Raw genomic sequence first — 71,331 nt, 5'->3', positions numbered from 1 at the left:
ACTGTTAACCCAACAACAGTACTAGGTGCCTGTACTACAGAAACACTGCTAACCCAACAACAGTACTAGGTACCTGTACTACAGAAACACTGCTAACCCAACAACAGTACTAGGTGCCTGTACTACAGAAACACTGCTAACCCACCAACAGTACTCTGTGCCTGTACTACAGAAATACAACTAACCCAACAGTACTCTGTGCCTGTACTACAGAAATACAACTAACCAAACAGTGCTAGGTGCCTGTACTACAGAAACATTGTTAACCCAACAACAGTACTCTGTTCCTGTACTACAGAAATACAACTAACCAAACAGTGCTAGGTGCCTGTACTACAGAAACATTGTTAACCCAACAACAGTACTGTGCCTGTACTACAGAAACACTGTTAACACAACAACAGTACTAGGTGCCTGTACTACAGAAACACTGCTAACCCAACAACAGTACTAGGTGCCTGTACTACAGAAATACAACTAACCAAACAGTGCTAGGTGCCTGAACTACAGAAACATTGTTAACCCAACAACAGTACTCTGTGCCTGTACTACAGAAATACAACTAACCAAACAGTGCTAGGTGCCTGTACTACAGAAACATTGTCAACCCAACAACAGTACTCTGTGCCTGTACTACAGAAACACTGTTAACCCAACAACAGTACTAGGTGCCTGTACTACAGAAACACTGCTAACCCAACAGTACTAGGTACCTGTACTACAGAAACACTGCTAACCCAACAACAGTACTAGGTGCCTGTACTACAGAAACACTGCTAACCCAACAACAGTACTCTGTACCTGTACTACAGAACCATTGTTAACCCAACAACAGTACTCTGTGCCTGTACTACAGAACCATTGTTAACCCAACAACAGTACTAGGTGCCTGTACTACAGAAACATTGTTAACCCAACAACAGTACTAGGTGCCTGTACTACAGAAACACTGCTAACACAACAGGACTAGGTGCCTGTACTACAGAAACACTGCTAACCCAACAACAGTACTAGGTGCCTGTACTACAGAAATACAACTAACCAAACAGTGCTAGGTGCCTGTACTACAGAAATACAACTAACCAAACAGTGCTAGGTGCCTGTACTACAGAAACATTGTTAATCCAACAACAGTACTCTGTGCCTGTACTACAGAAATACAACTAACCAAACAGTGCTAGGTGCCTGTACTACAGAAATACAACTAACCAAACAGTGCTAGGTGCCTGTACTACAGAAACACTGCCAACCCAACAACAGTACTCTGTACCTGTACTACAGAAACACTGCTAACCCAACAACAGTACTAGGTGCCTGTACTACAGAAATACAACTAACCAAACAGTGCTAGGTGCCTGTACTACAGAAATACAACTAACCAAACAGTGCTAGGTGCCTGTACTACAGAAACATTGTTAACCCAACAACAGTACTCTGTGCCTGTACTACAGAAACACTGCTAACCCAACAACAGTACTCTGTACCTGTACTACAGAAACACTTAACCCAACAACAGTACTCTGTACCTGTACTACAGAAACACTGTTAACCCAACAACAGTGCTAGGTGCCTGTACTACAGAAATACAACTAACCAAACAGTGCTAGGTGCCTGTACTACAAGCAACACTGTAACCCAACAACGTACTAGGTGCCTGTACTACAGAATACAACTAACCAAACAGTTCTAGGTGCCTTTACTACAGAAACATTGTTAACCCAACAACAGTACTCTGTGCCTGTACTACAGAAACACTGTTAACCCAACAACAGTACTAGGTGCCCGTACTACAGAAACACTGCTAACCCCAACAACAGTACTAGGTACCTGTACTACAGAAACACTGCCTAACCCAACAACAGTACTAGGTGCCTGTACTACAGAAACACTGCTAACCAACAACAGTACTCTGTACCTGTACTACAGAAACATTGTTAACCCAACAACAGTACTCTGTGCCTGTACTACAGAACCATTGTTAACCCAACAACAGTACTAGGTGCCTGTACTACAGCAACATTGTTAACCCAACAACAGTACTAGGTGCCTGTTACTACAGAAACACTGCTAACACAACAGGACTAGGTGCCTGTACTACAGAAAACACTGCTAACCCAACAACAGTACTAGGTGCATGTACTACAGAAACATTGTTAACCCAACAACAGTACTAGGTGCATGTACTACAGAAACATTGTTAACCCAACAACAGTACTAGGTGCATGTACTACAGAAACATTGTTAACCCAACAGTGCTAGGTGCCTGTACTACAGAAACACTGCTAACCCAACAACAGTACTAGGTACCTGTACTACAGAAACACTGCTAACCCAACAACAGTACTAGGTGCCTGTACTACAGAAACACTGCTAACCAACAACAGTACTCTGTGCCTGACTACAGAAATACAACTAACCAAACAGTGCTAGGGTGCCAGTACTACAGAAACATTGTTAACCCAACAACAGTACTAGGTGCATGTACTACAGAAACATTGTTAACCCAACAACAGTACTAGGGGCATGTACTACAGAAACATTGTTAACCCAACAGTGCTAGGGCCTGTACTACAGAAACACTGCTAACCCAACAACAGTACTAGGTACCTGTACTACAGAAACACTGCTAACCCAACAACAGTACTAGGTGCCTGTACTACAGAAACACTGCTAACCCAACAACAGTACTCTGTGCCTGTACTACAGAAATACAACTAACCAAACAGTGCTAGGTGCCAGTACTACAGAAACATTGTTAACCCAACAACAGTACTGTGCCTGTACTACAGAAACACTGTTAACCCAACAGTACTAGGTGCCTGTACTACAGAAACACTGCTAACCCAACAACAGTACTAGGTACCTGTACTACAGAAACACTGCTAACCCAACAACAGTACTAGGTGCCTGTACTACAGAAACATTGTTAACCCAACAACAGTACTCTGTGCCTGTACTACAGAAACACTGCTAACCCAACAACAGTACTCTGTGCCTGTACTACAGAAACACTGCTAACCCAACAACAGTACTAGGTGCCTGTACTACAGAAACACTGCTAACCCAACAACAGTACTAGGTGCCTGTACTACAGAAACACTGTTAACCCAACAACAGTGCTAGGTGCCTGTACTACAGAAATACAACTAACCAAACAGTGCTAGGTGCCTGTACTACAGAAACACTGCTAACCCAACAACAGTACTAGGTGCCTGTACTACAGAAATACAACTAACCAAACAGTGCTAGGTGCCTGTACTACAGAAACATGTTAACCCAACAACAGTACTCTGTGCCTGTACTACAGAAATACAACTAACCAAACAGTGCTAGGTGCCTGTACTACAGAAACACTGTTAACCCAACAACAGTACTAGGTACCTGTACTACAGAAACACTGCTAACCCAACAACAGTACTAGGTGCCTGTACTACAGAAACACTGCTAACCCAACAACAGTACTCTGTACCTGTACTACAGAAACATTGTTAACCCAACAACAGTACTCTGTGCCTGTACTACAGAAACATTGTTAACCCAACAACAGTACTCTGTGCCTGTACTACAGAAACATTGTTAACCCAACAACAGTACTAGGTGCCTGTACTACAGAAACATTGTTAACCCAACAACAGTACTAGGTGCCTGTACTACAGAAACACTGCTAACACAACAGGACTAGGTGCCTGTACTACAGAAACACTGCTAACCCAACAACAGTACTAGGTGCATGTACTACAGAAACATTGTTAACCCAACAGTGCTAGGTGCCTGTACTACAGAAACACTGCTAACCCAACAACAGTACTAGGTGCCTGTACTACAGAATACAACTAACCAAACAGTGCTAGGTGCCTGTACTACAGAAATACAACTAACCAAACAGTGCTAGGTGCCTGTACTACAGAAACATTGTTAACCCAACAACAGTACTCTGTGCCTGTACTACAGAAATACAACTAACCAAACAGTGCTAGGTGCCTGTACTACAGAAATACAACTAACCAAACAGTGCTAGGTGCCTGTACTACAGAAACACTGCCAACCCAACAACAGTACTAGGTGCCTGTACTACAGAAACACTGCTAACCCAACAACAGTACTAGGTGCCTGTACTACAGAAATACAACTAACCAAACAGTGCTAGGTGCCTGTACTACAGAAATACAACTAACCAAACAGTGCTAGGTGCCTGTACTACAGAAACATTGTTAACCCAACAACAGTACTCTGTGCCTGTACTACAGAAATACAACTAACCAAACAGTGCTAGGTGCCTGTACTACAGAAATACAACTAACCAAACAGTGCTAGGTGCCTGTACTACAGAAACACTGCCAACCCAACAACAGTACTAGGTGCCTGTACTACAGAAACATTGTTAACCCAACAACAGTACTCTGTGCCTGTACTACAGAAACATTGTTAACCCAACAACAGTACTCTGTGCCTGTACTACAGAAACACTGCTAACCCAACAGTGCTAGGTGCCTGTACTACAGAAACACTGCCAACCAAACAGTACTAGGTGCCTGTACTACAGAAACACTGCTAACCCAACAGTACTCTGTGCCTGTACTACAGAAACACTGCTAACCAAACAGTACTAGGTGCCTGTACTACAGAAACACTGCCAACCCAACAACAGTACTAGGTGCCTGTACTACAGAAACACTGCTAACCCAACAACAGTACTCTGTGCCTGTACTACAGAAACACTGCTAACCCAACAACAGTACTCTGTGCCTGTACTACAGAAACACTGCTAACCCAACAACAGTACTCTGTGCCTGTACTACAGAAACACTGCTAACCCAACAACAGTACTCTGTGCTTGTACTACAGAAACACTGCCAACCCAACAACAGTACTCTGTGCCTGCTCACTTGAATTAAAGGGTAACTACACAAAATAAATCTAATTTTCATAGGATTTCCCCAGACCTTAAAGGTGGTCTGATTAAAAATAAAAAACCGTTTGTGTACTTCCAATGATGTTGTTTTTATATTAAGAAAGTGTGACTGAGAGCAAAAACATGAAAATAAAAAAATGACAATAGTAGGCCTACCAATACAGTATAGAGTGTTCACTCACTCCCCATTGTGAGTGAAAAGGCACTTTGGTGATACAATTATCACCTTCTGTTGACAGCCGTACAGCTTTCTCTAACCATTTTTATTTTGTTTTACATGTTGTGGTGATTGTCTTCAAAATTGCTTCCACGGGACTTAAAAAGCTAAATGAACATGACAAGACCTGAATGAACTGTAAAAGGCCTTGAAAATAAAAAGCTTGTGGTACGCTCAGTGCTCCATTGACACTTCAGAGATACGCTTGTTTTTGTGACAAAGATTTTTTTAAACAGCAATTTTGCATTAATATGAACAGCATATATTAAAATATTTACGTGGTGTGTCATTAAATCGATAACCATCTTACCTCTATATTGGTTTCTTCACGCATCGAGTCAACAGAAACAACCCTCTTTCTGGTAAGAAGAGGGGCGGGGGGTATGCCTTATGATTAACGAGACGTGGTGTGATCATAACAACATACAGGAACTGAAGTCTTTTTGTTCACATGACTTAGAATTCCAACACAATCAAATGTCGACCGCATTATCTACCAAGGGAATTCTCTTCGATTATAATCACAGCCGTATATACCCCCCCCCCAAGCAGACACATCGATGGCCCTGAACAAACTTTATTTGACTTTATGCAAACTGGAAACCACATATCCTGAGGCTGCATTCATTGTAGCTGGGGAATTTAACAAGGCTAATCTGAAAACAAGACTCCCTAAATTGTATCAGCATATCGATTGCGCAACCAGGGCTGGTAAAACTCTGGATTATTGTTATTGAAACTTCTGCGACGCATATATGGCCCTCCCCCACCCTCCTTTTGGGAAAAGCTGACAACGACTCCATTTTCTTGCTCCCAGCCTACAGACAGAAACTAAAACAAGAAGCTCCCGTGCTCAGGTCTGTTCAACACTGGTCCGACCAATCTGATTCCACACTTCAAGACTGCTTCGATCAAGTGAATTGGGATATGTTCCGCATTGCGTCCTACAACAACATTGACGAATACGCTGATTCGATGAGCGAGTTCATTAGAAAGTACATTGATGATGCATATCAACGATTAAAACATTCCCAAACCAGAAACCGTGGATTGATGGCAGCATTCGTGAGAAACTGAAAGTGCAAACCACTGCTTTTAACCAGGGCAAGGTGACCGGAAACATGACCGAATACAAACAGTGGAGCTATTCCCTCCGCAAGGCAATCAAACAAGCTAAGCGTCAGTATAGAGACAAAGTAGAGTCGCAATTCAACGTCTCAGACACAAGAGGTATGTGGCAGGGTTTACAGTCAATCACGGATTACCAAAAGAAAACCAACCCCGTCGAGGACCAGGATGTCTTGCTCCCAGACAGACAAAATAACTTTTTTGCCCGCTTTGAGGACAATACAGTGCCACTGACACGGCCCGCAACCAAAACCTGCGGACTCTCCTTCACTGGAGCCAAAGTGAGTAAAACATTTAAACGTGTTAACCCTCGCAAGGCTGCAGGCCCAGACGGCATCCCCAGCCGAAATCCTCAGAGCATGCGCAGACCAGATGGCTGGTGTGTTTACGGACATATTCAATTAATCCTGATCCCAGTCTGCTGTTCCCACATGCTTCAAGAGGGCCACCATTGTCCCCGTTCCCAAGAAAGCTAAGGTAACTGAGCTAAACGACTACCGCCCCGTAGCACTCACCTCCGTCATCATGAAGTGCTTTGAGAGACTAGTCAAGGACCATATCACCTCCACCCTACCTGACACCCTAGACCCACTCCAATTTGCTTACCGCCCAAATAGGTCTACGGACGATGCAATCGCAACCATACTGCACACTGCCTTAACCGTTCTGGACAAGAGGAATACCTACGTGAGAATGCTGTTCATCGACTACAGCTCAGCATTTAACACCATAGTACCCTCCAAACTCGTCATCAAGCTCGAGACCCTGGGTCTCGACCCCGCCCTGTGCAACTGGGTACTGGACTTCCTGACGGGGCGCCCCCAGGTGGTGAGGCTAGGTAACATCTCCACCCCGCTGATCCTCAACACTGGGGCCCCACAAGGGTGCGTTCTGAGCCCTAAACCTAATCCTGTACTCCCTGTTCCCCCACGACTGCGTGACCATGCACGCCTCCAACTCAATCAAGTTTGCGGAAAACAACCTCACATTCAACGTCAACAAAACAAAGGAGATGATTGTGGATTTCAGGAAACAGAGGGAGCACCCCCCTATCCACATCGACGGGACAGTAGTGGAGAGGGTAGTAAGTTAAGTTCCTCTGCGTACATATCACGGACAAATTGAATTGGTCCAACCCCACAGACAGCGTGGTGAAGAAGGCGCAGCAGCGCCTCTTCAACCTCAGGAGGCTGAAGAAATTCGGCTTGTCACCAAAAGCACTCACAAACTTCTACAGATGCACAATCGAGAGCATCTTGTCGGGCTGTAACACCGCCTGGTACGGTAACTGCTCCGCCCACAACCGTAAGGCTCTCCAGAGGGTAGTGAGGTCTGCACAACTTTTTCACTCCGGACGCTTTATCTGGACACGATTCGTCAGGACCTCCAACAGCCGAAGCTAAGTAGTAACATTAACATGATGCCTTCTAATTGCAGCCGCTGTACTCGCCTTACGGCGAGGATAGCTGTGCTGCAAGCCCAGCTTCAGACGCAATCGTTAGGCAAGGGTAATTTCAGTGTAGGAAAGGATGAAATAGCGTCTGTGGCACCAGTAAGTACAGATAGTAGTGTAAATCCCCTGGCACAGTCCCCGCAGCCGGACAACTTTCTCACGGTTTCTGGAAGGAAATGCTGTAGGAACGCTCAACCGGTGTCGCTCATTCAGCCGACAGAAACTTTCAACCGGTTTTCCCCATTAAGCAGCGGGTCGGAGTCAGAGGCCGATTCTTCTCTGGTCTCTACTCCTCCCGTTACGGGGTCTGAGATGCCGAAGCTTCCCACCATTAGCTCTGACAAATTGAAAACTCTAGTCATTGGCGACTCCATTACCCGCAGTATTAGACTTAAAGCGAATCATCCAGCGATCATACACTGTTTACCCGGGGGCAGGGCTACCAACGTTAAGGCTAATCTGAAGATGGTGCTGGCTAAAGCTAAAACTGGCGAGTGCAGAGAGTATAGAGATATTGTTATCCACGTCGGCACCAACGATGTTAGGATGAAACAGTCAGAAATCACTAAGCGCAACATAGCTTCTGCGTGCATATCAGCTAGAAAGATGTGTCGGCATCGAGTAATTGTCTCTGGCCCCCTCCCAGTTAGGGGGAGTGATGAGCTCTACAGCAGAGTCTCACAGCTCAATCGCTGGTTGAAAACTGTTTTCTGCCCCTCCCAAAAGTTAGAATTTGTAGATAATTGGCCCTCTTTCTGGGACTCACCAACAAACAGGACCAAGCCTGACCTGCTGAGGAGTGACGGACTCCATCCTAGCTGGAGGGGTGCTCTCATCTTATCTACCAACATAGACAGGGCTCTAACTCCTCTAGCTCCACAATGAAATAGGGTGCAGGCCAGGCAGCAGGCTGTTAGCCAGCCTGCCAGCATAGTGGAGTCTGCCATTAGCACAGTCAGTGTAGTCAGCTCAGCTATCACCATTGAGACCGTGTCTGTGCCTCGACCTAGGTTGGGCAAAACTAAACATGGCGGTGTTCGCCTTAGCAATCTCACTAGGATAAAGACCACCTCCATTCCTGTCATTACTGAAAGAGATCATGATACCTCACATCTCAAAATAGGGCTACTTAAGGTTAGATCCCTTACTTCAAAGGCAATTATAGTCAATGAACTAATCACTGATCATAATCTTGATGTGATTGGCCTGACTGAAACATGGCTTAAGCCTGATGAATTTACTGTTTTAAATGAGGCCTCACCTCCTGGCTACACTAGTGACCATATCCCCCGTGCATCCCGCAAAGGCGGAGGTGTTGCTAACATTTACGATAGCAAATTTCAATTTACAAAAAAAAAAAAGACATTTTCGTCTTTTGAGCTTCTAGTCATGAAATCTATGCAGCCTACTCAATCACTTTTTATAGCTACTGTTTACAGGCCTCCTGGGCCATATGCAGCGTTTCTCACTGAGTTCCCTGAATTCCTATCGGACCTTGTAGTCATAGCAGATAATATTCTAATCTTTGGTGACTTTAATATTCACATGGAAAAGTCCACAGACCCACTCCAAAAGGCTTTCAGAGCCATCATCGACTCAGTGGGTTTTGTCCAACATGTCTCTGGACCCACTCACTGTCACAGTCATACGCTGGACCTAGTTTTGTCCCATGGAATAAATGTGGTGGATCTTAATGTTTTTCCTCATAATCCTGGACTATCGGACCACCATTTTATTACGTTTGCAATTGCAACAAATAATCAAATCAAATCAAATGTATTTATATAGCCCTTCGTACATCAGCTGATATCTCAAAGTGCTGTACAGAAACCCAGCCTAAAACCCCAAACAGCAAGCAATGCAGGTGGAGAAGCACAGTGGCTAGGAAAAACTCCCTAGAAAGGCCAATACCTAGGAAGAAACCTAGAGAGGAACCAGGCTATGTGGGGTGGCCAGTCCTCTTCTGGCTGTGCCGGGTGGAGATTATAACAGAACATGGTCAAGATGTTCAATGTTCATAAATGACCAGCATGGTCGAATAATAATAAGGCAGAACAGTTGAAACTAGAGCAGCAGCACAGTCAGGTGGAAGTTGAAACTGGAGCAGCAGCATGGCCAGGTAGACTGGGGACAGCAAGGAGTCATCATGTCAGGTAGTCCTGGGGCATGGTCCTAGGGCTCAGGTCAGTTGAAACTGGAACAGCAGCATGGCCAGGTGGACTGGGGACAGCAAGGAGTCATCATGTCAGGTAGTCCTGGGGCATGGTCCTAGGGCTCAGGTCCTCCGAGAGAGAGAAAGAAAGAGAGAAGGAGAGAATTAGAGAACGCACACTTAGATTCACACAGGACACCGAATAGGACAGGAGAAGTACTCCAGATATAACAAACTGACCCCAGCCCCCCGACACATAAACTACTGCAGCATAAATACTGGAGGCTGAGACAGGAGGGGTCAGGAGACACTGTGGCCCCATCCGAGGACACCCCCGGACAGGGCCAAACAGGAAGGATATAACCCCACCCACTTTGCCAAAGCACAGCCCCCACACCACTAGAGGGATATCCTCTAATCTGCTTAGACCACAACCAAGGAACATCAAAAGTCGTGCTATAAATTCACAGACAACACAAAGATTCCTTGATGCCCTTCCAGACTCCCTCTGCCTAACCAAGGACGCCAGAGGACAAAAATCAGTTAACCACCTAACTGAGGATCTCAATCTAACCTTGCGCAATACCCTAGATGCAGTTGCACCCCTAAAAACAAAAAAAATGTCTCATAAGAAACTAGCTCCCTGGTACACAGAAAATACCCGAGCTCTGAAGCAAGCTTCCAGAAAATTGGAACGGAAATGGCGCCACACCAAACTGGAAGTCTTCCGACTAGCTTGGAAGGACGGTACCGTGCAGTACCGTAGAGCCCTTACTGCTGCTCGATCATCCTATTTTTCTAACTTAATTGAGGAAAATAAGAACAATCCGAAATTCCTTTTTAATACTGTCGCAAAGCTAACTAAAAAGCAGCATTCCCCAAGAGAGAATGACTTTCACTTTAGCAGTGATAAATTCATGAACTTCTTTGAGGAAAAGATTATGATTATTAGAAAGCAAATTACGGACTCCTCTTTAAACCTGCGTATTCCTCCAAACCTCAGTTGTCCTGAGTCTGCACAACTCTGCCAGGACCTAGGATCAAGAGAGACGCTCAAGTGTTTTAGTACTATATCTCTTGACACAATGATGAAAATAATCATGGCCTCTAAACCTTCAAGCTGCATACTGTACCCTATTCCAACTAAACTACTGAAAGAGCTGCTTCCTGTGCTTGGCCCTCCTATGTTGAACATAATAAACGGCTCTCTATCCACTGGATGTGTACCAAACTCACTAAAAGTGGCAGTAATAAAGCCTCTCTTGAAAAAGCCAAACCTTGACCCAGAAAATATAAAAAACTATCGGCCTATATCGAATCTTCCATTCCTCTCAAAAATATTAGAGAAGGCTGTTGCGCAGCAACTCACTGCCTTCCTGAAGACAAACAATGTATACGAAATGCTTCAGTCTGGTTTTAGACCCCATCATAGCACCGAGACGGCACTTGTGAAGGTGGTAAATGACATTTTAATGGCATCGGACCGAGGCTCTGCATCTGTCCTCGTGCTCCTAGACCTTAGTGCTGCTTTTGATACCATCGATCACCACATTCTTTTGGAGAGATTGGAAACCCAAATTGGTCTACACGGACATGTTCTGGCCTGGTTTAGATCTTATCTGTCGGAAAGATATCAGTTTGTCTCTGTGAATGGTTTGTCCTCTGACAAATCAACTGTAAATTTCAGTGTTCCTCAAGGTTCCGTTTTAGGACCACTATTGTTTTCACTATATATTTTACCTCTTGGGGATGTTATTCGAAAACATAATGTAAACTTTCACTGCTATGCGGATGACACACAGCTGTACATTTCAATGAAACATGGTGAAGCCCCAAAATTGCCCTCGCTAGAAGCATGTGTTTCAGACATAAGGAAGTGGATGGCTGCAAACTTTCTACTATTAAACTCGGACAAAACAGAGATGCTTGTTCTAGGTCCCAAGAAACAAAGAGATCTTCTGTTGAATCTGACAATTAATCTTAATGGTTGTACAGTCGTCTCAAATAAAACTGTGAAGGACCTCGGCGTTACTCTGGACCCTGATCTCTCTTTTGAAGAACATATCAAGACCATTTCGAGGACAGCTTTTTTCCATCTACGTAACATTGCAAAAATCAGAAACTTTCTGTCCAAAAATGATGCAGAAAAATTAATCCATGCTTTTGTCACTTCTAGGTTAGACTACTGCAATGCTCTATTTTCCGGCTACCCGGATAAAGCACTAAATAAACTTCAGTTAGTGCTAAATACGGCTGCTAGAATCCTGACTAGAACCCAAAAATTTGATCATATTACTCCAGTGCTAGCCTCTCTACACTGGCTTCCTGTCAAAGCAAGGGCTGATTTCAAGGTTTTACTGCTAACCTACAAAGCATTACATGGGCTTGCTCCTACCTATCTCTCTGATTTGGTCCTGCCGTACATACCTATACGTACGCTACGGTCACAAGACGCAGGCCTCCTAATTGTCCCTAGAATTTCTAAGCAAACAGCTGGAGGCAGGGCTTTCTCCTATAGAGCTCCATTTTTATGGAACGGTCTGCCTACCCATGTCAGAGACGCAAACTCGGTCTCAACCTTTAAGTCTTTACTGAAGACTCATCTCTTCAGTGGGTCATATGATTGAGTGTAGTCTGGCCCAGGAGTGGGAAGGTGAACGGAAAGGCTCTGGAGCAACGAACCGCCCTTGCTGTCTCTGCCTGGCCGGTTCCCCTCTTTCCACTGGGATTCTCTGCCTCTAACCCTATTACAGGGGCTGAGTCACTGGCTTGCTGGGGCTCTCTCATGCCGTCCCTGGAGGGGGTGCGTCACCTGAGTGGGTTGATTCACTGTTGTGGTCATCCTGTCTGGGTTGGCGACCCCCCCCTTGGGTTGTGCCGTGGCGGAGATCTTTGTGGGCTATACTCAGCCTTGTCTCAGGATGGTAAGTTGGTGGTTGAAGATATCCCTCTAGTGGTGTGGGGGCTGTGCTTTGGCAAAGTGGGGGGGGTTATATCCTTCCTGTTTGGCCCTGTCCGGGGGTGTCCTCGGATGGGGCCACAGTGTCTCCTGACCCCTCCTGTCTCAGCCTCCAGTATTTATGCTGCAGTAGTTTATGTGTCGGGGGGCTGGGGTCAGTTTGTTATATCTGGAGTACTTCTCCTGTCCTAGTCGGTGTCCTGTGTGAATCTAAGTGTGCGTTCTCTAATTCTCTCCTTCTCTCTTTCTTTCTCTCTCTCGGAGGCCCTGAGCCCTAGGACCATGCCCCAGGACTACCTGACATGATGAATCCTTGCTGTCCCCAGTCCACCTGGCCATGCTGCTGTTCCAGTTTCAACTGACCTGAGCCCTAGGACCATGCCCCAGGACTACCTGACATGATGACTCCTTGCTGTCCCCAGTCTACCTGGCCATGCTGCTGCTCCAGTTTCAACTTCCACCTGACTGTGCTGCTGCTCTAGTTTCAACTGTTCTGCCTTATTATTATTCGACCATGCTGGTCATTTATGAACATTGAACATCTTGACCATGTTCTGTTATAATCTCCACCCGGCACAGCCAGAAGAGGACTGGCCACCCCACATAGCCTGGTTCCTCTCTAGGTTTCTTCCTAGGTATTGCCCTTTCTAGGGAGTTTTTCCTAGCCACCGTGCTTCTACACATGCATTGCTTGCTGTTTGGGGTTTTAGGCTGGGTTTCTGTACAGCACTTTGAGATATCAGCTGATGTACGAAGGGCTATATAAATAAATTTGATTTGATTTGATTTGATTTGATTTGCACAACGCATCACCGGGGGCAAACTACCTGCCCTCCAGGACACCTACACCACCCGATGTCACAGGAAGGCCATAAAGATCATCAAGGACAACATCCACCTGAGCCACTGCCTGTTCACCCCGCTATCATCCAGAAGGCGAGGTCAGTACAGGTGCATCAAGGCAGGGACCGAGAGACAGAAGCTGTTTTTCAATCTCAAGGCCATCAGACTGTTAAACAGCCACCACTAACATTGAGTGGCTGCTGCCAACATACTGACTCAACTCCAGCCACTTTAATAATGGAAATTGATGTAAAAATATATCACTAGCCACTTTAAACAATGCTACTTAATATAATATTTACATACCCTACATTACTCATCTCATATGTATATACTGTACTCGATACCATCTACTGCATCTTGCCTATGCCGTTCTGTACCACCACTCATTCATATATCTTTATGTACATATTCTTTATCCCTTTACAATTGTTTGTATAAGGTAGTAGTTTTGGAATTGTTAGGTTAGATTACTCGTTGGTTATTACTGCATTGTCCGAACTAGAAGCACAAGCATTTCACTACACTCGCATTAACATCTGCTAACCTTGTGTATGTGACAAATAAAATTTGATTTGATAGCGTTGGTAAATTCACTCTGGCTATCTACTCCGATTTCAGAGCACTCTCATCTGTGTGACAGAACGCAGAACAACTGATGCATTTACAAATGTGCAACATCTGCTGAATATGACCGATGTCAGTAAACGTAGACAACATAAGTCATTGTTTGTCAAGAACGCTATAGATAACATGTTAACAGCCTAACCAGCTCTGCTACACTGAGTAAAATGGTCAGTGAGGTGTTCTCTTGTTTCTGTCATTACACAGGCCACAAATAACAGCCTGATTAACTCTATGCAAAGGACATGTGTTGTGCTGCATGAGGCAAATGTTGTTCACTCCAGATATTGACAGGTTTTCTGATCCACGCCTCTACCTTTAAAAAAAAGTTCTGCCATCAACAGATATTTGTATTCCCAGTCATTTGAAATCTACAGATTAGGTCCTAATGAATTGATTTCAATTTACTGATTTCCTTAAACTAACTGTAACCCAGTAACATTTTTGAAATTATTGCATGTTGCATTGACAGTTTTGTTCAATATATAAAAGGGTAACTCTCAACCCCAATTTCAGCTTTTGCCCAACCCCCTAAAATAAAATAAAATGCATTCAGGTGAGAAGTAGTGCGTGGAGGGAAATGACTCATCAATACAGCATTCATTTTCGGTGAGGATAAACATAGTTGCACATGATCCCAACACTTGCTCACTAAAGCATACTTACCAGAAGTCCACTGGCATGATTTGATAATACAATGATGTGCATTGCAAGCAAATATGGTTCTGGACAGATAGCTTACAGTGATAAAACACTGCATTTCTGACATCTATTTCCCCTTGCAGTGTATGTTGGAATCCCCCATGGGGTACAAAACAAATCTTTGCAATTGGCTCAATCTGGAATGGGTGGGTAGAGTTCACTCTTTAAAACTGTCGGATTGGTCCATGATGTGTAAACTCCACCCTCCAGCAGACCAGTGCACACCAGCTGCATGAAATCAAGAGCACCTAATCGCAATTGGGAAAATGAACCAATTGAAATTAAGTTCATTGGTTGACACCTGTACATAATTAGTCATTCAGGTAAGAAGGGTCTGGGATTCCTTTATGAGGTGCAACCAAAACAGCTGTTAGACATTGCAACAGGGATATTCTGGCAGGGTGTCTGTCTAGCATTAGTTCTGAATACGGTTGTGGTTTTGATAACTAATATGGCTTTTGGACTCTCTTTGAGGTTAGTTTTTCAATGTATTCATCTGATTGGTTTACCTTGTCTTAAAGTGTTTACTGTTTATTTATGTTTAACTGTCAATGTTTTATAGTGTTTCTTGGATTTGTTGCCTGCTAATTGGAGGGATAACGTGTTTTACCCTTCAAGGTGCGTTTTGGTTCAAAGTAATTTAAATCACAGTCTAGTTCCAATGGCTTAAGGCTGGAATTTTACCACAATGTTTTCTTTGTTTCCTAGGTGACGCTTATGGGCATCCTGCCTGCACTGGACCTGAACCAACTGGATCCCAAGCAAGTGTGGTGTCTGGTCCAAATGCTAAAGCTATTGGCTACAATAGCCTGGCAAGTGTGACGCAGGGTCCAAATGCCGCAACTGCCAACCATGCCTCTGCAGAAGCGGCCGTCGGCCCCCGCGCCTCAGCTGAAGCAACTGCCAGCCATACCTCTGCAGAAGCGGCTGGCCCCCGCGCCTCAGCTGAAGCAACTGCCAGCCATACCTCTGCAGAAGCGGCCACAGGCCCCCGCGCCTCAGCTGAAGCAACTGCCAGCCATACCTCTGCAGAAGCGGCTGGCCCCCGCGCCTCTGCTGAAGCAACTGCCAAACATACCTCTGCAGAAGCGGCCGTCGAACCCCGCGCCTCAGCTCAAGCAACTGCCAGCCATACCTCTGCAGAAGCGGCTGGCCCCCGCGCCTCAGCTGAAGCAACTGCCAGCCATACCTCTGCACAAGCGGCTGGCCCCCGCGCCTCTGCTGAAGCAACTGCCAAACATACCTCTGTTGAAGCCGCTGTCGGCCCCCGCGCCTCAGCTGAAGCAACTGCCAGCCATACCTCTGCAGAAGCAGCTGGCCCCCGCGCCTCTTCTGAAGCAACTGCCAAACATACCTCTGAAGCCGCTGTCGGCCCCCGCGCCTCAGCTGAAGCAACTGCCAGCCATACCTCTGCACAAGCGGCCGCAGGCCCCCGCGCATCTGCTGAAGCAACTGCCAGCCATACCTCTGCAGTAGCGGCCGCCGGCCCCCGCGCCTCTGCTGAAGCAACTGCCAGCCATACCTCTGCAGAAGCGGCCGGCCTTGCACAGACGGCCCGACCCCTCAACAAGCTAGATAGGGAGATCATAATTTGGTTTGCCCAACTCCTTAATCGTCTTTCTCCTGTTACTGTGCCTCCATTTGAAGAAAAGGGCAAAGGTAATTGAGGTGAGGAATTATGCAAACTAATGCGCTTGTTTGAAATGAGGAACTCCTTCACCATACGACAAAAATGTACCTCTGAATTGGCCACTATTGCTGACACTTAGGTTGTACGGTTATGATTTTGATTTGGCCTGGTGTTCCTGCTACTCTTACATGATTTGTTCAATAAACAATTTGACTTCCAAAATGCCTTCTCTTTAAATGTGGGTTTCTCTTCTGCCTACCATATGTTTGCTGATTAGGGACAGACTGGGTCTGGAGGAAAAGGGATTGTGGATCACACCACTTGTGCAAACTCATTTGTTTACCTTTGTTTCTGGTAGTTGAGGAAAGGTTGACTGCATTTCTTTTAATTCCTCATTGTTTGCATAGTCAACATGCACACACTTAACCCACCAGTTATGCCACCAGGGGTCTTTTCACAGTCCCCAAATCAAGAACAAATGAAACGCACAGTGTTATAGAGCCATGATTGGCTGGAACTCCCTTCCATATAGCGCAGGAGACCAGCTAACCGGGATTAAAAAAACAAAGGAACCCCTCACGGCACAACGCCTCTCCCCCATGTGAACTACTGGTTGTGTGTATGTGTAACAGATGCACAAACACACTAATGCATTAACATATGTAAATTGCCAAGTATTTTTTTTGTCGGACCCCAGTAAGACTAGCTGTCGGTTCAGGTTAGTAGAACTCCCTCATAGGCTGCATTACCAAGGCATCCCAATTCTGATATTTTTTTTTCACTAATTAGTCTTTTGACTAAGATCTGATGTGAAAAGATCTGATGTGATTGCTCAAAACATTAATAATTGGAAAAAAGATTAGAATTGGGCTCCCTGTGTAACACAGCAATAGGTCAGTTTCTACAGCTAAAGTGAGGCAACGCAACAACCAATGGTTGCGTGCCACAACATCAACTGTGTCATCCTCTGACATATGATGTGGTTAGCTGATACTTAAAATACCTATCAAGGCGATGTAAGATCTGGCAGACTTCAGCAACATCTAAGCTTTGGAAAGTGGCTGAAGTCTGTTTGGACGCAATCACAATTGCTGGCAAAATGGCTGACCTGATTGGTAAAAAGATCAGAATTTGGCAGCTACAGACGACTGAACATGTATGAAATGTAATATGCGTTCATCAATTGTCTGTTTTTTTGTAAGTTGTTGAACTGAATTTGGTCTCTTTCTTTTGTCGTCCAATTCTCCCTCTGTTGTTCACCATACGGCAACGGATGACTGCACCTAATCACATTTGGGAAATTGAACCAATGGAAATTAAGTTCATTGGCTGACAGCTGTACATAATTAGCCAGCCAGGGTAGAAGGGTCTGGGATTCCTTTATGAGGTGCAACCAAAACAGCTGTTAGAAATAGCAACCGGGATATTCTGGCAGGCTGTCGAGAATTAGTTCTTGAATACTGTTGTGGTTTTGATCACTAAAATGGCTGTGACTTTTGGACTCTCTTTGAGGTTAGTTTTTCAATGCGTTCATCTGGTTGGTTTACCATGTCTTAAAGTGTTCACTGGTTATTTATGTTTAACTGTCTGACTGTTTTGTAGTGTTTCTTGGATTTGTTGCCTGCTAATTGGAGGGATAACTTGTTTTACACTTAAAGGTGCGTTTTGCTTTACACTAATTCAGGTCAAATCACAGGTCTAGTTCCGATCCAAATGAAGGCTGGCATTTCACCACAATGTTTTCTTTGTTTCCTAGGTAACGCTCATGGGCATCCTGCCTACACTGGACCTGAACCAACTGGATCCTATGCCCAAGCAAGTGTGGTGTCTGGTCCAAATGCTAAAGCTACTGGCCACAATGCCACGTCAGCAGAAGCTACTGGCCACAATGCCACGTCAGCAGAAGCAACTGGCCACAATGCCACGTCAGCAGAAGCAACTGGCCACAATGCCACGTCAGCAGAAGCTACTGGCCACAATGCCACGTCAGCAGAAGCTACTGGCCACAATGCCATGTCAAGTGTAAAGTCCGGCCCCAGCGCCTCAGCAGAAGCAACAGGCCCCGGCGCCTCAGCAGAAGCAACAGGGCCCGGCGCCTCAGCAGAAGCAACAGGCCCCGGTGCCTCAGCAGTAGCGTCCGGCCCCGGCACCTCAGCAGTAGCGACAGGCCCCGGCGCCTCAGCAGAAGCGACAGGCCCCCGCGCCTCGTCAGCAGAAGCTACTGGCCACAATGTCACGTCAGCAGAAACTACTGGCCACAATGCCACGTCAGCAGAAGCTACTGGCCACAATGCCATGTCAAGTGTAAAGTCCGGCCCCGGCGCCTCAGCAGAAGCAACAGGCCCCGGCGCCTCAGCAGAAGCAACAGGCCCCGGCGCCTCAGCAGAAGCAACAGGCCCCGGCGCCTCAGCGGTAGCGTCCGGCCCCGGCGCCTCAGCAGAAGCAACAGGCCCCGGCGCCTCAGCAGAAGCGTCCGGCCCCGGCGCCTCAGCAGAAGCGTCCGGCCCCGGCGCCTCAGCAGTAGCGACAGGCCCCGGCGCCTCAGCAGAAGCGGCAGGCCCCGGCGCCTCAGCAGAAGCGACAAGCCTTGAACAGACGGCCCGACCACTCAACTAGGGAGATCATAATTTGGTTTGGCCAACTCTTTAATCGTCTTATCCCTGTTACCTTTACCCTTTTCTGCAAGAGGCACAGTAACTGAGGTGGGGAAATGTGTGAACTAATGCACTTGTTTGAAATGAGGATCTCCTTCACTTGTACATCGTCATGCAAATTGTATACAGAGGTGGATGATACAATGTTATGAATCGTTTTTATAAACATACGACTAAATTGACTTCTGTATGTAGCGATATTGCTGACACACTTTTAGGTTCTACGGTTATGCTTTTGATTTAGCCTGGTGTTCCTGCTACTCTTGCATGATTTGCTCAATAAACCATTTGACTTTCAAAAAACCTTGTCCTTAAAATATAATCTCTTCTGCCTACCATGTGCTTGCTGTTTGGTAACAGACTGTGGGCCTGGAGTAAAAGGGAATTTGCGTTTTTGTTATACACTTGTCTAAACGGATTTGTTTCTGGTAGTTCAAATTCTAAAGTTTTCTAACTTGTCAGAGCTCCCTCATATGTTCATACACTACCTGTCCCTTAGTGTAGGCTGTTTGCTTTACAGTAATCTGCCTTTTTCCACCAATGCCTAAATGTGAATGCAGTGTAACTCATCGTCCCATTACCTGTCACTAACCTGTCCCAGGGACGCTGAAGTTTCTCCTTGGCCTTATTCAGAAACATTAAATCAACTTGATACATTCTGACTGTTCTACAATGTTGGTCTGGCCAGACACATGGATGCAATCATATGCGTTCATTTATTTCAGCTGTGAAAAGTACTCCACTTGAAGTCGTTCAGACATTCCTTATGTCAACTCTCAATGTGGTCTTCTGCACAATCCATTTCTACCTGACCACAATGAGGTTGCACTCGCAGAAGCCCCTGACAGGAACTTCAATAGATTTTATAAAGGGGTTCTTAAGCTCTCACTTTGTACAACATCTAGAGACATAAATATGAATTTGTTCTTAAGCCTGGCTGGTGACTTGCTTTTTTTGGTATCAAGGTTTCCAACAATTTCAAGAAACACTTAGCGTTCTGACATTTTAGGACTGTCAAGCAACTAACCTCAGGGGAAAAAAACATCCTCACTGTCAGCTTTGTAATTTTCAGCAAACTTGATGGACAAAAATGTGTATGAACATAAGATTCAACAACAAACTGAACAAGTTCCACAAACATGTGACTAACAAATGGAATAATGTGTCCAGGAACAAAGGGGGGGGTCAAAAGTAACTATCTGTTGTGGACACCAGATGTATTAAGAACTGCAGTGCATCTCATGGACTGCACCAGATTTGCCAGTTCTTGCTGTGAGATATTACCCCACTCGTCCAGCAAGGCACCTGCAAGATCCCAGACATTTCTGGGGGGAATGGTCCTCACCCTCCGATCCAACAGGTCCTAGACGTGCTCAATGGGATTGAGTTCCGACCTCTTTGCTGGCAATGGCAGAACACTGACATTCCTGTCTTGCAGGAAATCACGCATAGAACGAGCAGTATGGATGGTGGCATTGTCATGCTGGAGGGTCATGTCAGGATGAGTCTGCAGGAAGGGAACCACATGAGGGAGGAGGATGTCTTCCCTGTAACGCACAGCGTTGAGATTGCCTGCATGACAACAAGCTCCGTCCGATGATGCTGTGACACACCGCCCCAGACCATGACGGACCCTCCACCTCCAAATGGATCCCACTCCAGAGTTCAGGCCTCGTGTAACGCTCAAACGTGAATCCGACCATCACCCCCGGTGAGACAAAACCGTACCTCGTCAATGTAGAACACTTTTTGCCAGTCCTGTCTAGACCAGCGACGGTGGGTTTGTGCCCATAGGCGACGTTGTTGCCTGTGATGTCTGGTGAGGACCTGCCTTACTACAACAGGCCTACAAGCCCTCAGTCCAGCCTCTCTCAGCCTATTGCGGACAGCCTGAGCACTGATGGAGGGATTGTGCGTTCCTGGTGCAGCTCGGGCAGTTGTTGCCTTCCTGTACCTGTCCTGCAGGTGTGATGTCCGCATGTACCGATCCTGTGCAGGTGTTGTCACACGTGGTCTGCCACTCCGAGGACGATCAGCTGTCCGTCTTGCATCAATATAGCGCTGTCGTAGGCGTCTCACAGTACAGACATTGCAATATTTTGCCCTGGTAATCTGCAGTCCTCATGCCTCCTTGCAGCATACCTAAGGCACGTTCACTCAGATGAGCAGGGACCCTGGGATTCTGTATTTTGGTGTCAGTAGAAAGGCCTCTTTTGTGTTTTAAGTTTTCATAACTGTGACCTTAATTGCCTACCGTCTGTAAGCTGTTAGTGTCTTAACGACCGTTCGACAGGTGCATGTTCATTAAATGTTTATGGTTCATTGAACAAACATGGGAAACAATGTTTAAGCCCTTACAATGAAGATCTGTGAAGTTATTTGGATTTTTACAATTTATCTTTGATTGACAGGGTCCTGAAAACGGGACTTTTAGTTTCTGACAATTTGTTCATGGAGGAATTAAATCTAAAGCTGCAAGTGTGGACTCTAGTAAAATGTTTGATTAAAGCACTACATTTGTCACAGAGGGAGACGTCCTCTGGCGCTGCTTTGAAACCTTTTTTTGGTGGGGGTGGGGGGGGTCTGAATGATTTGGATTCTGTGATCATTTATCCATGATCAGATCGATCTGAGTTTATAAACAGTTTGTTCTGAAAATTATCTGATGACATTAATCTGATCCACATGTCACAGAATCCAGTTTGAGTGCTTTGAACAGGCCTACACCTTGCCATTTACTGGACAGGTTGCGGTACTACTCCTACACTTTCATAGGGAAACATGAGTAAACTGTAGTGAACAAAAATAAACACAACTTGTAAAGTGTTGATCCCATGTTTCATGAGCTGAAATAAAAGATCTGTTGCCAGAGGATTTAATGTTCAGTTTTTTACGATAAGCCGCCTCCAACTTGGCAGCACGTCCAACCGGCCTCCCAACCACAGACCACGTGTAACCACGCCAACCAAGGACATCCACAACCGGCTTCTTTACCTGTGGGATCGTCTGAGACCAGCCATCCGGACAGCTGATGACACTAAGGGGCATTTCTGTCTGTAATAAAGCCCTTTTGTGGGGAAAACTCATTCTGATTGGCAGGGCTTGGCTCTCAAGTGTGCCAGGCCCACCCACATCAAATCAAATTTGAATTGTTCACATACACATGGTTAGCAGATGTTAATGCGAGTGTAGCGAAATGCTTGTGCTTCTAGTTCCGACCATGCAGTAATATCTAACAACTAATCTAACCTAAAAATTTCACAACAACTACCTTATACACACAAGTGTAAAGGAATGAATCAGTAATGAATATGTAAATAAAAATATATGAATGAGAGACTGCCGTACGGCATAGGCAAGATGCAGTAGATGGTATAGAGTACAATATATACATATGAGATGAGTAATGTAGGGTATGTAAACATTATATAATGTGGCATTGTTTAAAGTAGCTAGTGATACATTTATTACATCAATTTTTCCATTACTAAAGTGGCTAAAGATTTGAATCAGTATGTTGGCAGCAGCCACTCAATGTTAGTGATGGCTGTTGAACAGTTTGATGGCCTTGAGATTGAAAACCAGCTTCTGTCTCTCGGTCCCCGCTTTGATGCACCTGTACTGACCTCGCCTTCTGGATGATAGCGGGGTGAACAGGCAGTGGCTCGGGTGTTTGTTGTCCTTGATGATATTTTTAGCCTTCCTGTGACATCGGGTGGTGTAGGTGTCTTGGAGGGCAGGTAGTTTACCCCGGTGATCCGTTGTGCAGTCCTCACTACCCTCTGGAGAGCCTTACGGTATGGGCGGAGCAGTTCTTCATTGTAAAGGGCTTAAACATTGTTTCCCATGCTTGTTCAATGAACCACAAGAGATGAAACACCCAGTTATGAAAACTTAGGACACAAAAGAGGCCTTTCTACTGACTCTGAAAAAACACCAAAATAAAGATGCCCAGGGTCCCTGCTCATCTGCGTGAACGTGCCTTAGGTATGCTGCAAGGAGGCATGAGGACTGCTGATGTGGCCAGGGCAATAAATGCGTACTGTGAGACGCCTATGACAGCGCTACATTGAGACAAGACGGACAGCTGATTGTCCTCGGAGTGGCAACACCTGCACAGGATCAGTACATGCGAACATCACACCTGCAGGACAGCTACAGGAAGGCAACTGCCCGAGTTGCACCAGGAACGCACAATCCCTCCATCAGTGCTCAGACTGTCTGCAATAGGCTGAGAGAGGCTGGACTGAGGGCTTGTAGGCCTGTTGTAAGGCAGGTCCTCACCAGACATCACAGGCAACAATGTCGCCTATGGGCACAAACCCACCGTCGCTGGTCTAGACAAGACTGGCAAAAAGTGCTCTTCACTGACAAGTCACGGTTTTGTCTCACCGGGGGTGATAGTCGGATTTGCGTTAGAGCGTTACACCGAGGCCTGTACCCTGGAGCAGGATTGATTGAGGTAGAGGGTCCGTCATGGTTTGGGGCGGTGTGTCATAGCATCATCGGACGGAGCTTGTTGTCATGCATGCAATCTCAACGCTGTGCGTTACAGGGAAGACATCCTCGTCCGTCATGTGGTACCCTTTCTGCAGACAACCCTCCAGCATGACAATGCCACCAGCCATACTTTTTGTTCTGTGAGTGATTTCCTGCAAGACAGGAATGTCAGTGTTCTGCCATTGCCAGAAAAGAGACCGGAACTCAATCCCATTGAGCACGTCTAGGATAATTTTGTACAAAGTGAGAGCTTAAGTGCACCTTTTAAAATCTATTGAAGTTCCTGCCAGGGGCTTCTGCAAGTGCAACCTCATTGTGGTAGTGTAGAAATGGATTGTGCAGAAGACCACATTGAGAGTTGACATAAGGAATGTCTGAACGACTTCAAGTGGAGTATTTTTCACAGCTGAAATAAATGAACGCATATGATTGCATCCATGTGTCTGGCCAGACCAACATTGTAGAACAGTCAGAATGTATCAAGTTGATTTAATGTTTCTGAATAAGGCCAAGGAGAAACTTCAGCGTCCCTGGGACAGGTTAGTGACAGGTAATGGGACGATGAGTTACACTGCAGTCACATTCTTTAGGCATTGGTGGTAAAAGGCAGATTACTGTTTATCAAACAGCCTACACTAAGGGACAGGTAGTGTATGAACATATGAGGGAGCTCTGACAAGTTAGAGAACTTTAGAATTTGAACTACCAGAAACAAATCTGTTTAGACAAGTGTATAACAAAAACGCAAATTCCCTTTTACTCCAGGCCCACAGTCTGTTACCAAACAGCAAGCACATGGTAGGCAAAAGAGATTATATTTTAAGGACAAGGTTTTGAAAGTCAAATGGTTTATTGAGCAAATCATGCAAGAGTAGCAGGAACACCAGGCTAAATCAAAAGCATAACCGTAGAACCTAAAAGTGTGTCAGCAATATCGCTACATCAGAAGTCAATTTAGTCGTATGTTTATAAAAACGATTCATAACATTGTATCATCCACCTCTGTATACAATTTGCATGACGATGTACAAGTGAAGGAGATCCTCATTTCAAACAAGCGCATTAGTTCGCACATTTCCCCACCTCAGTTACCTTTACTGTGCCTCTAGCAGAAAAGGGTAACAGGGATAAGACGATTAAGGAGTTGGCCAAACCAAATTATGATCTCCCTAGTTGAGTGGTCGGGCCGTCTGTTCAAGGCTTGTCGCTTCTGCTGAGGCGCCGGGGCCGGACGCTTCTGCTGAGTGGCCTGAAGCTCCTGCTGAGTGGCCTGACGCTTCTGCTGAGGGGCCTGACGCTTCTGCTGAGGCGCCGGGGCCCGGACGCTTCTGCTGAGGCGCCGGGGCCCGGACGCTTCTGCTGAGGCGCCGGACGCTTCTGCTGAGGCGCCGGACGCTTCTGCTGAGGCGCCGGACGCTTCTGCTGAGGCGCCGGACGCTTCTGCTGAGGCGCCGGAAGCTTCTGCTGAGGGGCCTGAAGCTTCTGCTGAGGCGCCGGACGCTTCTGCTGAGGCGCCGGACGCTTCTGCTGAGGCGCCGGACGCTTCTGCTGAGGGGCCTGAAGCTTCTGCTGAGGCGCCTGAAGCTTCTGCTGAGGCGCCTGAAGCTTCTGCTGAGGCGCCTGAAGCTTCTGCTGAGGCGCCTGAAGCTTCTGCTGAGGCGCCTGAAGCTTCTGCTGAGGCGCCTGAAGCTTCTGCTGAGGCGCCTGAAGCTTCTGCTGAGGCGCCGGGGCCTGAAGCTTCTGCTGAGGCGCCGGGGCCTGAAGCTTCTGCTGAGGGGCCTGAAGCTTCTGCTGAGGCGCAGGGGCCTGAAGCTTCTGCTGAAGCGCCGGGGCCTGAAGCTTCTGCTGAGGCGCCTGAAGCTTCTGCTGAGGCGCCTGAAGCTTCTGCTGAGGCGCCTGAAGCTTCTGCTGAGGCGCCTGAAGCTTCTGCTGAGGCGCCGGGGCCTGAAGCTTCTGCTGAGGGGCCTGAAGCTTCTGCTGAGGGGCCTGAAGCTTCTGCTGATGCGCAGGGGCCTGAAGCTTCTGCTGAGGCGCCGGGGCCTGAAGCTTCTGCTGAGGCGCCGGGGCCTGAAGCTTCTGCTGAGGGGCCTGAAGCTTCTGCTGAGGCGCCGGGGCCTGAAGCTTCTGCTGAGGCGCCGGGGCCTGAAGCTTCTGCTGAGGCGCCGGGGCCTGAAGCTTCTGCTGAGGGGCCGGACTTCACACTTGACGTGGCATTGTGGCCAGTAGCTTCCGCTGACGTGGCTTTGTGGCCAGTAGCTTCCGCTGACGTGGCATTGTGGCCAGTAGCTTCCGCTGACGTGGCATTGTGGCCAGTAGCTTCCGCTGACGTGGCATTGTGGCCAGTAGCTTCCGCTCACGTGGCATTGTGGCCAGTAGCTTCCGCTCACGTGGCATTGTGGCCAGTAGCTTCCGCTCACGTGGCATTGTGGCCAGTAGCTTTAACATTTGGACCAGACACCACACTTGCTTGGGCATAGGATCCAGTCGGTTCAGGTCCAGTGTAGGCAGGATGCCCATGAGCGTTACCTAGGAAACAAAGAAAACATTGTGGTAAAATGCCAGCCTTCATTTGGATCGGAACTAGACCTGTGATTTGACCTGAATTAGTGTAAACCAAAACGCACCTTTAAGTGTAAAACAAGTTATCCCTCCAATTAGCAGGCAACAAATCCAAGAAACACTACAAAACAGTCAGACAGTTAAACATAAATAACCAGTGAAGACTAAGACAAGGTAAACAAACCAGATGAACGCATTGAAAAACTAACCTCAAAGAGAGTCCAAAAGTCACAGCCATTTTAGTGATCAAAACCACAACAGTATTCAAGAACTAATTCTCGACAGCCTGCCAGAATATCCCTGTTGCTATGTCAAACAGCTGTTTTGGTTGCACCTCATAAAGGAATCCCAGACCCTTCTCACCTAACTGGCTAATTATGTACAGCTGTCAGCCAATGAACTTCATTTCCATTGGTTCAATTTCCCAAATGCGATTAGGTGCAGTCATCCGTTGACATATGGTGAACAACAGAGAGAGAATTGGACGACAAAAGAAAGAGACCAAATTCAGTTTTCACCAATCAGATCAGCTGTTTTGCCAGCAAAGGATCAGGATTGGGCTCCCTGTGTGACTGGGACCAAACAGACTATGAGGTAGTTTGTGATTGCATCCAAACAGACTTCAGCCAATTTCCAAAGCTTAGACGTTGCTGAAGTCTGCCAGATCTTACATCGCCTTGATAGGTATTTTAAGTATCAGCTAACCACATCATATGTCAGAGGATGACACAGTTGATGATGTGGCACGCAACCATTGGTTGTTGCGTTGCCTCACCCTTAGCTGTAGAAACTGACCTATTGCTGGTTACACAGGGAGCCCAATTCTAATCGTTTTTCCAATTATTAATGTTTTGAGCAATCGCATCAGATCTTTTCACATCAGATCTTAGTCAAAAGACTAATTAGTGGAAAAAAAATATCAGAATTGGGATGCCTTGGTAATGCAGCCTATGAGGGAGTTCTACTAACCTGAACCGCAGTGCACCGGTCTACGGAAGGTGATGTGAAAAGGCAAAAGCAGTGAGGGAGAAGCGCTCTTCTCAAATCGTACAGTTAGTGGTGTAATGGAGGATATACGCAGGTGTACCACTTTGTTTTCAATGGACATTTCGTGTACTCAATTCTTAACCCCCACTGATGTGTATCAAAGTAGTATAGTGGAGGTATATGCTGTATCAATTCATAAGGCTGATGGAACAGATCAGAATGTTAGGATCCAAATGTTGAAAAACTATTATTTCTTCACATTTTAAGTGCATGAATATGCACACGGTGGTAGGCCTATTCAGAATGTTCCAAAATGCAATGTCTTGACTGCCAACCCTCAGAAAACAGATCATCTAAACGTGGGGGAGTGGCCATCTTTTCCAAGGATCACCTTCAGTGCTCAGTTGTCTCCACAAAATCTGTGCCCAAATCTGGTAAGCCTATTCAGAATGTTCCAAAATGCACACCGCACCAGAGCAGGCTGGTGGGAGGAGCAATAGGAGGATGGGCTGATTGTAATGGCTGGAATGGCATCAATGGAACGGAGTCAAACATATCAAACATATTTGAAACTCTGTTCCATCAATTCCATTCAAGGCCATGAAAATAAGCCCATCCTCCTATAGCTCCTCTGCTGCACCTCACATTTGAGCAGTTTTATGTACAGATACTTGGACAGAGATGGTAATATCCATTATAGATCAGACACACCGGTAGGATTGTCTAATGTTTGCCTGCCAATTAGTATTTAGCACCTTCTGAACAGTGTCTGCAGTCAATCTCTTAGGGTCGGCAGTCAAAGAGATTGACTGCCAACCCTCAGAAAACAGATCATCTAAAGGTGGGGGAGTGGCCATCTTTTCCAAGGATCACCTTCTGTGCTCATTTGTCTCCACCAAATCTGTCCACAAACAATTTGATTTGCTTATTTAAAGCATCAAACATTCAAATATCTCTTTGTTGACTGTTGCTTGGTGCTATCGTCCTCCATCAACACGGGCCAGTAATCTACCTGCCCTAAGCTCTCTCATGGCCCCTTACACTAAGTCTGAATTTGTCCTGCTAGGTGACCTAAACTGGGACATGCTTAAACCACCTGACCAAGTCCTAAATCAATGGGACTCCCTACATCTTTCTCAGATTATCAGCAATACCACAAGGTATGACTCCAAACACCCAGAAAAGGCTACTCTCCTCGATGTCACCCTCACAAATAATCCTGATAGGTATCAGTCTGGTGTTTTCTGTAATGACCTTAGTAATCACCATTTTCGTAATGGCTGCTCTGTGAAACGACCTGTCCTGATTTGTCATAGACGCTTGCTAAAAAACTTTAATGAGCAAGCCTTCCTTCATGAACTGGCCTCTGTAAAATGGTATAGAATCAGCTTGATCCCCCCTGTTGAAAACTCTAGGTCCTTCTTTTTTGATATTTTCAGTGTTATTGTTAACATAACAAGTGCAGTCAGATCAGTAGGCTAGTTTTTGTTTGTTGTTTTTAATTAAACCTTTATTTAACCAGATAGGCTAGTTGAGAACAAGTTCTCATTTACAACTGCGACCTGGCCAAGATAAAGCAAAGCAGTTCGACACATACAACAGAGTTTCACATGGAATAAACAAACATACAGAATAATACAGTAGAAAAAAATAAATATATATATATATATACAGTGTGTGCAAATGAGGTAAGATAAGGGAGGTAAAGGCAATAAAATAGGCCATGGTGGCGAGGCAATTATGATATAGCAATTAAACACTGGAGTGATAGATGTGCAGAAGATGAATGTGCAAGTAGAGATACTGGGGTGCAAAGAAGCAAAATAAATAAATGAATACAGTATGGGGATGAGGTAGATGGATGGGTTATGTACAGATGGGCTATGTACAGGTGCAATGATCTGTGAGCTGCTCTGACAGCTGGTGCTTGAAGTTAGTGAGGGAGATAAAGAGTCTCCAGCTTCAGTGATTTTTGCAGTTCGTTCCAGTCATTGGCAGCAGAGAACTGGAATGAAAGACGGCCAAAGGAGGAATTGGCTTTGGGGGTTACCAGTGAAATATAGATGATTAAGGAGTTGGCCAAACCAAATTATGATCTCCCTAGTTGAGTGGTCGGGCCATCTGTTCAAGGCTTGTCGCTTCTGCTGAGGCGCCGGGACCTGTCGCTTCTGCTGAGGCGCCGGGGCCATACGCTTCTGCTCAGGCGTCGGGGCCTCAAGTCAAAGTCAATTGGCGGATAGTCAGTTTTACGAGGGTGTTTGGCAGCATGAGTGAGGGATGCTTTGTTGCGAAATAGGAAGCCCATTCTAGATTTAATTTTGGATTGGAGATGCTTGCTACCATGGGAACATACACATGGACTGTGCTATGATTTGCAGTCACTCCCCTCTTTCTATGTCCTTTCTCTCTGTTTCTTTCATATTGATTCTGTACTGTTGAGGAAAGAGCTTGCAAGGAAGCATTTCACTATATCGTTTACACCCAGTGTCCCGTGCTGGTCAGACCTGGGTAGAAAAGGTTGTAGTTTTTCAAATGCTTAAAACTTGTTGAGGATAGGGGGCAGTATTTTCACTTTGGATGAATTACGTGCCCATAGTAAACTTTATCCTACTCTGTCCTAGATTGCTAATATATGCATATTATTATTACTATTGGATAGAAAACACTCTGAAGTTTCTAAAACTGTTTGAATTATGTGAGTATAACAGAACTCATAGGGAAGGCAATCTTCTAAGCAAGAAGTGAAATTCTGAATGTGGGCAACTTTGACATCGCACCCTCCTCTCCCAACAAGATATCGATCTGGTAGCACTTCCTACACCTTCCAGTAGATGTCCTCATTCAGTAGAAAGTGGAATGGAGCATTTGCTGTGAACTGTGACCGAATGGGAGGGGAAATAGTCAGTGTCCCGACAGAACGCCATTTTCCTGTGGCGCATTTCTCTGTGGGTGCTACCGCTGTTCCATTTGGCTCCAGCTGAAAACGTATGATCCGGTTGGAACGTTATTGGATATATATGATAATAACATCCTGAAGATTGATTCTCTACTTAGTTTGACCAGTTTATTTGACCTGGAATATATCTTTTGGAAGTTTTCGTGCGAGTTATCCTGTACCAGCAGTCAGTTTTTGGGCACGTGAGCTGAAAGTGCTAGCAAATGCAGCTACTTGGACACTAGTATTGGACATTATGGAACAAAACAACGATTTATTGTGGAACTAGGACTCCTTGCACTACATTCTGATGAAAGATCAAAGATAAGGGAATATTTATGATGTAATTTCGTATTTCTGTTGACTCCAACATAGCGGAGAAATACTTTTACGTCTGAGCGCCGTCTCAGATTATTGCAATGTTAGGCTTTTTCCGTAACGCTTAAAAATAAATCTGACACAGCGGTTGCATTAAGAACCAGTGTATCTTTAATTATATGTAGAACATGTATCTTTAGTCAAAGTTCATGAGTATTAACATTGTTAATGTTTGAAAGGGGGGGGGGGGGGGGGTGGAGTTCCCTGAGGGGAACTACTTGCCATGACAGGTTTTAAAGTAGTTGAATATATATTTAAAAAATTTTAGGATCCCCATTAGCCGATGTCAGCTAGTCTTACTGGGGTCTGACACAAAAAAAATAATACTTGGCAATTTACATGTTTTAAATGTGTGTTTGTGCATCTCATTTACACATACACACAACCAGTAGGTCACATGTCAGTACAGACACACAACCAGTAGGTCACATGGGGGAGAGGCATTGTGCCGTGAGGTTTTGTTTTGTTTTTTAAACCCGAGTTGCTGGTCTCTTGCACTATATGGAAGGGAGTTCCATCCAATCATGGCGCTATATAATACTGTGAGTTTAATTTGTTCTGGATTTGGGGACTGTGAAAAGACCCCTGGTGGCATGTCTGGTGGGGTAAGTGTGTGTGTTGACTATGCAAACAATGAGGAATTAAAACAAGAAATGCAGTCAACCTTTCCTCAACTTCCAGAAACAAAGGTAAACAAATCTGTTTCCACAAGTGGTGTGATCCACAATCCCTTTTTCCCCAGACCCAGTCTGTCCCCAATCAGCAAACGTTTGGTAGACAGAAGAGAAACCCACATTTAAAAGACACGGCATTTTGGAAGTCAAATTGTTTATTGAACAAATCATGCAAGAGTAGCAGGAACACCAGGCCAAATCAGATGTCAATTTTAGTCGTATGGTTACGAAAACAATTCATACCATTGTAGTGTTCACCCCTGTAAACAATTTGCATGACGATGCATAAGTTTCTTCAAATGGAGGCACAGCAACAGGGGAAAGACGATTAAGGAGTTGGGCAAACCAAATTATGATCTCCCTATCTAGCTTGTCGAGGGGTCGGGCCGTCTGTTCAAGGCCGCTTCTGCAGAGGTATGGTTGGCAGTTGCTTCAGCTGAGGCTCGGGCTGCTTCTGCAGAGGCATGGTTGGCAGTTGCTTCAGCTGTGGCATTTGGACCCTGCGTCACACTTGCCAGGGTATTGTGGCCAGTAGCTTTAGCATTTGGACCAGACACCACACTTTCTTGGGATATGGTTGTTCAGGTCCAGTGTAGGCAGGATGCCCATAAGCTTCACCTAGGAAACAAAGAATTACGGTAAAATGCCAGCCTTAAGCTATTGGAACTAGACTGTGATTTTAACTGAAGTAGTAATTATTGTCTCTCCCCCACGTGGAGGTTCGTGCTTTCTGATTGGCTCAATGTCAAGTTGTCAGACAAAGTCAGGTTCATCCGCACACAGCAGGTATGTATTTTGTTCTAGCAAGATAAGCAACGGCCTTCTACCGTGATAAGCACCAATCCCCACTCAGACAATGAATGCTAGACATTGAAAGAAAGTTGATTTGAACAACAAGAGAGCAAATATGAGTTTCTAAAATATTTCCCTCAACATTTCTATGGTTGTATTTTGACTTGGCTACTTTGAAGCAAGGTAAGACATGCCTCATAATATCAAGAAAAATGGTCCAGGTTTCAAACAATATAGCTTTGGTAAAGATAGACCTAACTGTCTTCTGGTAGATGGAAAGGCTTTCCCAAAAACATTCTCTATTATTATGTTCACCAGATAAAAAGTAGCCTATCAGATTGACCTGTTAGAATGATATCATGAATGATATCATCAATCCAGTGGCCTTTTGTTCTCATGTGTGTTACAGAAACACTGCTAACCCAACAACAGTGCTAGGTGCCTGTACTACAGAAACACTGTTAACCCAACAACAGTACTAGGTGCCTGTACTACAGAAACACTGCTAACCCAACAACAGTGCTAGGTGCCTGTACTACAGAAACACTGCTAACCCAACAACAGTACTAGGTGCCTGTACTACAGAAACACTGCTAACCCAACAACAGTGCTAGGTGCCTGTACTACAGAAATACAACTAACCAAACAGTGCTAGGTGCCTGTACTACAGAAACATTGTTAACCCAACAACAGTACTCTGTGCCTGTACTACAGAAATACAACTAACCAAACAGTGCTAGGTGCCTGTACTACAGAAATACAACTAACCAAACAGTGCTAGGTGCCTGTACTACAGAAACACTGCTAACCCAACAACAGTACTAGGTGCCTGTACTACAGAAATACAACTAACCCAACAGTACTCTGTGCCTGTACTACAGAAATACAACTAACCAAACAGTGCTAGGTGCCTGTACTACAGAAACATTGTTAACCCAACAACAGTACTCTGTGCCTGTACTACAGAAACACTGTTAACCCAACAACAGTACTAGGTACCTGTACTACAGAAACACTGCTAACCCAACAGTACTAGGTGCCTGTACTACAGAAACATTGTTAACCCAACAACAGTACTAGGTGCCTGTACTACAGAAACATTGTTAACCCAACAACAGTACTAGGTGCCTGTACTACAGAAACACTGCTAACCCAACAACAGTACTAGGTGCCTGTACTACAGAAACACTGCTAACCCAACAACAGTACTAGGTGCCTGTACTACAGAAATACAACTAACCAAACAGTGCTAGGTGCCTGTACTACAGAAACACTGCTAACCCAACAACAGTGCTAGGTGCCTGTACTACAGAAGCACTGCCAACCCAACAACAGTACTAGGTGCCTGTACTACAGAAATACTGCTAACCAAACAGTACTAGGTGCCTGTACTACAGAAATACAACTAACCAAACAGTGCTAGGTGCCTGTACTACAGAAACACTGCCAACCCAACAACAGTACTAGGTGCCTGTACTACAGAAACACTGCTAACCCAACAACAGTACTAGGTGCCTGTACTACAGAAATACAACTAACCAAACAGTGCTAGGTGCCTGTACTACAGAAATACAACTAACCAAACAGTGCTAGGTGCCTGTACTACAGAAACATTGTTAACCCAACAACAGTACTCTGTGCCTGTACTACAGAAATACAACTAACCAAACAGTGCTAGGTGCCTGTACTACAGAAATACAACTAACCAAACAGTGCTAGGTGCCTGTACTACAGAAACACTGCCAACTCAACAACAGTACTAGGTGCCTGTACTACAAAAACACTGCTAACCCAACAACAGTACTCTGTGCCTGTACTACAGAAACACTGCTAACCCAACAACAGTGCTAGGTGCCTGTACTACAGAAGCACTGCCAACCCAACAACAGTACTAGGTGCCTGTACTACAGAAATACTGCTAACCAAACAGTACTAGGTGCCTGTACTACAGAAACACTGCTAACCCAGCAACAGTACTCTGTGCCTGTACTACAGAAACACTGCTAACCCAACAACAGTACTCTGTGCCTGTACTACAGAAATACAACTAACCAAACAGTGCTAGGTGCCTGTACTACAGAAACACTGCCAACTCAACAACAGTACTCGGTGCCTGTACTACAGAAACACTGCTAACCCAACAACAGTACTCTGTGCCTGTACTACAGAAACATTGTTAACCCAACAACAGTACTCTGTGCCTGTACTACAGAAACACTGCTAACCCAACAACAGTACTAGGTACCTGTACTACAGAAACACTGCTAACCCAACAACAGTACTAGGTGCCTGTACTACAGAAACACTGCTAACCCAACAACAGTACTAGGTGCCTGTACTACAGAAACACTGCTAACCCAACAACAGTGCTAGGTGCCTGTACTACAGAAATACAACTAACCAAACAGTACTAGGTGCCTGTACTACAGAAACACTGCTAACCCAACAACAGTACTAGGTACCTGTACTACAGAAACACTGCTAACCCAACAACAGTACTAGGTGCCTGTACTACAGAAACACTGCTAACCCAACAACAGTACTAGGTGCCTGTACTACAGAAACACTGCTAACCCAACAACAGTGCTAGGTGCCTGTACTACAGAAATACAACTAACCAAACAGTGCTAGGTGCCTGTACTACAGAAACATTGTTAACCCAACAACAGTACTCTGTGCCTGTACTACAGAAATACAACTAACCAAACAGTGCTAGGTGCCTGTACTACAGAAACATTGTTAACCCAACAACAGTACTCTGTGCCTGTACTACAGAAATACAACTAACCAAACAGTGCTAGGTGCCTGTACTACAGAAATACAACTAACCAAACAGTGCTAGGTGCCTGTACTACAGAAACACTGCTAACCCAACAACAGTACTAGGTGCCTGTACTACAGAAATACAACTAACCCAACAGTACTCTGTGCCTGTACTACAGAAATACAACTAACCAAACAGTGCTAGGTGCCTGTACTACAGAAACATTGTTAACCCAACAACAGTACTCTGTGCCTGTACTACAGAAATACAACTAACCAAACAGTGCTAGGTGCCTGTACTACAGAAACATTGTTAACCCAACAACAGTACTCTGTGCCTGTACTACAGAAACATTGTTAACCCAACAACAGTACTAGGTGCCTGTACTACAGAAACATTGTTAACCCAACAACAGTACTAGGTGCCTGTACTACAGAAACACTGCTAACCCAACAGGACTAGGTGCCTGTACTACAGAAACACTGCTAACCCAACAACAGTACTAGGTGCATGTACTACAGAAACATTGTTAACCCAACAACAGTGCTAGGTGCCTGTACTACAGAAACACTGCTAACCCAACAACAGTACTAGGTGCCTGTACTACAGAAATACAACTAACCAAACAGTGCTAGGTGCCTGTACTACAGAAATACAACTAACCAAACAGTGCTAGGTGCCTGTACTACAGAAACATTGTTAACCCAACAACAGTACTCTGTGCCTGTACTACAGAAATACAACTAACCAAACAGTGCTAGGTGCCTGTACTACAGAAATACAACTAACCAAACAGTGCTAGGTGCCTGTACTACAGAAACACTGCCAACCCAACAACAGTACTAGGTGCCTGTACTACAGAAACACTGCTAACCCAACAACAGTACTAGGTGCCTGTACTACAGAAATACAACTAACCAAACAGTGCTAGGTGCCTGTACTACAGAAATACAACTAACCAAACAGTGCTAGGTGCCTGTACTACAGAAACATTGTTAACCCAACAACAGTACTCTGTGCCTGTACTACAGAAATACAACTAACCAAACAGTGCTAGGTGCCTGTACTACAGAAATACAACTAACCAAACAGTGCTAGGTGCCTGTACTACAGAAACACTGCCAACCCAACAACAGTACTAGGTGCCTGTACTACAGAAACATTGTTAACCCAACAACAGTACTCTGTGCCTGTACTACAGAAACATTGTTAACCCAACAACAGTACTCTGTGCCTGTACTACAGAAACACTGCTAACCCAACAGTGCTAGGTGCCTGTACTACAGAAACACTGCCAACCAAACAGTACTAGGTGCCTGTACTACAGAAACACTGCTAACCCAACAGTACTCTGTGCCTGTACTACAGAAACACTGCTAACCAAACAGTACTAGGTGCCTGTACTACAGAAACACTGCCAACCCAACAACAGTACTAGGTGCCTGTACTACAGAAACACTGCTAACCCAACAACAGTACTCTGTGCCTGTACTACAGAAACACTGCTAACCCAACAACAGTACTCTGTGCCTGTACTACAGAAACACTGCTAACCCAACAACAGTACTCTGTGCCTGTACTACAGAAACACTGCTAACCCAACAACAGTACTCTGTGCTTGTACTACAGAAACACTGCCAACCCAACAACAGTACTCTGTGCCTGCTCACTTGAATTAAAGGGTAACTACACAAAATAAATCTAATTTTCATAGGATTTCCCCAGACCTTAAAGGTGGTCTGATTAAAAATAAAAAACCGTTTGTGTACTTCCAATGATGTTGTTTTTATATTAAGAAAGTGTGACTGAGAGCAAAAACATGAAAATAAAAAAATGACAATAGTAGGCCTACCAATACAGTATAGAGTGTTCACTCACTCCCCATTGTGAGTGAAAAGGCACTTTGGTGATACAATTATCACCTTCTGTTGACAGCCGTACAGCTTTCTCTAACCATTTTTATTTTGTTTTACATGTTGTGGTGATTGTCTTCAAAATTGCTTCCACGGGACTTAAAAAGCTAAATGAACATGACAAGACCTGAATGAACTGTAAAAGGCCTTGAAAATAAAAAGCTTGTGGTACGCTCAGTGCTCCATTGACACTTCAGAGATACGCTTGTTTTTGTGACAAAGATTTTTTTTAAACAGCAATTTTGCATTAATATGAACAGCATATATTAAAATATTTACGTGGTGTGTCATTAAATCGATAACCATCTTACCTCTATATTGGTTTCTTCACGCATCGAGTCAACAGAAACAACCCTCTTTCTGGTAAGAAGAGGGGCGGGGGGTATGCCTTATGATTAACGAGACGTGGTGTGATCATAACAACATACAGGAACTGAAGTCTTTTTGTTCACATGACTTAGAATTCCAACACAATCAAATGTCGACCGCATTATCTACCAAGGGAATTCTCTTCGATTATAATCACAGCCGTATATACCCCCCCCCCCAAGCAGACACATCGATGGCCCTGAACAAACTTTATTTGACTTTATGCAAACTGGAAACCACATATCCTGAGGCTGCATTCATTGTAGCTGGGGAATTTAACAAGGCTAATCTGAAAACAAGACTCCCTAAATTGTATCAGCATATCGATTGCGCAACCAGGGCTGGTAAAACTCTGGATTATTGTTATTGAAACTTCTGCGACGCATATATGGCCCTCCCCCACCCTCCTTTTGGGAAAAGCTGACAACGACTCCATTTTCTTGCTCCCAGCCTACAGACAGAAACTAAAACAAGAAGCTCCCGTGCTCAGGTCTGTTCAACACTGGTCCGACCAATCTGATTCCACACTTCAAGACTGCTTCGATCAAGTGAATTGGGATATGTTCCGCATTGCGTCCTACAACAACATTGACGAATACGCTGATTCGATGAGCGAGTTCATTAGAAAGTACATTGATGATGCATATCAACGATTAAAACATTCCCAAACCAGAAACCGTGGATTGATGGCAGCATTCGTGAGAAACTGAAAGTGCAAACCACTGCTTTTAACCAGGGCAAGGTGACCGGAAACATGACCGAATACAAACAGTGGAGCTATTCCCTCCGCAAGGCAATCAAACAAGCTAAGCGTCAGTATAGAGACAAAGTAGAGTCGCAATTCAACGTCTCAGACACAAGAGGTATGTGGCAGGGTTTACAGTCAATCACGGATTACCAAAAGAAAACCAACCCCGTCGAGGACCAGGATGTCTTGCTCCCAGACAGACAAAATAACTTTTTTGCCCGCTTTGAGGACAATACAGTGCCACTGACACGGCCCGCAACCAAAACCTGCGGACTCTCCTTCACTGGAGCCAAAGTGAGTAAAACATTTAAACGTGTTAACCCTCGCAAGGCTGCAGGCCCAGACGGCATCCCCAGCCGAAATCCTCAGAGCATGCGCAGACCAGATGGCTGGTGTGTTTACGGACATATTCAATTAATCCTGATCCCAGTCTGCTGTTCCCACATGCTTCAAGAGGGCCACCATTGTCCCCGTTCCCAAGAAAGCTAAGGTAACTGAGCTAAACGACTACCGCCCCGTAGCACTCACCTCCGTCATCATGAAGTGCTTTGAGAGACTAGTCAAGGACCATATCACCTCCACCCTACCTGACACCCTAGACCCACTCCAATTTGCTTACCGCCCAAATAGGTCTACGGACGATGCAATCGCAACCATACTGCACACTGCCTTAACCGTTCTGGACAAGAGGAATACCTACGTGAGAATGCTGTTCATCGACTACAGCTCAGCATTTAACACCATAGTACCCTCCAAACTCGTCATCAAGCTCGAGACCCTGGGTCTCGACCCCGCCCTGTGCAACTGGGTACTGGACTTTCTGACGGGGCGCCCCCAGGTGGTGAGGCTAGGTAACATCTCCACCCCGCTGATCCTCAACACTGGGGCCCCACAAGGGTGCGTTCTGAGCCCTAAACCTAATCCTGTACTCCCTGTTCCCCCACGACTGCGTGACCATGCACGCCTCCAACTCAATCAAGTTTGCGGAAAACAACCTCACATTCAACGTCAACAAAACAAAGGAGATGATTGTGGATTTCAGGAAACAGAGGGAGCACCCCCCTATCCACATCGACGGGACAGTAGTGGAGAGGGTAGTAAGTTAAGTTCCTCTGCGTACATATCACGGACAAATTGAATTGGTCCAACCCCACAGACAGCGTGGTGAAGAAGGCGCAGCAGCGCCTCTTCAACCTCAGGAGGCTGAAGAAATTCGGCTTGTCACCAAAAGCACTCACAAACTTCTACAGATGCACAATCGAGAGCATCTTGTCGGGCTGTAACACCGCCTGGTACGGTAACTGCTCCGCCCACAACCGTAAGGCTCTCCAGAGGGTAGTGAGGTCTGCACAACTTTTTCACTCCGGACGCTTTATCTGGACACGATTCGTCAGGACCTCCAACAGCCGAAGCTAAGTAGTAACATTAACATGATGCCTTCTAATTGCAGCCGCTGTACTCGCCTTACGGCGAGGATAGCTGTGCTGCAAGCCCAGCTTCAGACGCAATCGTTAGGCAAGGGTAATTTCAGTGTAGGAAAGGATGAAATAGCGTCTGTGGCACCAGTAAGTACAGATAGTAGTGTAAATCCCCTGGCACAGTCCCCGCAGCCGGACAACTTTCTCACGGTTTCTGGAAGGAAATGCTGTAGGAACGCTCAACCGGTGTCGCTCATTCAGCCGACAGAAACTTTCAACCGGTTTTCCCCATTAAGCAGCGGGTCGGAGTCAGAGGCCGATTCTTCTCTGGTCTCTACTCCTCCCGTTACGGGGTCTGAGATGCCGAAGCTTCCCACCATTAGCTCTGACAAATTGAAAACTCTAGTCATTGGCGACTCCATTACCCGCAGTATTAGACTTAAAGCGAATCATCCAGCGATCATACACTGTTTACCCGGGGGCAGGGCTACCAACGTTAAGGCTAATCTGAAGATGGTGCTGGCTAAAGCTAAAACTGGCGAGTGCAGAGAGTATAGAGATATTGTTATCCACGTCGGCACCAACGATGTTAGGATGAAACAGTCAGAAATCACTAAGCGCAACATAGCTTCTGCGTGCATATCAGCTAGAAAGATGTGTCGGCATCGAGTAATTGTCTCTGGCCCCCTCCCAGTTAGGGGGAGTGATGAGCTCTACAGCAGAGTCTCACAGCTCAATCGCTGGTTGAAAACTGTTTTCTGCCCCTCCCAAAAGTTAGAATTTGTAGATAATTGGCCCTCTTTCTGGGACTCACCAACAAACAGGACCAAGCCTGACCTGCTGAGGAGTGACGGACTCCATCCTAGCTGGAGGGGTGCTCTCATCTTATCTACCAACATAGACAGGGCTCTAACTCCTCTAGCTCCACAATGAAATAGGGTGCAGGCCAGGCAGCAGGCTGTTAGCCAGCCTGCCAGCATAGTGGAGTCTGCCATTAGCACAGTCAGTGTAGTCAGCTCAGCTATCACCATTGAGACCGTGTCTGTGCCTCGACCTAGGTTGGGCAAAACTAAACATGGCGGTGTTCGCCTTAGCAATCTCACTAGGATAAAGACCACCTCCATTCCTGTCATTACTGAAAGAGATCATGATACCTCACATCTCAAAATAGGGCTACTTAAGGTTAGATCCCTTACTTCAAAGGCAATTATAGTCAATGAACTAATCACTGATCATAATCTTGATGTGATTGGCCTGACTGAAACATGGCTTAAGCCTGATGAATTTACTGTTTTAAATGAGGCCTCACCTCCTGGCTACACTAGTGACCATATCCCCCGTGCATCCCGCAAAGGCGGAGGTGTTGCTAACATTTACGATAGCAAATTTCAATTTACAAAAAAAAAAAAGACATTTTCGTCTTTTGAGCTTCTAGTCATGAAATCTATGCAGCCTACTCAATCACTTTTTATAGCTACTGTTTACAGGCCTCCTGGGCCATATGCAGCGTTTCTCACTGAGTTCCCTGAATTCCTATCGGACCTTGTAGTCATAGCAGATAATATTCTAATCTTTGGTGACTTTAATATTCACATGGAAAAGTCCACAGACCCACTCCAAAAGGCTTTCAGAGCCATCATCGACTCAGTGGGTTTTGTCCAACATGTCTCTGGACCCACTCACTGTCACAGTCATACGCTGGACCTAGTTTTGTCCCATGGAATAAATGTGGTGGATCTTAATGTTTTTCCTCATAATCCTGGACTATCGGACCACCATTTTATTACGTTTGCAATTGCAACAAATAATCAAATCAAATCAAATCAAATGTATTTATATAGCCCTTCGTACATCAGCTGATATCTCAAAGTGCTGTACAGAAACCCAGCCTAAAACCCCAAACAGCAAGCAATGCAGGTGGAGAAGCACAGTGGCTAGGAAAAACTCCCTAGAAAGGCCAATACCTAGGAAGAAACCTAGAGAGGAACCAGGCTATGTGGGGTGGCCAGTCCTCTTCTGGCTGTGCCGGGTGGAGATTATAACAGAACATGGTCAAGATGTTCAATGTTCATAAATGACCAGCATGGTCGAATAATAATAAGGCAGAACAGTTGAAACTAGAGCAGCAGCACAGTCAGGTGGAAGTTGAAACTGGAGCAGCAGCATGGCCAGGTAGACTGGGGACAGCAAGGAGTCATCATGTCAGGTAGTCCTGGGGCATGGTCCTAGGGCTCAGGTCAGTTGAAACTGGAACAGCAGCATGGCCAGGTGGACTGGGGACAGCAAGGAGTCATCATGTCAGGTAGTCCTGGGGCATGGTCCTAGGGCTCAGGTCCTCCGAGAGAGAGAAAGAAAGAGAGAAGGAGAGAATTAGAGAACGCACACTTAGATTCACACAGGACACCGAATAGGACAGGAGAAGTACTCCAGATATAACAAACTGACCCCAGCCCCCCGACACATAAACTACTGCAGCATAAATACTGGAGGCTGAGACAGGAGGGGTCAGGAGACACTGTGGCCCCATCCGAGGACACCCCCGGACAGGGCCAAACAGGAAGGATATAACCCCACCCACTTTGCCAAAGCACAGCCCCCACACCACTAGAGGGATATCCTCTAATCTGCTTAGACCACAACCAAGGAACATCAAAAGTCGTGCTATAAATTCACAGACAACACAAAGATTCCTTGATGCCCTTCCAGACTCCCTCTGCCTAACCAAGGACGCCAGAGGACAAAAATCAGTTAACCACCTAACTGAGGATCTCAATCTAACCTTGCGCAATACCCTAGATGCAGTTGCACCCCTAAAAACAAAAAAAATGTCTCATAAGAAACTAGCTCCCTGGTACACAGAAAATACCCGAGCTCTGAAGCAAGCTTCCAGAAAATTGGAACGGAAATGGCGCCACACCAAACTGGAAGTCTTCCGACTAGCTTGGAAGGACGGTACCGTGCAGTACCGTAGAGCCCTTACTGCTGCTCGATCATCCTATTTTTCTAACTTAATTGAGGAAAATAAGAACAATCCGAAATTCCTTTTTAATACTGTCGCAAAGCTAACTAAAAAGCAGCATTCCCCAAGAGAGAATGACTTTCACTTTAGCAGTGATAAATTCATGAACTTCTTTGAGGAAAAGATTATGATTATTAGAAAGCAAATTACGGACTCCTCTTTAAACCTGCGTATTCCTCCAAACCTCAGTTGTCCTGAGTCTGCACAACTCTGCCAGGACCTAGGATCAAGAGAGACGCTCAAGTGTTTTAGTACTATATCTCTTGACACAATGATGAAAATAATCATGGCCTCTAAACCTTCAAGCTGCATACTGTACCCTATTCCAACTAAACTACTGAAAGAGCTGCTTCCTGTGCTTGGCCCTCCTATGTTGAACATAATAAACGGCTCTCTATCCACTGGATGTGTACCAAACTCACTAAAAGTGGCAGTAATAAAGCCTCTCTTGAAAAAGCCAAACCTTGACCCAGAAAATATAAAAAACTATCGGCCTATATCGAATCTTCCATTCCTCTCAAAAATATTAGAGAAGGCTGTTGCGCAGCAACTCACTGCCTTCCTGAAGACAAACAATGTATACGAAATGCTTCAGTCTGGTTTTAGACCCCATCATAGCACCGAGACGGCACTTGTGAAGGTGGTAAATGACATTTTAATGGCATCGGACCGAGGCTCTGCATCTGTCCTCGTGCTCCTAGACCTTAGTGCTGCTTTTGATACCATCGATCACCACATTCTTTTGGAGAGATTGGAAACCCAAATTGGTCTACACGGACATGTTCTGGCCTGGTTTAGATCTTATCTGTCGGAAAGATATCAGTTTGTCTCTGTGAATGGTTTGTCCTCTGACAAATCAACTGTAAATTTCAGTGTTCCTCAAGGTTCCGTTTTAGGACCACTATTGTTTTCACTATATATTTTACCTCTTGGGGATGTTATTCGAAAACATAATGTAAACTTTCACTGCTATGCGGATGACACACAGCTGTACATTTCAATGAAACATGGTGAAGCCCCAAAATTGCCCTCGCTAGAAGCATGTGTTTCAGACATAAGGAAGTGGATGGCTGCAAACTTTCTACTATTAAACTCGGACAAAACAGAGATGCTTGTTCTAGGTCCCAAGAAACAAAGAGATCTTCTGTTGAATCTGACAATTAATCTTAATGGTTGTACAGTCGTCTCAAATAAAACTGTGAAGGACCTCGGCGTTACTCTGGACCCTGATCTCTCTTTTGAAGAACATATCAAGACCATTTCGAGGACAGCTTTTTTCCATCTACGTAACATTGCAAAAATCAGAAACTTTCTGTCCAAAAATGATGCAGAAAAATTAATCCATGCTTTTGTCACTTCTAGGTTAGACTACTGCAATGCTCTATTTTCCGGCTACCCGGATAAAGCACTAAATAAACTTCAGTTAGTGCTAAATACGGCTGCTAGAATCCTGACTAGAACCCAAAAATTTGATCATATTACTCCAGTGCTAGCCTCTCTACACTGGCTTCCTGTCAAAGCAAGGGCTGATTTCAAGGTTTTACTGCTAACCTACAAAGCATTACATGGGCTTGCTCCTACCTATCTCTCTGATTTGGTCCTGCCGTACATACCTATACGTACGCTACGGTCACAAGACGCAGGCCTCCTAATTGTCCCTAGAATTTCTAAGCAAACAGCTGGAGGCAGGGCTTTCTCCTATAGAGCTCCATTTTTATGGAACGGTCTGCCTACCCATGTCAGAGACGCAAACTCGGTCTCAACCTTTAAGTCTTTACTGAAGACTCATCTCTTCAGTGGGTCATATGATTGAGTGTAGTCTGGCCCAGGAGTGGGAAGGTGAACGGAAAGGCTCTGGAGCAACGAACCGCCCTTGCTGTCTCTGCCTGGCCGGTTCCCCTCTTTCCACTGGGATTCTCTGCCTCTAACCCTATTACAGGGGCTGAGTCACTGGCTTGCTGGGGCTCTCTCATGCCGTCCCTGGAGGGGGTGCGTCACCTGAGTGGGTTGATTCACTGTTGTGGTCATCCTGTCTGGGTTGGCGACCCCCCCCTTGGGTTGTGCCGTGGCGGAGATCTTTGTGGGCTATACTCAGCCTTGTCTCAGGATGGTAAGTTGGTGGTTGAAGATATCCCTCTAGTGGTGTGGGGGCTGTGCTTTGGCAAAGTGGGGGGGGTTATATCCTTCCTGTTTGGCCCTGTCCGGGGGTGTCCTCGGATGGGGCCACAGTGTCTCCTGACCCCTCCTGTCTCAGCCTCCAGTATTTATGCTGCAGTAGTTTATGTGTCGGGGGGCTGGGGTCAGTTTGTTATATCTGGAGTACTTCTCCTGTCCTAGTCGGTGTCCTGTGTGAATCTAAGTGTGCGTTCTCTAATTCTCTCCTTCTCTCTTTCTTTCTCTCTCTCGGAGGCCCTGAGCCCTAGGACCATGCCCCAGGACTACCTGACATGATGAATCCTTGCTGTCCCCAGTCCACCTGGCCATGCTGCTGTTCCAGTTTCAACTGACCTGAGCCCTAGGACCATGCCCCAGGACTACCTGACATGATGACTCCTTGCTGTCCCCAGTCTACCTGGCCATGCTGCTGCTCCAGTTTCAACTTCCACCTGACTGTGCTGCTGCTCTAGTTTCAACTGTTCTGCCTTATTATTATTCGACCATGCTGGTCATTTATGAACATTGAACATCTTGACCATGTTCTGTTATAATCTCCACCCGGCACAGCCAGAAGAGGACTGGCCACCCCACATAGCCTGGTTCCTCTCTAGGTTTCTTCCTAGGTATTGCCCTTTCTAGGGAGTTTTTCCTAGCCACCGTGCTTCTACACATGCATTGCTTGCTGTTTGGGGTTTTAGGCTGGGTTTCTGTACAGCACTTTGAGATATCAGCTGATGTACGAAGGGCTATATAAATAAATTTGATTTGATTTGATTTGATTTGCACAACGCATCACCGGGGGCAAACTACCTGCCCTCCAGGACACCTACACCACCCGATGTCACAGGAAGGCCATAAAGATCATCAAGGACAACATCCACCTGAGCCACTGCCTGTTCACCCCGCTATCATCCAGAAGGCGAGGTCAGTACAGGTGCATCAAGGCAGGGACCGAGAGACAGAAGCTGTTTTTCAATCTCAAGGCCATCAGACTGTTAAACAGCCACCACTAACATTGAGTGGCTGCTGCCAACATACTGACTCAACTCCAGCCACTTTAATAATGGAAATTGATGTAAAAATATATCACTAGCCACTTTAAACAATGCTACTTAATATAATGTTTACATACCCTACATTACTCATCTCATATGTATATACTGTACTCGATACCATCTACTGCATCTTGCCTATGCCGTTCTGTACCACCACTCATTCATATATCTTTATGTACATATTCTTTATCCCTTTACAATTGTTTGTATAAGGTAGTAGTTTTGGAATTGTTAGGTTAGATTACTCGTTGGTTATTACTGCATTGTCCGAACTAGAAGCACAAGCATTTCACTACACTCGCATTAACATCTGCTAACCTTGTGTATGTGACAAATAAAATTTGATTTGATAGCGTTGGTAAATTCACTCTGGCTATCTACTCCGATTTCAGAGCACTCTCATCTGTGTGACAGAACGCAGAACAACTGATGCATTTACAAATGTGCAACATCTGCTGAATATGACCGATGTCAGTAAACGTAGACAACATAAGTCATTGTTTGTCAAGAACGCTATAGATAACATGTTAACAGCCTAACCAGCTCTGCTACACTGAGTAAAATGGTCAGTGAGGTGTTCTCTTGTTTCTGTCATTACACAGGCCACAAATAACAGCCTGATTAACTCTATGCAAAGGACATGTGTTGTGCTGCATGAGGCAAATGTTGTTCACTCCAGATATTGACAGGTTTTCTGATCCACGCCTCTACCTTTAAAAAAAAGTTCTGCCATCAACAGATATTTGTATTCCCAGTCATTTGAAATCTACAGATTAGGTCCTAATGAATTGATTTCAATTTACTGATTTCCTTAAACTAACTGTAACCCAGTAACATTTTTGAAATTATTGCATGTTGCATTGACAGTTTTGTTCAATATATAAAAGGGTAACTCTCAACCCCAATTTCAGCTTTTGCCCAACCCCCTAAAATAAAATAAAATGCATTCAGGTGAGAAGTAGTGCGTGGAGGGAAATGACTCATCAATACAGCATTCATTTTCGGTGAGGATAAACATAGTTGCACATGATCCCAACACTTGCTCACTAAAGCATACTTACCAGAAGTCCACTGGCATGATTTGATAATACAATGATGTGCATTGCAAGCAAATATGGTTCTGGACAGATAGCTTACAGTGATAAAACACTGCATTTCTGACATCTATTTCCCCTTGCAGTGTATGTTGGAATCCCCCATGGGGTACAAAACAAATCTTTGCAATTGGCTCAATCTGGAATGGGTGGGTAGAGTTCACTCTTTAAAACTGTCGGATTGGTCCATGATGTGTAAACTCCACCCTCCAGCAGACCAGTGCACACCAGCTGCATGAAATCAAGAGCACCTAATCGCAATTGGGAAAATGAACCAATTGAAATTAAGTTCATTGGTTGACACCTGTACATAATTAGTCATTCAGGTAAGAAGGGTCTGGGATTCCTTTATGAGGTGCAACCAAAACAGCTGTTAGACATTGCAACAGGGATATTCTGGCAGGGTGTCTGTCTAGCATTAGTTCTTAATACGGTTGTGATAACTAATATGGCTTTTGGACTCTCTTTGAGGTTAGTTTTTCAATGTATTCATCTGATTGGTTTACCTTGTCTTAAAGTGTTTACTGTTTATTTATGTTTAACTGTCTGAATGTTTTATAGTGTTTCTTGGATTTGTTGCCTGCTAATTGGAGGGATAACGTGCTTTACCCTTCAAGGTGCGTTTTGGTTCAAAGTAATTTAAATCACAGTCTAGTTCCAATGGCTTAAGGCTGGAATTTTACCACAATGTTTTCTTTGTTTCCTAGGTGACGCTTATGGGCATCCTGCCTGCACTGGACCTGAACCAACTGGATCCCAAGCAAGTGTGGTGTCTGGTCCAAATGCTAAAGCTATTGGCTACAATAGCCTGGCAAGTGTGACGCAGGGTCCAAATGCCGCAACTGCCAACCATGCCTCTGCAGAAGCGGCCGTCGGCCCCCGCGCCTCAGCTGAAGCAACTGCCAGCCATACCTCTGCAGAAGCGGCTGGCCCCCGCGCCTCAGCTGAAGCAACTGCCAGCCATACCTCTGCAGAAGCGGCCACAGGCCCCCGCGCCTCAGCTGAAGCAACTGCCAGCCATACCTCTGCAGAAGCGGCTGGCCCCCGCGCCTCAGCTGAAGCAACTGCCAGCCATACCTCTGCAGAAGCGGCTGGCCCCCGCGCCTCAGCTGAAGCAACTGCCAGCCATACCTCTGCAGAAGCGGCCACAGGCCCCCGCGCCTCAGCTGAAGCAACTGCCAGCCATACCTCTGCAGAAGCGGCTGGCCCCCGCGCCTCTGCTGAAGCAACTGCCAAACATACCTCTGCAGAAGCGGCCGTCGAACCCCGCGCCTCAGCTCAAGCAACTGCCAGCCATACCTCTGCAGAAGCGGCTGGCCCCCGCGCCTCAGCTCAAGCAACTGCCAGCCATACCTCTGCAGAAGCGGCTGGCCCCCGCGCCTCAGCTGAAGCAACTGCCAGCCATACCTCTGCAGAAGCGGCCACAGGCCCCCGCGCCTCTGCTGAAGCAACTGCCAAACATACCTCTGCAGAAGCGGCCGGCCTTGCACAGACGGCCCGACCCCTCAACAAGCTAGATAGGGAGATCATAATTTGGTTTGCCCAACTCCTTAATCGTCTTTCTCCTGTTACTGTGCCTCCATTTGAAGAAAAGGGCAAAGGTAATTGAGGTGAGGAATTATGCAAACTAATGCGCTTGTTTGAAATGAGGAACTCCTTCACCATACGACAAAAATGTACCTCTGATTTGGCCACTATTGCTGACACTTAGGTTGTACGGTTATGATTTTGATTTGGCCTGGTGTTCCTGCTACTCTTACATGATTTGTTCAATAAACAATTTGACTTCCAAAATGCCTTCTCTTTAAATGTGGGTTTCTCTTCTGCCTACCATATGTTTGCTGATTAGGGACAGACTGGGTCTGGAGGAAAAGGGATTGTGGATCACACCACTTGTGCAAACTCATTTGTTTACCTTTGTTTCTGGTAGTTGAGGAAAGGTTGACTGCATTTCTTTTAATTCCTCATTGTTTGCATAGTCAACATGCACACACTTAACCCACCAGTTATGCCACCAGGGGTCTTTTCACAGTCCCCAAATCAAGAACAAATGAAACGCACAGTGTTATAGAGCCATGATTGGCTGGAACTCCCTTCCATATAGCGCAAGAGACCAGCTAACCGGGATTAAAAAAACAAAGGAACCCCTCACGGCACAACGCCTCTCCCCCATGTGAACTACTGGTTGTGTGTATGTGTAACAGATGCACAAACACACTAATGCATTAACATATGTAAATTGCCGTTGCTAGGTAAAGCCCCGCCTTATCTCAGTTCACTGGTCACTGTAGCAGCACGCGCTCCAGCAGGTATATTTCACTGGTAACCCCCAAAGCCAATTCCTCCTTTGGCCACCTTTCATTCCAGTTCTCTGCTGCCAATAACTGGAACGAACTGCAAAAATCGCTGGAGACTCTTATCTCCCTCACTAACTTCAAGCACCAGCTGTCAGAGCAGCTCACAGATCATTGCACCTGTACATAGCCCATCTGTAAATAACCCATCCATCTACCTCATCCCCAAACTGTATTCATTTATTTATTTTGCTCCTTTGCACCCCAGTATCTCATTCATCTTCTGCACATCTATCACTCCAGTGTTTAATTGCTATATCATAATTACCTCGCCACTATGGCCTATTTTATTGCCTTACCTCCCTAATCTTACCTCATTTGCACACACTATATATATTTATTTTTTCTACTGTATTATTCTGTATGTTTGTTTATTAGATGTGTAACTCTGTGTTGTATGTGACGAACTGCTTTGCTTTATCTTGACCAGGTCGTAGTTTTAAATGAGATCTTGTTCTCAACTAGCCTACCTGGTTAAATAAAGGTATAATTAAAAACAAAAAACAAAAACTAGCCTACTGATCTGACGGCACTTGTTATGTTAACAATATCACTGAAAATATCAAAAAAGCATCTTCAACAGAGGGGATCAAGCTGATTCTATACCATTTTACAGAGGCCAGTTCATGAAGGAAGGCTTGCTCATGAAAGTTTTTTAGCAAGCGTCTATGACAAATCAGGACAGGTCGTTTCACAGAGCAGCCATTACGAAAACGGTGATCACTAAGGTCATTACAGAAAACACCAGACTGATACCTATCAGGATTATTTGTGAGGGTGACATCAAGGAGAGTAGCCTTTTCTGGGTGTTTGGAGTCATACCTTGTGGTATTGCTGATAATCTGAGATAATCCTCCCACCAGCCTGCTCTGGTGCGGTGTGCATTTTGGAACATTCTGAATAGGCCTACCACCGTGTGCACATTAATGCACTTAAAATGTGAAGAAATACTCGTTTTTCAACATTTGGATCTTAACATTCTGATCTGTTCCATCAGCCTTATGAATTGATACAGCATATACCTCCACTATACTACTTTGATACACATCAGTGGGGGTTAAGAATTGAGTACACGAAATGTCCATTGAAAACAAAGTGGTACACCTGCGTATATCCTCCATTACACCACTAACTGTACGATTTGAGAAGAGCGCTTCTCCCTCACTGCTTTTGCCTTTTCACATCACCTTCCGTAGACCGGTGCACTGCGGTTCAGGTTAGTAGAACTCCCTCATAGGCTGCATTACCAAGGCATCCCAATTCTGATATTTTTTTTTCACTAATTAGTCTTTTGACTAAGATCTGATGTGAAAAGATCTGATGTGATTGCTCAAAACATTAATAATTGGAAAAAAGATTAGAATTGGGCTCCCTGTGTAACACAGCAATAGGTCAGTTTCTACAGCTAAAGTGAGGCAACGCAACAACCAATGGTTGCGTGCCACAACATCAACTGTGTCATCCTCTGACATATGATGTGGTTAGCTGATACTTAAAATACCTATCAAGGCGATGTAAGATCTGGCAGACTTCAGCAACATCTAAGCTTTGGAAAGTGGCTGAAGTCTGTTTGGACGCAATCACAATTGCTGGCAAAACGGCTGACTTGATTGGTGAAAAGACCAATTAGTGGGAACAAGATCAGAATTTGGCAGCTACAGACGACTGAACATGTATGAAATGTAATATGCGTTCATCAATTGTCTGTTTTTTTGTAAGTTGTTGAACTGAATTTGGTCTCTTTCTTTTGTCGTCCAATTCTCCCTCTGTTGTTCACCATACGGCAACAGATGACTGCACCTAATCGCATTTGGGAAATTGAACCAATGGAAATGAAGTTCATTGGCTGACAGCTGTACATAATTAGCCAGCCAGGGTAGAAGGGTCTGGGATTCCTTTATGAGGTGCAACCAAAACAGCTGTTAGAAATAGCATCCGGGATATTCTGGCAGGCTGTCGAGAATTAGTTCTTGAATACTGTTGTGGTTTTGATCACTAAAATGGCTGTGACTTTTGGACTCTCTTTGAGGTTAGTTTTTCAATGCGTTCATCTGGTTGGTTTACCATGTCTTAAAGTGTTCACTGGTTATTTATGTTTAACTGTCTGACTGTTTTGTAGTGTTTCTTGGATTTGTTGCCTGCTAATTGGAGGGATAACTTGTTTTACACTTAAAGGTGCGTTTTGCTTTACACTAATTCAGGTCAAATCACAGGTCTAGTTCCGATCCAAATGAAGGCTGGCATTTTACCACAATGTTTTCTTTGTTTCCTAGGTAACGCTCATGGGCATCCTGCCTACACTGGACCTGAACCAACTGGATCCTATGCCCAAGCAAGTGTGGTGTCTGGTCCAAATGCTAAAGCTACTGGCCAAAATGCCACGTCAGCAGAAGCTACTGGCCACAATGCCACGTCAGCAGAAGCTACTGGCCACAATGCCATGTCAAGTGTAAAGTCCGGCCCCGGCGCCTCAGCAGAAGCAACAGGCCCCGGCGCCTCAGCAGAAGCAACAGGCCCCGGCGCCTCAGCAGAAGCGTCCGGCCCCGGCGCCTCAGCAGTAGCGACAGGCCCCGGCGCCTCAGCAGAAGCGACAGGCCCCGGCGCCTCAGCAGAAGCGACAGGCCCCGGCGCCTCAGCAGAAGCGACAGGCCCCCGCGCCTCGTCAGCAGAAGCTACTGGCCACAATGTCACGTCAGCAGAAGCTACTGGCCACAATGCCACGTCAGCAGAAGCTACTGGCCACAATGCCATGTCAAGTGTAAAGTCCGGCCCCGGCGCCTCAGTAGAAGCAACAGGCCCCGGCGCCTCAGCGGTAGCGTCCGGCCCCGGCGCCTCAGCGGAAGCAACAGGCCCCGGCGCCTCAGCGGAAGCAACAGGCCCCGGCGCCTCAGCAGAAGCAACAGGCCCCGGCGCCTCAGCAGAAGCAACAGGCCCCGGCGCCTCAGCAGAAGCAACAGGCCCCGGCGCCTCAGCAGAAGCAACAGGCCCCGGCGCCTCAGCAGAAGCGGCAGGCCCCGGCGCCTCAGCAGAAGCGACAAGCCTTGAACAGACGGCCCGACCACTCAACTAGGGAGATCATAATTTGGTTTGGCCAACTCTTTAATCGTCTTATCCCTGTTACCTTTACCCTTTTCTGCAAGAGGCACAGTAACTGAGGTGGGGAAATGTGTGAACTAATGCGCTTGTTTGAAATGAGGATCTCCTTCACTTGTACATCGTCATGCAAATTGTATACAGAGGTGGATGATACAATGTTATGAATCGTTTTTATAAACCTACGACTAAATTGACTTCTGATGTAGCGATATTGCAGACACACTTTTAGGTTCTACGGTTATGCTTTTGATTTAGCCTGGTGTTCCTGCTACTCTTGCATGATTTGCTCAATAAACCATTTGACTTTCAAAAAACCTTGTCCTTAAAATATAATCTCTTCTGCCTACCATGTGCTTGCTGTTTGGTAACAGACTGTGGGCCTGGAGTAAAAGGGAATTTGCGTTTTTGTTATACACTTGTCTAAACAGATTTGTTTCTGGTAGTTCAAATTCTAAAGTTTTCTAACTTGTCAGAGCTCCCTCATATGTTCATACACTACCTGTCCCTTAGTGTAGGCTGTTTGCTTTACAGTAATCTGCCTTTTTCCACCAATGCCTAAAGAATGTGAATGCAGTGTAACTCATCGTCCCATTACCTGTCACTAACCTGTCCCAGGGACGCTGAAGTTTCTCCTTGACCTTATTCAGAAACATTAAATCAACTTGATACATTCTGACTGTTCTACAATGTTGGTCTGGCCAGACACATGGATGCAATCATATGCGTTCATTTATTTCAGCTGTGAAAAGTACTCCACTTGAAGTCGTTCAGACATTCCTTATGTCAACTCTCAATGTGGTCTTCTGCACAATCCATTTCTACCTGACCACAATGAGGTTGCACTCGCAGAAGCCCCTGACAGGAACTTCAATAGATTTTATAAAGGTGCTCTTAAGCTCTCACTTTGTACAACATTATCTAGAGACATAAATATGAATTTGTTCTTAAGCCTGGCTGGTGACTTTTTTTTTTTTTTTTTCCAACAATTTCAAGAAACACTTAGCGTTCTGACATTTTAGGACTGTCAAGCAACTAACCTCAGGGGAAAAAAACATCCTCACTGTCAGCTTTGTAATTTTCAGCAAACTTGATGGACAAAAATGTGTATGAACATAAGATTCAACAACAAACTGAACAAGTTCCACAAACATGTGACTAACAAATGGAATAATGTGTCCCGGAACAAAGGGGGGGTCAAAAGTAACAGTATCTGTTGTGGACACCAGATGTATTAAGAACTGCAGTGCATCTCATGGACTGCACCAGATTTGCCAGTTCTTGCTGTGAGATATTACCCCACTCGTCCAGCAAGGCACCTGCAAGTTCCCAGACATTTCTGGGGGGAATGGTCCTCACCCTCCGATCCAACAGGTCCTAGACGTGCTCAATGGGATTGAGTTCCGACCTCTTTGCTGGCAATGGCAGAACACTGACATTCCTGTCTTGCAGGAAATCACGCATAGAACGAGCAGTATGGATGGTGGCATTGTCATGCTGGAGGGTCATGTCAGGATGAGTCTGCAGGAAGGGAACCACATGAGGGAGGAGGATGTCTTCCCTGTAACGCACAGCGTTGAGATTGCCTGCATGACAACAAGCTCCGTCCGATGATGCTGTGACACACCGCCCCAGACCATGACGGACCCTCCACCTCCAAATGGATCCCACTCCAGAGTTCAGGCCTCGTGTAACGCTCAAACGTGAATCCGACCATCACCCCCGGTGAGACAAAACCGCACCTCGTCAATGTAGAACACTTTTTGCCAGTCCTGTCTAGACCAGCGACGGTGGGTTTGTGCCCATAGGCGACGTTGTTGCCTGTGATGTCTGGTGAGGACCTGCCTTACTACAACAGGCCTACAAGCCCTCAGTCCAGCCTCTGTCAGCCTATTGCGGACAGCCTGAGCACTGATGGAGGGATTGTGCTTTCCTGGTGCAGCTCGGGCAGTTGTTGCCTTCCTGTACCTGTCCTGCAGGTGTGATGTCCGCATGTTCCGATCCTGTGCAGGTGTTGTCACACGTGGTCTGCCACTCCGAGGACGATCAGCTGTCCGTCTTGCATCAATATAGCGCTGTCGTAGGCGTCTCACAGTACAGACATTGCAATATTTTGCCCTGGTAATCTGCAGTCCTCATGCCTCCTTGCAGCATACCTAAGGCACGTTCACTCAGATGAGCAGGGACCCTGGGCATCTGTATTTTGGTGTCAGTAGAAAGGCCTCTTTTGTGTTTTAAGTTTTCATAACTGTGACCTTAATTGCCTACCGTCTGTAAGCTGTTAGTGTCTTAACGACCGTTCGACAGGTGCATGTTCATTAAATGTTTATGGTTCATTGAACAAACATGGGAAACAATGTTTAAGCCCTTACAATGAAGATCTGTGAAGTTATTTGGATTTTTACAATTTATCTTTGATTGACAGGGTCCTGAAAACGGGACTTTTAGTTTCTGACAATTTGTTCATGGAGGAATTAAATCTAAAGCTGCAAGTGTGGACTCTAGTAAAATGTTTGATTAAAGCACTAAATTTGTCACAGAGGGAGACGTCCTCTGGCGCTGCTTTGAAACCTTTTTTTGGTGGGGGTGGGGGGGGTCTGAATGATTTGGATTCTGTGATCATTTATCCATGATCAGATCGATCTGAGTTTATAAACATTTTGTTCTGAAAATTATCTGATGACATTAATCTGATCCACATGTCACAGAATCCAGTTTGAGTGCTTTGAACAGGCCTACACCTTGCCATTTACTGGACAGGTTGAGGTACTACTCCTACACTTTCATAGGGAAACATGAGTAAACTGTAGTGAACAAAAATAAACACAACTTGTAAAGTGTTGATCCCATGTTTCATGAGCTGAAATAAAAGATCTGTTGCCAGAGGATTTAATGTTCAGTTTTTTACCATAAGCCGCCTCCAACTTGGCAGCACGTCCAACCGGCCTCCCAACCACAGACCACGTGTAACCACGCCAACCAAGGACATCCACAACCGGCTTCTTTACCTGTGGGATCGTCTGAGACCAGCCATCCGGACAGCTGATGACACTAAGGGGCATTTCTGTCTGTAATAAAGCCCTTTTGTGGGGAAAACTCATTCTGATTGGCAGGGCTTGGCTCTCAAGTGTGCCAGGCCCACCCACATCAAATCAAATTTGAATTGTTCACATACACATGGTTAGCAGATGTTAATGCGAGTGTAGCGAAATGCTTGTGCTTCTAGTTCCGACCATGCAGTAATATCTAACAACTAATCTAACCTAAAAATTTCACAACAACTACCTTATACACACAAGTGTAAAGGAATGAATCAGTAATGAATATGTAAATAAAAATATATGAATGAGAGATTGCCGAACGGCATAGGCAAGATGCAGTAGATGGTATAGAGTACAGTATATACATATGAGATGAGTAATGTAGGGTATGTAAACATTATATAATGTGGCATTGTTTAAAGTAGCTAGTGATACATTTATTACATCAATTTTTCCATTACTAAAGTGGCTAAAGATTTGAATCAGTATGTTGGCAGCAGCCACTCAATGTTAGTGATGGCTGTTGAACAGTTTGATGGCCTTGAGATTGAAAACCAGCTTCTGTCTCTCGGTCCCCGCTTTGATGCACCTGTACTGACCTCGCCTTCTGGATGATAGCGGGGTGAACAGGCAGTGGCTCGGGTGTTTGTTGTCCTTGATGATATTTTTAGCCTTCCTGTGACATCGGGTGGTGTAGGTGTCTTGGAGGGCAGGTAGTTTACCCCGGTGATCCGTTGTGCAGTCCTCACTACCCTCTGGAGAGCCTTACGGTATGGGCGGAGCAGTTCTTCATTGTAAAGGGCTTAAACATTGTTTCCCATGCTTGTTCAATGAACCACAAGAGATGAACCACCCAGTTATGAAAACTTAGGACACAAAAGAGGCCTTTCTACTGACTCTGAAAAAACACCAAAATAAAGATGCCCAGGGTCCCTGCTCATCTGCGTGAACGTGCCTTAGGTATGCTGCAAGGAGGCATGAGGACTGCTGATGTGGCCAGGGCAATAAATGTCCGTACTGTGAGACGCCTATGACAGCGCTACATTGAGACAAGACGGACAGCTGATTGTCCTCGGAGTGGCAACACCTGCACAGGATCAGTACATGCGAACATCACACCTGCAGGACAGGTACAGGAAGGCAACTGCCCGAGCTGCACCAGGAACGCACAATCCCTCCATCAGTGCTCAGGCTGTCCGCAATAGGCTGAGAGAGGCTGGACTGAGGGCTTGTAGGCCTGTTGTAGTAAGGCAGGTCCTCACCAGACATCACAGGCAACAACGTCGCCTATGGGCACAAACCCACCGTCGCTGGTCTAGACAGGACTGGCAAAAAGTGTTCTACATTGACGAGGTACGGTTTTGTCTCACCGGGGGTGATGGTCGGATTCACGTTTGAGCGTTACACGAGGCCTGAACTCTGGAGTGGGATCCATTTGGAGGTGGAGGGTCCGTCATGGTCTGGGGCGGTGTGTCACAGCATCATCGGACGGAGCTTGTTGTCATGCAGGCAATCTCAACGCTGTGCGTTACAGGGAAGACATCCTCCTCCCTCATGTGGTTCCCTTCCTGCAGACTCATCCTGACATGACCCTCCAGCATGACAATGCCACCATCCATACTGCTCGTTCTATGCGTGATTTCCTGCAAGACAGGAATGTCAGTGTTCTGCCATTGCCAGCAAAGAGGTCGGAACTCAATCCCATTGAGCACGTCTAGGACCTGTTGGATCGGAGGGTGAGGACCATTCCCCCCAGAAATGTCTGGGAACTTGCAGGTGCCTTGCTGGACGAGTGGGGTAATATCTCACAGCAAGAACTGGCAAATCTGGTGCAGTGCATGAGATGCACTGCAGTTCTTAATACATCTGGTGTCCACAACAGATAGTTACTTTTGACCCCCCCTTTGTTCCTGGACACATTATTCCATTTGTTAGTCACATGTTTGTGGAACTTGTTCAGTTTGTTGTTTAATCTTATGTTCATACACATTTTTGTCCATCAAGTTTGCTGAAAATTACAAAGCTGACAGTGAGGACGTTTTTTTCCCCTGAGGTTAGTTGCTTGACAGTCCTAATATGTCAGAACGCTAAGTGTTTCTTGAAATTGTTGGAAACCTTGATACCAAAAAAAGCAAGTCACCAGCCAGGCTTAAGAACAAATTCATATTTATGTCTCTAGATAATGTTGTACAAAGTGAGAGCTTAAGAACCCCTTTATAAAATCTATTGAAGTTCCTGTCAGGGGCTTCTGCGAGTGCAACCTCATTGTGGTCAGGTAGAAATGGATTGTGCAGAAGACCACATTGAGAGTTGACATAAGGAATGTCTGAACGACTTCAAGTGGAGTACTTTTCACAGCTGAAATAAATGAACGCATATGATTGCATCCATGTGTCTGGCCAGACCAACATTGTAGAACAGTCAGAATGTATCAAGTTGATTTAATGTTTGTGAATAAGGCCAAGGAGAAACTTCAGCGTCCCTGGGACAGGTTAGTGACAGGTAATGGGACGATGAGTTACACTGCATTCACATTTAGGCATTGGTGGAAAAAGGCAGATTACTGTAAAGCAAACAGCCTACACTAAGGGACAGGTAGTGTATGAACATATGAGGGAGCTCTGACAAGTTAGAAAACTTTAGAGCAAACTACCAGAAACAAATCTGTTTAGACAAGTGTATAACAAAAACGCAAATTCCCTTTTACTCCAGGCCCACAGTCTGTTACCAAACAGCAAGCACATGGTAGGCAGAAGAGATTATATTTTAAGGACAAGGTTTTTTGAAAGTCAAATAGTTTAGAGCAAATCATGCAAGAGTAGCAGGAACACCAGGCTAAATCAAAAGCATAACCGTAGAACCTAAAAGTGTGTCTGCAATATCGCTACATACAGAAGTCAATTTAGTCGTATGTTTATAAAAACGATTCATAACATTGTATCATCCACCTCTGTATACAATTTGCATGACGATGTACAAGTGAAGGAGATCCTCATTTCAAACAAGTGCATTAGTTCACACATTTCCCCACCTCAGTTACTGTGCCTCTTGCAGAAAAGGGTAAAGGTAACAGGGATAAGACGATTAAAGAGTTGGCCAAACCAAATTATGATCTCCCTAGTTGAGTGGTCGGGCCGTCTGTTCAAGGCTTGTCGCTTCTGCTGAGGCGCCGGGGCCTGCAGCTTCTGCTGAGGCGCCGGGGCCTGTCGCTACTGCTGAGGTGCCGGGGCCTGTCGCTACTGCTGAGGTGCCGGGGCCTGTCGCTACTGCTGAGGCGCCGGGGCCTGTTGCTTCTGCTGAGGCGCCGGGCCCTGTTGCTTCTGCTGAGGCGCCGGGCCCTGTTGCTTCTGCTGAGGCGCCGGGGCCGGACGCTACCGCTGAGGCGCCGGGGCCTGTTGCTTCTGCTGAGGCGCTGGGGCCGGACTTTACACTTGACATGGCATTGTGGCCAGTAGCTTCTGCTGACGTGGCATTGTGGCCAGTAGCTTCTGCTGACGTGGCATTGTGGCCAGTAGCTTCTGCTGACGTGGCATTGTGGCCAGTTGCTTCTGCTGACGTGGCATTGTGGCCAGTAGCTTCTGCTGACGTGGCATTGTGGCCAGTAGCTTTAGCATTTGGACCAGACACCACACTTGCTTGGGCATAGGATCCAGTTGGTTCAGGTCCAGTGTAGGCAGGATGCCCATGAGCGTTACCTAGGAAACAAAGAAAACATTGTGGTAAAATGCCAGCCTTCATTTGGATCGGAACTAGACCTGTGATTTGACCTGAATTAGTGTAAAGCAAAACGCACCTTTAAGTGTAAAACAAGTTATCCCTCCAATTAGCAGGCAACAAATCCAAGAAACACTACAAAACAGTCAGATAGTTAAACATAAATAACCAGTGAACACTTTAAGACATGGTAAACCAACCAGATGAACGCATTGAAAAACTAACCTCAAAGAGAGTCCAAAAGTCACAGCCATTTTAGTGATCAAAACCACAACAGTATTCAAGAACTAATTCTCGACAGCCTGCCAGAATATCCCGGTTGCTATTTCTAACAGCTGTTTTGGTTGCACCTCATAAAGGAATCCCAGACCCTTCTACCCTGGCTGGCTAATTATGTACAGCTGTCAGCCAATGAACTTCATTTCCATTGGTTCAATTTCCCAAATGTGATTAGGTGCAGTCATCCGTTGCCGTATGGTGAACAACAGAGGGAGAATTGGACGACAAAAGAAAGAGACCAAATTCAGTTCAACAACTTACAAAAAAACAGACAATTGATGAACGCATATTACATTTCATACATGTTCAGTCATCTGTAGCTGCCAAATTCTGATCTTTTTCCCACGAATTGGTCTTTTCACCAATCAGGTCAGCCGTTTTGCCAGCAATTGTGATTGCGTCCAAACAGACTTCAGCCACTTTCCAAAGCTTAGATGTTGCTGAAGTCTGCCAGATCTTACATCGCCTTGATAGGTATTTTAAGTATCAGCTAACCACATCATATGTCAGAGGATGACACAGTTGATGTTGTGGCACGCAACCATTGGTTGTTGCGTTGCCTCACTTTAGCTGTAGAAACTGACCTATTGCTGTGTTACACAGGGATCCCAATTCTAATCTTTTTTCCAATTATTAATGTTTTGAGCAATCACATCAGATCTTTTCACATCAGATCTTAGTCAAAAGACTAATTAGTGAAAAAAAAATGTCAGAATTGGGATGCCTTGGTAATGCAGCCTATGAGGGAGTTCTACTAACCTGAACCGCAGTGCACCGGTCTACGGAAGGTGATGTGAAAAGGCAAAAGCAGTGAGGGAGAAGCGCTCTTCTCAAATCGTACAGTTAGTGGTGTAATGGAGGATATACGCAGGTGTACCACTTTGTTTTCAATGGACATTTCGTGTACTCAATTCTTAACCCCCACTGATGTGTATCAAAGTAGTATAGTGGAGGTATATGCTGTATCAATTCATAAGGCTGATGGAACAGATCAGAATGTTAAGATCCAAATGTTGAAAAACGAGTATTTCTTCACATTTTAAGTGCATTAATGTGCACACGGTGGTAGGCCTATTCAGAATGTTCCAAAATGCACACCGCACCAGAGCAGGCTGGTGGGAGGATTATCTCAGATTATCAGCAATACCACAAGGTATGACTCCAAACACCCAGAAAAGGCTACTCTCCTTGATGTCACCCTCACAAATAATCCTGATAGGTATCAGTCTGGTGTTTTCTGTAATGACCTTAGTGATCACCGTTTTCGTAATGGCTGCTCTGTGAAACGACCTGTCCTGATTTGTCATAGACGCTTGCTAAAAAACTTTCATGAGCAAGCCTTCCTTCATGAACTGGCCTCTGTAAAATGGTATAGAATCAGCTTGATCCCCTCTGTTGAAGATGCTTTTTTGATATTTTCAGTGATATTGTTAACATAACAAGTGCCGTCAGATCAGTAGGCTAGTTTTTGTTTTTTGTTTTTAATTATACCTTTATTTAACCAGGTAGGCTAGTTGAGAACAAGATCTCATTTAAAACTACGACCTGGTCAAGATAAAGCAAAGCAGTTCGTCACATACAACACAGAGTTACACATCTAATAAACATACAGAATAATACAGTAGAAAAAATATATATATATAGTGTGTGCAAATGAGGTAAGATTAGGGAGGTAAGGCAATAAAATAGGCCATAGTGGCGAGGTAATTATGATATAGCAATTAAACACTGGAGTGATAGATGTGCAGAAGATGAATGAGATACTGGGGTGCAAAGGAGCAAAATAAATAAATGAATACAGTTCGGGGATGAGGTAGATGGATGGGTTATTTACAGATGGGCTATGTACAGGTGCAATGATCTGTGAGCTGCTCTGACAGCTGGTGCTTGAAGTTAGTGAGGGAGATAAGAGTCTCCAGCGATTTTTGCAGTTCGTTCCAGTTATTGGCAGCAGAGAACTGGAATGAAAGGTGGCCAAAGGAGGAATTGGCTTTGGGGGTTACCAGTGAAATATACCTGCTGGAGCGCGTGCTGCTACAGTGACCAGTGAACTGAGATAAGGCGGGGCTTTACCTAGCAACGGCAATTTACATATGTTAATGCATTAGTGTGTTTGTGCATCTGTTACACATACACACAACCAGTAGTTCACATGGGGGAGAGGCGTTGTGCCGTGAGGGGTTCCTTTGTTTTTTTAATGCCGGTTAGCTGGTCTCTTGCGCTACATGGAAGGGAGTTCCAGCCAATCATGGCTCTATAACACTGTGCGTTTCATTTGTTCTTGATTTGGGGACTGTGAAAAGACCCCTGGTGGCATAACTGGTGGGTTAAGTGTGTGCATGTTGACTATGCAAACAATGAGGAATTAAAAGAAATGCAGTCAACCTTTCCTCAACTACCAGAAACAAAGGTAAACAAATGAGTTTGCACAAGTGGTGTGATCCACAATCCCTTTTCCTCCAGACCCAGTCTGTCCCTAATCAGCAAACATATGGTAGGCAGAAGAGAAACCCACATTTAAAGAGAAGGCATTTTGGAAGTCAAATTGTTTATTGAACAAATCATGTAAGAGTAGCAGGAACACAAGGCCAAATCAAAATCATAACCGTACAACCTAAGTGTCAGCAATAGTGGCCAAATCAGAGGTACATTTTTGTCGTATGGTGAAGGAGTTCCTCATTTCAAACAAGCGCATTAGTTTGCATAATTCCTCACCTCAATTACCTTTGCCCTTTTCTTCAAATGGAGGCACAGTAACAGGAGAAAGACGATTAAGGAGTTGGGCAAACCAAATTATGATCTCCCTATCTAGCTTGTTGAGGGGTCGGGCCGTCTGTGCAAGGCCGGCCGCTTCTGCAGAGGTATGTTTGGCAGTTGCTTCAGCAGAGGCGCGGGGGCCGGCGGCCGCTACTGCAGAGGTATGGCTGGCAGTTGCTTCAGCAGATGCGCGGGGGCCTGCGGCCGCTTGTGCAGAGGTATGGCTGGCAGTTGCTTCAGCTGAGGCGCGGGGGCTGACGGCGGCTTCTGCAGAGGTATGTTTGGCAGTTGCTTCAGCAGAGGCGCGGGGGCCAGCCGCTTCTGCAGAGGTATGGCTGGCAGTTGATTCAGCTGAGGCGCGGGGGCCTGTGGCCGCTTCTGCAGAGGTATGGCTGGCAGTTGCTTGAGCTGAGGCGCGGGGGCCAGCCGCTTGTGCAGAGGTATGGCTGGCAGTTGCTTGAGCTGAGGCGCGGGGTTCGATGGCCGCTTCTGCAGAGGTATGTTTGGCAGTTGCTTCAGCAGAGGCGCGGGGGCCAGCCGCTTCTGCAGAGGTATGGCTGGCAGTTGCTTCAGCTGAGGCGCGGGGGCCTGTGGCCGCTTCTGCAGAGGTATGGCTGGCAGTTGCTTCAGCTGAGGCGCGGGGGCCGACGGCCGCTTCTGCAGAGGCATGGTTGGCAGTTGCGGCATTTGGACCCTGCGTCACACTTGCCAGGCTATTGTAGCCAGTAGCTTTAGCATTTGGACCAGACACCACACTTGCTTGGGATCCAGTTGGTTCAGGTCCAGTGCAGGCAGGATGCCCATAAGCGTCACCTAGGAAACAAAGAAAACATTGTGGTAAAATTCCAGCCTTAAGCCATTGGAACTAGACTGTGATTTAAATTACTTTGAACCAAAACGCACCTTGAAGGGTAAAGCACGTTATCCCTCCAATTAGCAGGCAACAAATCCAAGAAACACTATAAAACATTCAGACAGTTAAACATAAATAAACAGTAAACACTTTAAGACAAGGTAAACCAATCAGATGAATACATTGAAAAACTAACCTCAAAGAGAGTCCAAAAGCCATATTAGTTATCAAAACCACAACCGTATTCAGAACTAATGCTAGACAGACACCCTGCCAGAATATCCCTGTTGCAATGTCTAACAGCTGTTTTGGTTGCACCTCATAAAGGAATCCCAGACCCTTCTTACCTGAATGACTAATTATGTACAGGTGTCAACCAATGAACTTAATTTCAATTGGTTCATTTTCCCAATTGCGATTAGGTGCTCTTGATTTCATGCAGCTGGTGTGCACTGGTCTGCTGGAGGGTGGAGTTTACACATCATGGACCAATCCGACAGTTTTAAAGAGTGAACTCTACCCACCCATTCCAGATTGAGCCAATTGCAAAGATTTGTTTTGTACCCCATGGGGGATTCCAACATACACTGCAAGGGGAAATAGATGTCAGAAATGCAGTGTTTTATCACTGTAAGCTATCTGTCCAGAACCATATTTGCTTGCAATGCACATCATTGTATTATCAAATCATGCCAGTGGACTTCTGGTAAGTATGCTTTAGTGAGCAAGTGTTGGGATCATGTGCAACTATGTTTATCCTCACCGAAAATGAATGCTGTATTGATGAGTCATTTCCCTCCACGCACTACTTCTCACCTGAATGCATTTTATTTTATTTTAGGGGGTTGGGCAAAAGCTGAAATTGGGGTTGAGAGTTACCCTTTTATATATTGAACAAAACTGTCAATGCAACATGCAATAATTTCAAAAATGTTACTGGGTTACAGTTAGTTTAAGGAAATCAGTAAATTGAAATCAATTCATTAGGACCTAATCTGTAGATTTCAAATGACTGGGAATACAAATATCTGTTGATGGCAGAACTTTTTTTTAAAGGTAGAGGCGTGGATCAGAAAACCTGTCAATATCTGGAGTGAACAACATTTGCCTCATGCAGCACAACACATGTCCTTTGCATAGAGTTAATCAGGCTGTTATTTGTGGCCTGTGTAATGACAGAAACAAGAGAACACCTCACTGACCATTTTACTCAGTGTAGCAGAGCTGGTTAGGCTGTTAACATGTTATCTATAGCGTTCTTGACAAACAATGACTTATGTTGTCTACGTTTACTGACATCGGTCATATTCAGCAGATGTTGCACATTTGTAAATGCATCAGTTGTTCTGCGTTCTGTCACACAGATGAGAGTGCTCTGAAATCGGAGTAGATAGCCAGAGTGAATTTACCAACGCTATCAAATCAAATTTTATTTGTCACATACACAAGGTTAGCAGATGTTAATGCGAGTGTAGTGAAATGCTTGTGCTTCTAGTTCGGACAATGCAGTAATAACCAACGAGTAATCTAACCTAACAATTCCAAAACTACTACCTTATACAAACAAAGGTAAAGGGATAAAGAATATGTACATAAAGATATATGAATGAGTGGTGGTACAGAACGGCATAGGCAAGATGCAGTAGATGGTATCGAGTACAGTATATACATATGAGATGAGTAATGTAGGGTATGTAAACATTATATTAAGTAGCATTGTTTAAAGTGGCTAGTGATATATTTTTACATCAATTTCCATTATTAAAGTGGCTGGAGTTGAGTCAGTATGTTGGCAGCAGCCACTCAATGTTAGTGGTGGCTGTTTAACAGTCTGATGGCCTTGAGATTGAAAAACAGCTTCTGTCTCTCGGTCCCTGCCTTGATGCACCTGTACTGACCTCGCCTTCTGGATGATAGCGGGGTGAACAGGCAGTGGCTCAGGTGGATGTTGTCCTTGATGATCTTTATGGCCTTCCTGTGACATCGGGTGGTGTAGGTGTCCTGGAGGGCAGGTAGTTTGCCCCCGGTGATGCGTTGTGCAGACCTCACTACCCTCTGGAGAGCCTTACGGTTGTGGGCGGAGCAGTTACCGTACCAGGCGGTGTTACAGCCCGACAAGATGCTCTCGATTGTGCATCTGTAGAAGTTTGTGAGTGCTTTTGGTGACAAGCCGAATTTCTTCAGCCTCCTGAGGTTGAAGAGGCGCTGCTGCGCCTTCTTCACCACGCTGTCTGTGGGGTTGGACCAATTCAATTTGTCCGTGATATGTACGCAGAGGAACTTAACTTACTACCCTCTCCACTACTGTCCCGTCGATGTGGATAGGGGGGTGCTCCCTCTGTTTCCTGAAATCCACAATCATCTCCTTTGTTTTGTTGACGTTGAATGTGAGGTTGTTTTCCGCAAACTTGATTGAGTTGGAGGCGTGCATGGTCACGCAGTCGTGGGGGAACAGGGAGTACAGGATTAGGTTTAGGGCTCAGAACGCACCCTTGTGGGGCCCCAGTGTTGAGGATCAGCGGGGTGGAGATGTTACCTAGCCTCACCACCTGGGGGCGCCCCGTCAGGAAGTCCAGTACCCAGTTGCACAGGGCGGGGTCGAGACCCAGGGTCTCGAGCTTGATGACGAGTTTGGAGGGTACTATGGTGTTAAATGCTGAGCTGTAGTCGATGAACAGCATTCTCACGTAGGTATTCCTCTTGTCCAGAACGGTTAAGGCAGTGTGCAGTATGGTTGCGATTGCATCGTCCGTAGACCTATTTGGGCGGTAAGCAAATTGGAGTGGGTCTAGGGTGTCAGGTAGGGTGGAGGTGATATGGTCCTTGACTAGTCTCTCAAAGCACTTCATGATGACGGAGGTGAGTGCTACGGGGCGGTAGTCGTTTAGCTCAGTTACCTTAGCTTTCTTGGGAACGGGGACAATGGTGGCCCTCTTGAAGCATGTGGGAACAGCAGACTGGGATCAGGATTAATTGAATATGTCCGTAAACACACCAGCCATCTGGTCTGCGCATGCTCTGAGGATTTCGGCTGGGGATGCCGTCTGGGCCTGCAGCCTTGCGAGGGTTAACACGTTTAAATGTTTTACTCACTTTGGCTCCAGTGAAGGAGAGTCCGCAGGTTTTGGTTGCGGGCCGTGTCAGTGGCACTGTATTGTCCTCAAAGCGGGCAAAAAAGTTATTTTGTCTGTCTGGGAGCAAGACATCCTGGTCCTCGACGGGGTTGGTTTTCTTTTGGTAATCCGTGATTGACTGTAAACCCTGCCACATACCTCTTGTGTCTGAGACGTTGAATTGCGACTCTACTTTGTCTCTATACTGACGCTTAGCTTGTTTGATTGCCTTGCGGAGGGAATAGCTCCACTGTTTGTATTCGGTCATGTTTCCGGTCACCTTGCCCTGGTTAAAAGCAGTGGTTTGCACTTTCAGTTTCTCACGAATGCTGCCATCAATCCACGGTTTCTGGTTTGGGAATGTTTTAATCGTTGATATGCATCATCAATGTACTTTCTAATGAACTCGCTCATCGAATCAGCGTATTCGTCAATGTTGTTGTAGGACGCAATGCGGAACATATCCCAATTCACTTGATCGAAGCAGTCTTGAAGTGTGGAATCAGATTGGTCGGACCAGTGTTGAACAGACCTGAGCACGGGAGCTTCTTGTTTTAGTTTCTGTCTGTAGGCTGGGAGCAAGAAAATGGAGTCGTTGTCAGCTTTTCCCAAAAGGAGGGTGGGGGAGGGCCATATATGCGTCGCAGAAGTTTCAATAACAATAATCCAGAGTTTTACCAGCCCTGGTTGCGCAATCGATATGCTGATACAATTTAGGGAGTCTTGTTTTCAGATTAGCCTTGTTAAATTCCCCAGCTACAATGAATGCAGCCTCAGGATATGTGGTTTCCAGTTTGCATAAAGTCAAATAAAGTTTGTTCAGGGCCATCGATGTGTCTGCTTGGGGGGGGGGGGTATATACGGCTGTGATTATAATCAAAGAGAATTCCCTTGGTAGATAATGCGGTCGACATTTGATTGTGTTGGAATTCTAAGTCATGTGAACAAAAAGACTTCAGTTCCTGTATGTTGTTATGATCACCCCCGCCCCTCTTCTTACCAGAAAGAGGGTTGTTTCTGTTGACTCGATGCGTGAAGAAACCAATATAGAGGTAAGATGGTTATCGATTTAATGACACACCACGTAAATATTTTAATATATGCTGTTCATATTAATGCAAAATTGCTGTTTAAAAAAAATCTTTGTCACAAAAACAAGCGTATCTCTGTGAAGTGTCAATGGAGCACTGAGCGTACCACAAGCTTTTTATTTTCAAGGCCTTTTACAGTTCATTCAGGTCTTGTCATGTTCATTTAGCTTTTTAAGTCCCGTGGAAGCAATTTTGAAGACAATCACCACAACATGTAAAACAAAATAAAAATGTTTAGAGAAAGCTGTACGGCTGTCAACAGAAGGTGATAATTGTATCACCAAAGTGCATTTTCACTCACAATGGGGAGTGAGTGAACACTCTATACTGTATTGGTAGGCCTACTATTGTCATTTTTTTATTTTCATGTTTTTGCTCTCAGTCACACTTTCTTAATATAAAAACAACATCATTGGAAGTACACAAACGGTTTTTTATTTTTAATCAGACCACCTTTAAGGTCTGGGGAAATCCTATGTAAATTAGATTTATTTTGTGTAGTTACCCTTTAATTCAAGTGAGCAGGCACAGAGTACTGTTGTTGGGTTGGCAGTGTTTCTGTAGTACAGGCACCTAGCACTGTTTGGTTAGTTGTGTTTCTGTAGTACAGGCACCTAGTACTGTTGTTGGGTTAGCAGTGTTTCTGTAGTACAGGCACCTAGTACTGTTTGGTTAGCAGTATTTCTGTAGTACAGGCACCTAGTACTGTTGTTGGGTTGGCAGTGCTTCTGTAGTACAGGCACAGAGTACTGTTGTTGGGTTAACAATGTTTCTGTAGTACAGGCACAGAGTACTGTTGTTGGGTTAGCAGTGTTTCTGTAGTACAGGCACAGAGTACTGTTGTTGGGTTAGCAGTGTTTCTGTAGTACAGGCACCTAGTACTGTTGTTGGGTTGGCAGTGTTTCTGTAGTACAGGCACCTAGTACTGTTTGGTTAGCAGTGTTTCTGTAGTACAGGCACAGAGTACTGTTGGGTTAGCAGTGTTTCTGTAGTACAGGCACCTAGTACTGTTTGGTTGGCAGTGTTTCTGTAGTACAGGCACCTAGCACTGTTGGGTTAGCAGTGTTTCTGTAGTACAGGCACAGAGTACTGTTGTTGGGTTAACAATGTTTCTGTAGTACAGGCACAGAGTACTGTTGTTGGGTTAACAATGTTTCTGTAGTACAGGCACCTAGTACTGTTGTTGGGTTGGCAGTGTTTCTGTAGTACAGGCACCTAGCACTGTTTGGTTAGTTGTATTTCTGTAGTACAGGCACCTAGCACTGTTTGGTTAGTTGTATTTCTGTAGTACAGGCACAGAGTACTGTTGTTGGGTTAACAATGTTTCTGTAGTACAGGCACCTAGCACTGTTTGGTTAGTTGTATTTCTGTAGTACAGGCACCTAGCACTGTTTGGTTAGTTGTATTTCTGTAGTACAGGCACCTAGTACTGTTGTTGGGTTAGCAGTGTTTCTGTAGTACAGGCACCTAGTACTGTTGTTGGGTTGGCAGTGTTTCTGTAGTACAGGCACCTAGCACTGTTTGGTTAGTTGTATTTCTGTAGTACAGGCACCTAGCACTGTTTGGTTAGTTGTATTTCTGTAGTACAGGCACAGAGTACTGTTGTTGGGTTAACAATGTTTCTGTAGTACAGGCACCTAGCACTGTTTGGTTAGTTGTATTTCTGTAGTACAGGCACCTAGCACTGTTTGGTTAGTTGTATTTCTGTAGTACAGGCACCTAGTACTGTTGTTGGGTTAGCAGTGTTTCTGTAGTACAGGCACCTAGCACTGTTGTTGGGTTAACAATGTTTCTGTAGTACATGCACCTAGTACTGTTGTTGGGTTAGCAGTGTTTCTGTAGTACAGGCACCTAGTCCTGTTGGGTTAGCAGTGTTTCTGTAGTACAGGCACCTAGTACTGTTGTTGGGTTAACAATGTTTCTGTAGTACAGGCACCTAGTACTGTTGTTGGGTTAACAATGTTTCTGTAGTACAGGCACAGAGTACTGTTGTTGGGTTAACAATGTTTCTGTAGTACAGGCACCTAGCACTGTTTGGTTAGTTGTATTTCTGTAGTACAGGCACAGAGTACTGTTGTTGGGTTAACAATGTTTCTGTAGTACAGGCACCTAGCACTGTTTGGTTAGTTGTATTTCTGTAGTACAGGCACAGAGTACTGTTGGGTTAGTTGTATTTCTGTAGTACAGGCACCTAGTACTGTTGTTGGGTTAGCAGTGTTTCTGTAGTACAGGCACCTAGCACTGTTTGGTTAGTTGTATTTCTGTAGTACAGGCACCTAGCACTGTTTGGTTAGTTGTATTTCTGTAGTACAGGCACAGAGTACTGTTGTTGGGTTAACAATGTTTCTGTAGTACAGGCACCTAGCACTGTTTGGTTAGTTGTATTTCTGTAGTACAGGCACAGAGTACTGTTGTTGGGTTAACAATGTTTCTGTAGTACAGGCACCTAGCACTGTTTGGTTAGTTGTATTTCTGTAGTACAGGCACCTAGCACTGTTGTTGGGTTAGCAGTGTTTCTGTAGTACAGGCACCTAGTACTGTTGTTGGGTTAGCAGTGTTTCTGTAGTACAGGCACCTAGTACTGTTGTTGGGTTAGCAGTGTTTCTGTAGTACAGGTACCTAGTACTGTTGTTGGGTTAGCAGTGTTTCTGTAGTACAGGCACCTAGTACTGTTGTTGGGTTAACAGTGTTTCTGTAGTACAGGCACAGAGTACTGTTGTTGGGTTAACAATGTTTCTGTAGTACAGGCACCTAGTACTGTTGTTGGGTTAACAGTGTTTCTGTAGTACAGGTACCTAGTACTGTTGTTGGGTTAGCAGTGTTTCTGTAACACACATGAGAACAAAAGGCCACTGGATTGATGATATCATTCATGATATCATTCTAACAGGTCAATCTGATAGGCTACTTTTTATCTGGTGAACATAATAATAGAGAATGTTTTTGGGAAAGCCTTTCCATCTACCAGAAGACAGTTAGGTCTATCTTTACCAAAGCTATATTGTTTGAAACCTGGACCATTTTTCTTGATATTATGAGGCATGTCTTACCTTGCTTCAAAGTAGCCAAGTCAAAATACAACCATAGAAATGTTGAGGGAAATATTTTAGAAACTCATATTTGCTCTCTTGTTGTTCAAATCAACTTTCTTTCAATGTCTAGCATTCATTGTCTGAGTGGGGATTGGTGCTTATCACGGTAGAAGGCCGTTGCTTATCTTGCTAGAACAAAATACATACCTGCTGTGTGCGGATGAACCTGACTTTGTCTGACAACTTGACATTGAGCCAATCAGAAAGCACGAACCTCCACGTGGGGGAGAGACAATAATTACTACTTCAGTTAAAATCACAGTCTAGTTCCAATAGCTTAAGGCTGGCATTTTACTGTAATTCTTTGTTTCCTAGGTGAAGCTTATGGGCATCCTGCCTACACTGGACCTGAACAACCATATCCCAAGAAAGTGTGGTGTCTGGTCCAAATGCTAAAGCTACTGGCCACAATACCCTGGCAAGTGTGACGCAGGGTCCAAATGCCACAGCTGAAGCAACTGCCAACCATGCCTCTGCAGAAGCAGCCCGAGCCTCAGCTGAAGCAACTGCCAACCATACCTCTGCAGAAGCGGCCGCCGGCCTCCGGCCTTGAACAAACGGCCCGACCCCTCGACAAGCTAGATAGGGAGATCATAATTTGGTTTGCCCAACTCCTTAATCGTCTTTCCCCTGTTGCTGTGCCTCCATTTGAAGAAACTTATGCATCGTCATGCAAATTGTTTACAGGGGTGAACACTACAATGGTATGAATTGTTTTCATAACCATACGACTAAAATTTACATCTGATTTGGCCTGGTGTTCCTGCTACTCTTGCATGATTTGTTCAGTAAACAATTTGACTTTCAAAATGATGTGTCTTTTAAATGTGGGTTTCTCTTCTGTCTACCAAACGTTTGCTGATTGGGGACAGACTGGGTCTGGAGGAAAAGGGATTGTGGATCACACCACTTGTGGAAACAGATTTGTTTACCTTTGTTTCTGGTAGTTGAGGAAAGGTTGACTGCATTTCTTGTTTTAATTCCTCATTGTTTGCATAGTCAACACACACACTTACCCCACCAGACATGCCACCAGGGGTCTTTTCACAGTCCCCAAATCCAGAACAAATTAAACTCACAGTATTATATAGCGCCATGATTGGATGGAACTCCCTTCCATATAGTGCAAGAGACCAGCAACTCGGGTTTAAAAAACAAAACAAAACCTCACGGCACAACGCCTCTCCCCCATGTGACCTACTGGTTGTGTGTCTGTACTGACATGTGACCTACTGGTTGTGTGTATGTGTAAATGAGATGCACAAACACACATTTAAAACATGTAAATTGCCAAGTATAATTTTTTTT

General features: G+C 45.3%; 3 protein-coding genes and 3 long non-coding RNA genes across 18 annotated transcripts; 2 read left to right on the top strand and 4 right to left on the bottom strand.

The window, feature by feature from the left end:
* The first annotated feature begins 15,330 nt into the window (after positions 1-15,330).
* Positions 15,331-52,759, top strand: LOC116365171 (probable GPI-anchored adhesin-like protein PGA18). 12 transcript variants are annotated; one of them, XM_031817883.1, is made up of 4 exons: positions 17,984-18,132; positions 18,223-18,278; positions 18,377-18,679; positions 19,016-19,933. In XM_031817883.1, the coding sequence occupies exons 1-4, from the start codon at positions 18,104-18,106 to the stop codon at positions 19,234-19,236; spliced, it is 609 nt and encodes a 202-aa protein (XP_031673743.1). In that variant the 5' UTR covers positions 17,984-18,103; the 3' UTR covers positions 19,237-19,933. The 12 variants fall into 12 exon arrangements, with proteins under 12 accessions (XP_031673740.1, XP_031673741.1, XP_031673738.1 ...); XM_031817875.1 differs by lacking the exons at positions 17,984-18,132; positions 18,223-18,278; positions 18,377-18,679; positions 19,016-19,933 and adding exons at positions 50,530-50,663; positions 50,781-51,019; positions 51,110-51,165; positions 51,264-52,759; XM_031817880.1 differs by lacking the exons at positions 17,984-18,132; positions 18,223-18,278; positions 18,377-18,679; positions 19,016-19,933 and adding exons at positions 15,331-15,464; positions 15,553-15,608; positions 15,699-16,846.
* Positions 26,159-26,676, bottom strand: LOC116365172 (uncharacterized). Its single transcript, XR_004208071.1, has 3 exons — positions 26,543-26,676; positions 26,399-26,454; positions 26,159-26,300 (listed from the first exon to the last, which is right to left on the bottom strand). It is a non-coding gene; the product is annotated as an uncharacterized LOC116365172 (long non-coding RNA).
* Positions 31,445-46,791, bottom strand: LOC116365173 (uncharacterized). The gene is made up of 2 exons (XR_004208072.1): positions 46,604-46,791; positions 31,445-31,925 (listed from the first exon to the last, which is right to left on the bottom strand). It is a non-coding gene; the product is annotated as an uncharacterized LOC116365173 (long non-coding RNA).
* A 4,711-nt stretch (positions 52,760-57,470) lies between the features above and the next one.
* On the bottom strand, positions 57,471-59,215 carry LOC116365169 (probable GPI-anchored adhesin-like protein PGA18). The gene is made up of 3 exons (XM_031817869.1): positions 59,064-59,215; positions 58,918-58,973; positions 57,471-58,819 (listed from the first exon to the last, which is right to left on the bottom strand). The coding sequence occupies exons 1-3, from the start codon at positions 59,090-59,092 to the stop codon at positions 58,242-58,244; spliced, it is 663 nt and encodes a 220-aa protein (XP_031673729.1). The 5' UTR covers positions 59,093-59,215; the 3' UTR covers positions 57,471-58,241.
* Positions 59,216-61,645: 2,430 nt separating this feature from the next.
* Positions 61,646-63,058, bottom strand: LOC116365170 (protein PELPK1-like). Of its 2 annotated transcripts, XM_031817870.1 has the most exons (3): positions 62,924-63,058; positions 62,778-62,833; positions 61,646-62,687 (listed from the first exon to the last, which is right to left on the bottom strand). In XM_031817870.1, the coding sequence occupies exon 3, from the start codon at positions 62,559-62,561 to the stop codon at positions 62,025-62,027; it is 537 nt and encodes a 178-aa protein (XP_031673730.1). In that variant the 5' UTR covers positions 62,562-62,687; positions 62,778-62,833; positions 62,924-63,058; the 3' UTR covers positions 61,646-62,024. The 2 variants fall into 2 exon arrangements, with proteins under 2 accessions (XP_031673730.1, XP_031673731.1); XM_031817871.1 differs by lacking the exon at positions 62,778-62,833 and having other exon boundaries at positions 62,924-63,051.
* Positions 63,059-63,244: 186 nt separating this feature from the next.
* LOC109886315 (uncharacterized) lies at positions 63,245-70,868 on the top strand. The gene is made up of 2 exons (XR_004208070.1): positions 63,245-63,433; positions 70,339-70,868. It is a non-coding gene; the product is annotated as an uncharacterized LOC109886315 (long non-coding RNA).
* Positions 70,869-71,331: the final 463 nt, after the last annotated feature.

This window comes from Oncorhynchus kisutch, unplaced genomic scaffold (assembly GCF_002021735.2).
Source record: "Oncorhynchus kisutch isolate 150728-3 unplaced genomic scaffold, Okis_V2 scaffold1179, whole genome shotgun sequence".
Lineage (NCBI taxonomy): Eukaryota > Metazoa > Chordata > Actinopteri > Salmoniformes > Salmonidae > Oncorhynchus > Oncorhynchus kisutch.
This window is presented reverse-complemented; position numbering and strand designations above follow the sequence as displayed.

Excerpts from the sequence above, each read along its gene's own strand:
- LOC116365171 (XM_031817872.1), top strand. The coding sequence starts at position 18,104 with ATGGCTGTGACTTTTGGACTCTCTTTGAG. Across the intron at positions 18,133-18,222 it reads ACTTTTGGACTCTCTTTGAG|TGTTTCTTGGATTTGTTGCC; the intron begins GTTAGTTTTTCA and ends ACTGTTTTGTAG. Across the intron at positions 18,279-18,376 it reads AACTTGTTTTACACTTAAAG|GTAACGCTCATGGGCATCCT; the intron begins GTGCGTTTTGCT and ends TTTGTTTCCTAG.
- LOC116365169 (XM_031817869.1), bottom strand. The coding sequence starts at position 59,092 with ATGGCTGTGACTTTTGGACTCTCTTTGAG. Across the intron at positions 58,974-59,063 it reads ACTTTTGGACTCTCTTTGAG|TGTTTCTTGGATTTGTTGCC; the intron begins GTTAGTTTTTCA and ends ACTGTTTTGTAG. Across the intron at positions 58,820-58,917 it reads AACTTGTTTTACACTTAAAG|GTAACGCTCATGGGCATCCT; the intron begins GTGCGTTTTGCT and ends TTTGTTTCCTAG.
- LOC116365170 (XM_031817870.1), bottom strand. The coding sequence starts at position 62,561 with ATGCCGCAACTGCCAACCATGCCTCTGCAGAAGCGGCCGTCGGCCCCC.